The sequence below is a fragment of the Pinus tabuliformis genome, chromosome 6, assembly GCF_031772625.1.
Source record: "Pinus tabuliformis cultivar Carrire ecotype Pingquan chromosome 6, CPIR1, whole genome shotgun sequence".
Taxonomy (NCBI): Eukaryota; Viridiplantae; Streptophyta; class Pinopsida; order Pinales; family Pinaceae; genus Pinus; species Pinus tabuliformis.
The window spans coordinates 1,776,911,386-1,776,983,474 of NC_142292.1; the positions used below are offsets into that span (position 1 = coordinate 1,776,911,386).

The 72,089-nt window shown below is 35.7% G+C and overlaps 1 long non-coding RNA gene and 1 pseudogene across 1 annotated transcript; both read right to left on the reverse strand.

The window, feature by feature from the left end:
- Positions 1-22,953: 22,953 nt before the first annotated feature.
- On the reverse strand, positions 22,954-24,308 carry LOC149266083 (ABC transporter G family member 53-like; annotated as a pseudogene).
- A 14,789-nt stretch (positions 24,309-39,097) lies between these two features.
- LOC149266084 (uncharacterized) lies at positions 39,098-47,094 on the reverse strand. The gene is made up of 3 exons (XR_016252400.1): positions 47,021-47,094; positions 39,500-39,574; positions 39,098-39,196 (listed from the first exon to the last, which is right to left on the reverse strand). It is a non-coding gene; the product is annotated as an uncharacterized LOC149266084 (long non-coding RNA).
- Positions 47,095-72,089: the final 24,995 nt, after the last annotated feature.

Below are 72,089 nucleotides of genomic sequence, written 5' to 3' on the forward strand. Positions count from 1 at the left end.
TTATTGAAAGTTGTAGAATTTATAATTTATGAAGTTTCAAGGTCTAATTTTTAAAAGTATAATTCTTTAAAGGGTGCTAGCTCAATGGAAGAGCACTTGCTTTACAAACAGGAGGTTGGTGGTTCGATTCCATCGTGCCCTGACATCCATATGGAATGACGATGATCACTTTTTGGTGACGGAGGTTCTTTTGACCAATACCAATGAGCTTTGGTGACATTGTTCGACCCTAAACAAAAATATGAAATGGTGACGATCAATAAACACCACTATATATACACATCAATAGTGACAACCCTCAAAGGTCCGTAACCATAAATCATTATTGTTGATATGAAATGGTGATGATCATTGTCCGTCATTATAGTCATTATTCGTGACAGACCTTAAATGTCACCACAACACCTATATTTCTAGCAATGTAGCTTTTGATGACGGTCAATGAACGTCACCATATATATGCACCAATAGTGATGAATATTAAAGCTCCATCATAATAAATCATTGTTGTTAATATGAAATGGTGACGTTCACTATTCGTCATTATAATCAATATTCGTGACAAACCTTGAATGTCACCATAACACCTATACTTTTGGCAACGCCACCTTTGGTGAAATTCAGTTTTTGGTGACCAAGGCTATGGTCCAACACCATTACTCATATGCAATGGTGACGGTTTCTATCCGTCATTATAAATCATTATTGGTGACAAACTTTGAATCTTACTATAACACCTATACTTTTGGCGACACCACCTTTGGTGATGTTTAGTTTTTGGTGACAGAGGTTATGGTATATCACCATTGCTCATATGAAATGGTGACAGTCGCTATCTGTCATTATAAATCATTATTGGTGACGGACTTTGTATGTCACTACAACATCTAAAATTTTGGCGATGCCACTTTTGGTGACGAATGCTCTTTTGACCGTCACCAATGAGCTTATGGTGACATTTTTCACCCCTCACCAATGTCCATTTTTCTTGTAGTGCAATCATCAAATGTATTTCCGTATACAATGAAATCATCCATATAAACCTATACACATTCATGAATTAGATCAGCAAATATTACAAGGATTGTTATTTGAAAAGTGGTAGGTGCATTACATAACCCAAAGGGAAAAACATTGTATGCATAAGTTCCCCATGGACAAGTAAATGTTTTTTTATTTTGGTCCTCTACTGCTATCTTAATTTGATTGTATCCACTAAACCCAACAAGAAAATAGAAGTATTTCTTTCTAGCTAATGAATCTAGTACCTGGTCAATGAATGGTAATGGGAAGTGGTCTTTCAATGTGGCTTTATTCAGTTCCGTATAGTCTACATATATTCTCCATTTGTCATTTTTATTTGGTACCAAAAATAATGGTGAAACCCATTGACTATCTGCAATAGGATAGATAAATCCTACCTATAACAGTTTTTGTAGTTCCTCTTTCACTATTTCTTTCATCATAGGATTCATTCTTCTTTGTGGTTGTCTTACTGGTTTGATATGATCATCATTATAGATATGGGGAATATATGTCTTTGTATGAATTCCTTGCATGTCTGTATAATCCCAGGAAAAAGCTTTTAAATATTTATGTAATATTGCAATTACATGTTTTTTTTGTGATGCTTCTAGATTATTATCAATATTTAAACTCTTTCCAAGTTTAATTTTAATGATTTTACTTTGTGAATTGGTAATTGAGTTAACAGGAAAAATAATTTCAAATGTGTTTTGCAATGATTGAATAGTACAATTTTCCTAAAAACATTGATTCAAAATATGATTTGCAGCTTCATATTGTGATATTCTTAGTTGTTAAGAAATATCATGTTCTCAGATAAAAATATCTATTAAACCCTCATCATCTTCCTTTTCTCGAAAAATAAAGGCTTGACTAATGCTTAAAATAGGTTGAGTGTTTTCTTGTTCATCGTCACACCATGGTAATAAAGAAGTAGATTGAGCAGGAGGATAGAGTGTAATATGTGTCCTTTCATCTCCAGTGCTATGATCATGCTTCTTGATCTGCATTCAATAAGGGCGTCTGCTATGGCTAACGATGGTCTGCCTAAAATTAAAGGATGGCCTCCTAGATTTTTTCTTGGTTGTAAGATTATAAAGTCTAAAGGATATTCCCATGAATCCACAGAAACAATGATTTCTTCTAATATTCCCTCTGGTACTACTTTATATCTGTCTGCTAGCTCTAAAATTGTAGTAGTAGGTCGAATATTAGGTAATTTTAAATATTTCTTAGTTTCTATTGTCATAAAATTTATAGTTTCTCCCAAATATATTAGAGTATTTGGAATTGAAAAATCATTAATCGAAATAGTAACCATAGGTATCCCAAGATCAATATATTTTTCAATTGTGATCTTTGTAGACATGAGACTAGCTAATTAGCCAATCACTTGGATTGTGGGTGGATCTCTTTTATTTTTACCAGTTTTCTTAATGCATAATTCCTTAATTATTTTTGCATAGATTGGTATATCTTTTATAGCTTGCGACAAAGGAATTTTGACTTAAGAATTCTTTAATTCATCTAAAATATCGAATTCAAGAAGACAAATTGGAATTTTGGTTTTCTGCTCTACTAACCTCTTGGGATAGGGTGTTGTTTGAGTCATAATAGCTTTTCCTTTATGAATTTGATTTTCTAGATGAGATTTTTCATATTGTTCTCCTTGTTCAATTTGTTCTTCTATGATCGGTAGAGAATCTTTGTGTAATACTTTCCCGGACTTTAAGTTGACATCTTGTATAGGAAGGATAGAATATGTAGGAAAATATGTTATTTTTTCCACATTATAAGTTGGTCTTTCCACTTTGTTACTTGCGTTTGCTACTGGTTGAGCTAGTAATTTGAGTTGGTCTAGGTGGAGGTTGGTTAGAAGGCAGTTGAAGCTGTTGTGGTTGAGTTAATAATGGTGCAAGATTTTGTTGTGGATTTTGCTAGAATTGTTGATATTGAAATGGCTGTTGAGGATATTGATATTTTTGAGGATACATTTGTTGAGATGGTTGAATTCCATAACTATATCCTTGCCAACCTTGTGCAACTTGGTTTTGGTATCATTGTGGAGGCCATACTTGCTGTTGGGTGTGGTTTTTAACCATTTTCTGGACATCCTTTCCCCTATTTTGACCTTTCTGTCCTTTAGGCTTGTGACCTTATATGACCAAACTCTCTGTTTTCTTACCCTTTTATTCCATTTTACTGTCATGTTACTTTGTTGTATTTTACCAAATAATATGAGGCTTTATTCCTTTTTTGTGGCTAACTAGGAGAGCATTGAAGGATTATGTTGGGAATTTCATCTTCTTCACGTGTTGGCTCACGAGAATGAAGCCATGAAGCAAACATGTAGCATGGATTAACTATAGGAAGAGGTAGAATGGTTCATTGTTACACCCTGAGTGTTGTTACAGATCACTGCTATATACTAGGTGTTGTTACAGGTTGCTACTGTTACAAATTATTGTTACACATCAGGTGTTGTTACACCTTACGTGGATCCGTCGTCACACCAACAATGCTGTCATTAGTTATGCCACGTCATCCCGAACCACCATTTGCTCAATGTTGTTGCACCGTAGCTAGAAATGTGGGTACTATTCCACATAACAGATGTCGACAGTAGGAATGTTTATTTTTGAAGCAATAAGACTCAAACAGTTGCAACTGATGTATATTTATTTAACAATAGGTTGTAACTTCTTTGTTTTTTATCAGCATGAGAACTGGGAGATTCTCATAACTGATCTGTTTCCTAATTTTTGGGTTGTAATAATTATAAAAGACTCAAATTTTTATGTATCAACAGATGACAAATAGAAGGGTACCATTACACTAATTCTATAATCTTGAACTTATTTAATATCAATTAGCACGATGATGCTGTTATTACTTTCCAACTAATTCATTAATCACTTTTTGTGTTCTTCCTACGCCCTATTGAGGAGGAAGGGCCCTCCTCTTTGGCAGGGATGGTAGTGATTAGGTAGTGTACATTTCAGTTTAGCTCATTGATTTATCATTTCTTGCCATTGATGTAAAAATAGTGGATTTCATTCGCTGTTGTTTCTATTTATCTTATGTTATTACAAAGAGTTAATCAACAGAGTAATAGTAACTAGTTGGAATAGATGTTAGTTCTTGTATGGCGCGCCTTTACTTCAATAGCTGCGAGTTCTGATTTAATTCTAAAGAGTGTTTTTGTATCTACACACATGCTTTGATTTAGCAATTTAGATCAGTGACATATTTTACAGTTTTTCTGCATTTTCTTATGCTTGGCTGGAGTGTATCGGCAAAGATAGTGTGAACTCCATTGAAACAACAAGACCTACCATGGGTTGGCAATTAATGTTTCAATCTGAGTCAATTAAGGTTGATTAAAACAACACTACATTTTGGCACTGTTGCCGAGGATGGCAAGTTGACGATACAGTCAGCCAAGTTGTTTGTTTGATATAGAGTGCTCCTAGTCCACAGTTGTTGGGTGGTAAGATGAGAGGTAAGAACCTGCGCATTGCTCTAACATACCTGGGTGGGCTCACCATTGTGATCACTAGGACACTTATGACATTTTGATGCTTTGATTAGGGTGTTGTCAGTGCTTCAATCACTGGGCGGTAAGACGAGAGGTAAGAACCTACGCATCGCTCTAACATACCTGGGCGGGCTCACCACTATCGAACGCTAAGACACTTAGAGTGTTATTTAATACACATAGGGTCCATGTGTGCATTTGTAGGACTTATAGAGACATTGAAATCATCCCCACTCTAATAAGTCACAAGAACGACAGGTCGTAAAAAGGAAACGAAGGGTGAAGATTTGGGAAGGAAGACATTTATCCAAGAATTAATCTCCATGACAGAAAAAGAACGGTCCAAATCTCAAAGGAATGCAAGGAAAACAAGGCCGCAGAAGGTTGTTACTCCCATAGCGAAAGCAGAAACATCCAATCCCTCCATCTCGGGACTGTATCATTCTAAGGCTAGCACTCATACCCCCAAGATCAAGGATTTGATTGATGAGCAAGAAGGGGAAGTTAGTAGTCAGGATTTGAGGACCGAGGGTCAAGGGGAAACTTAGGGGGAATAATGGACAGCTGAGACAGGGAAGCACTTGATGATTTATCAATATCTTGATACAGGTAGTGCAGTGAAACAGCCAGCCCCAAGAGTATCTGAGGCATTAATCATGTCTACAGGGCCATCACAAACACATCTAGAAGAACGTCTGCTATAGAAAGGGTTAGAATAATTAATCATGGGGGAAAGCAATGATAAAAATGCTAAAATAGACACCTTGAGCCTATTAGGAAAGGGGGATATATCACAAGAGCCATTTGTTGAAATTATAAAGCTCTGCTTACGATGCTCTCGAGGATCATCTAGAGGAAGGAGTACAATTCAGGATGCCTCTGTTTGCATACAAAAATCTGAAAGCGGAGGAGAAACCAGAGTGGAGATTGGAAATTTGTTCAAAAATTCTAAGACCAATATCCACAGGACTCTCTTAGCCCAGATAACAATAGCACAAATCAAAAAGACAGAAGAAGAAGCTGATACACCCCTGGATGTGTTCTGTCCGACTTGTCGGAAAAAACATCCTTACAGGGAATGCGAATTGAATAGCATCAGCTTTTTTAATATCTATGAGCTGGAGCATTCCACAGAGAAGTGTCTATAGCTTCCTAAACTAAAGGTAATACTCAGAGAATCAAACGAAGATGTGCAGTCCTCTTACTTCATCGCACCAAGGAGGCCATGGAAACTGTGACCTCCAGGTATTTCTCAAGACTTTTCCTCTTTCACTTCATGGAACAATGCATATAATAAACAACCATATCCATGGAAATATTCTGCCCCTCCTTCAGCTCAGTTCCCTTCACCCTAGAACCAATGGTCTCCATTTCCTCTTGTTCAATATCCTCAATCCCAACCATACTCATGGAACTAGAACTGGAGAGTAAATGCCTAGAATTCAGCTCTGCCTACACCACCCATGCAGCAACAGCTACAGTTCCCTCCTTTCCAAGCTCTTGCTCCTCCAACACCTGTCTGACCCCAACTACCTGTGCAACCTAACCCAAACCTAAACAATAAAGTAGCTAAAAGAACAAAGGCTCCTACGACCTTCCAGACCTAACGTATTACTCCCGTGGAACTTAATGAAATACAATTGCAATCGGGAATGGTAATTAACCCCAGTCACTCCCCTATCATTACAGAGGAGGATTGTGAACCATCTAGAGGAGAAGCCAGAGGCTCTGAGGTGGCTACTGCATCTACAATAGCTGATACAGAGGAAGATGTTACATCTATAACAACCAACCCACGAAGAACTGTTACATCTATAACAACTAATTCGGGGAAGGCTGGTACACCTGTAATAGCATATTCAATTATTGTTATAGAGGACCCTCGAACCCTCAGAGACTGTTCAAACCTAGGATGACTTCACAGCCTGAATCTGATTTCCTTAAGGAGTTGCAAAATTTGTATGTACGAATTCCTTTGCTGCAAGTCCTTAAAGAAGTACTCATCTATGCTAATACAGTAAGAGATTTATGCATCAAGAAGCCTAGGAGGAAGCCTAAAGACCCTGCCACATACATGTTTTAGGAAAGTTATCCGAATTAATGTTTGCTCAGCCTCTCCTTACTAATTACAATGATCCAGGAAATCCCATAATCATTGTCTACATTAATTATCAGCCCATAGCTAATGCATTGATTGATCTTGGGGCTTCCATTAATGTAATGATGAAAGATCTCTTTATCGCTCTCAGGCTATAGGGACTCAGACACACTCCTACTATGCTGGAATTGGAAAACAGGTCCCGTGTTAAACCCGAGTGGATGTTAGAATATATAGTGATTACGATAGCTTCCTGGAGATACCTAGTTGATTTCCTTATTCTACAACCCAAATCCAATTTGGGGGGGCATCCTTTAATCCCAAGGAGACCTTGGTTGGCCACTGCAAATGAATTCATAGGCTATAGGACAGGATCCATGGTGACCTTAGATGGCCAGGCAACCCATAATGTTCATTTTTATCCCCCAAAACCAAATGTGGATGTGTACACCCTTGCTAGGATGATTTTGAGCCTGAGTCAGATCTTTCCCTGCCACTCCTCACTCTAGGGAAAGACCATTATTTCAAAGACGAGACATAAGATGATGTTATTAATGGTTTTATTAGTAATTCACTTTCTGTTGCTTCTGTTAAAAATGTAAATTAGGAGGAAGAGGTGGAAGATATAGATTTTGAACAAATGAGAACAACTCTGAATATTGCTAGCAATCCAGTTGAGATTTAATCTGGAAATTTTTTTAACGTTAATCCCAATTTGACTGTTGAACATAATCAAGAGCTATTACAGATGTTACAGAAGTATAGAAGCGCATTTTCATGGGATTATATGGATATGAAAGGGATCCACCCTAACCTATGCACTCACCATATTTATTTGAAGGATGGTTGCAAACTAGTTAGATAGCCGCAGTGCCGCACAAACCCTGCACTAAAGGAAGTGGTGAAAGAAGAACTACAAAAACTCCTAAGTGGGTGTCACCGCTTGTCATCGTTCCTAAAAAGAATGGCAAGTGGAGAGTCTGTGTTGATTATAGATAACTTAACAAGGCCACTCAGAAGGACCATTTTCCATTACCATTTATTAATCAGGTCCTTGATACTCTCTCCGGAAAAAAATTCTTTTCATTTTTGGATAGATTAAGTGGCTACAATTAGATACAGACTACCCCAAAAGACCAAGATAAAATGACCTTTACTTGTCCTTAGGGAACCTACGCATACAGAGTGTTACCTTTTGGGCTCTATAATGTGTCGACAACCTTTCAAAGGGCAATACTGGGAATGTTTCTGATTTATTGAATGACTGTCTGGAAATCTTCATGGACTATTTCACACCTTATGGAGATGCTTTTGAAGTAGCATTAGTCAATCTGGAAAAAGTGTTAGAAAAATGTGTACAGACTAATGTTGCCTTGAGCACTGAGAAATGTCACATGACTAAAGGGATCGTGCTTGGACATTAAATTTTTGTTGACAGAATCAAGGCAGATCCTACAAATATAGAGATAATTCTAAGAATTCCAACCCCCAAAACACAGAAAGAGGTATGTAGTTTCTTGGGGCATGCAAGGTATTACAGAAGATTTATAGAAAAAATTTCAAGAATTGCATTGCCATTATTTTCCTTGCTCATGAAGGATGTTGATTTCTTGTGGACAGGGAAGTGTGAGCAAGCCTTCTTAAAGCTGAAATGTTGTGTATCAGTAGCTCTGGTCTTGCGAGGACCTAATTGGGAACTGTCATTTCACATAGCTATGGATGCATTGGATATTGTTGTAGGTGTTGTTTTGGGCCAACTGGAGGATAAGAAACCTTACACTATTTACTACATAAATAAAAATCTAACTCCAACTGAGCTCAACTACATAGTGACCAAGAAGGAGTTCTTAGCAGTCATGCACACCATCAATAAATTCCAACATTACATCATTGGATATCAAGTATTTGTACACACTGACCATTCTGCCATTCATTTTTTAATGAATAAGCTAATTACAAATGGTAGGATTACACGTTGGTTATTGTTGTTACAAGAATTTGATATCACTATTTTAGATAAGCCTGCAAAAGACAATGTAGTAGCTAACTTTATTTCTAGGCTAACTATTGATGACAGTTGCACTCCTACTGAAGATTTTTTCCTTGATGAATATCTTTTTGATATTTCTACTTACTCACCTTGGTATGTAGATATAGCCAATTATCTTGCTACAAGGAAGCTTCCCTAGTATTTTTCCTCCAAGGAGAAAAGGAAAATCATACAACAAAGTGCTACATATACCTGGATAGATGGGAACCACTATCACACTACACCTAATTTCCAGATCAGAAACTGTGTTAGAGAGGATGAGGTCTTTGATATCCTCAAAGCCTGCCATGAGGAACCTTGCGGAGGAAACTTCACAAACAAACTGACATGATACAAAGTTCTTTCAACAAGGTACTACTGGATGAAAATATTTCAGGATGCCAAGAAGTTTGTGAAGGGATTTGATAGTTGTCAAAGGATGGGCCAACCACTGCAATCAGATGAGACGTTGTTACAACCCCAGATCATCATAGAACCTTTTGAGAAGTGGGCTCTAGATTTTGTAGGACCAAGGCACTAACTGTTGGGCCTTAGTTTTGGTCTTATTTTTGCTCTAAGAAACTTACTAATCCATCTATTTGCCATCCATTTTCCCTTCATTCATCCCATTTTGACGTATATTTGATATCCATTCAGGTATTTAATTTTAATTTTTCAATTTCTAAAGTTTTTATGAAAGTTTGGTTTTAAGTGCAAAATTGGCAGATCAAGAAATTCCCGTAATAGCTCTATGGTTGATGTGGTTGCAGGACACTTGGGCACGAATTGAATGCATGGATGGACAGCTTGGGAACTAGGACTAACCCAGCTATGCTTAGCTCGAACAGAACAAGCTTTATTAGGCCCATTTGGTGCTAGTCAATCATGACTAGTCATTCAGAAATCCCATAGAAATAGGGCAGTTTTGAGATTCTATGGGATTGGTCATATTTCTTGGGATGGGAGTAATGAATTCGACTTAGATAGATGGATAAGAGTAGATAGGTTTGTTTGAGTGAATATAGATCAGTTTTTTTCATGAGACTTCTTATTTAAGAGCCAAGACTTTGATGGCTTATGTATTGACTTATTATACTTTTATGCTGAGACACTTTTGGATTGGAGAGTTAATTTGAAGACTTGTGTTATTATTATTTTGCTGTTCAATGCTATGGATGTGTGACTGAATTTGAGCTTCTGATATCACTTCTCAAGTGTGCAAGGCAAGGGTGGAGGGCCCCCATTCCAAGCTAAGTACACTTCCTTGTTAACTAGTTTTATTTCTTGTAATCTGGTTATTGTAGAACTGGTTTTTCAAAGCTTTATTTCAGATTGCTTTATGGTTAATGTATGGTGATTGATTTCATTAGATCTTAGCTTATTCATCACTTTATTAAGTTGGAAAAACAAGTGTTCAAGTTGAGCATCCCTTCTACTAAAATGATGAATTGAAACTAGTTTCCTTTGATTGCATGCAAGTAGTTTCTTTATGTGATTTTGGTATTGAGATGAATGAATTATGATGAAACACCTTATGTGTCTCTTAAGTTAGGAGCTTATTTCATTAATAATTTATCCATCTTAAGTTCTTGGTTTTAATCTCTGATTCATTAAGTGGTAATTGAGGCAAAAGTGGACTTCTTGAGTCAAGAACCATTTCAATATTTTTCCTCTTTTTAAACTAATTGAATTAGAGTTGTAGGATATATTGCTTTAAGTTTTGAATAACTTATCTTTCAAGGTTTGATTACATCTGATCTTCACATATATTGAACTTGCCTCAAAGCATCAACAACCCGGATTGATAAGAAATATTTGTGTCAATTTCGGTAAACAAATTAGCTCAACACTAACCAGAGCCATGGAGCAGGTTATCTCAGACTTTCTATTTGAAGACATCTCTGTCCGGTTTGGCATACCTAGGGAGATAGTCATAGAAAGAGGGTCGCAATTCACATCTCATAAGATCCGGGAGTTGGTCGAAAAATATAAAATCCATCACAAAATCACAATTCCTTACCATCCACAAGCAAATGGCCAAGCAGAAAGCACCAATAAAGTCATTGAGGGGATCCTTACTAAGATTATGGCCACTCATCAAAGAAATTGGGCTGACAAGCTTCCAAAAGTGTTATGGGCATACAAGACTACATGGAGGAACACCACTAGATTCTCACCATATGAACTTGTGTATGGAAAGAACCCTTTATTCCCCATTGAATTTGAAATCAAGACACTAAGGACAGCATTGCAGGTCAATTTGGATTTGGCTACAACACAAAGGCAGAGATTGAACTAGCTCAATGAATTGGAGGAGAAATGGTTGGCTGCTATCCAGAAAATAGAGATTATCCAGCAGCAAAGAGCTAAGTGGCATGATAGATTTATAAAGAAGAAACAATTCCAGAAAGGAGATTGGGCTCTCTTATACGACTCAAGGTTTAAAGACTTCAAGGGTAAGCTCTGCACCAAATGGTTAGGTCCTTATGAGGTAGATGCAGTCTTTGACAATGGGACTGTAAATTTGGTAACCATTGACAGTGCAAGGACACCATTACTTGCAAATGGGCATCGTCTTTGGTTTTATCATAAACCTACCTCGAAGGATTCATTTGTCAACATTGTCACAAATTCAGATCTAGAGGTTACGAGAATAGGGGAAAGCACCCCTGTGCTGTAAAAAAATTAATTTTTCCAATAAGTGTAACAGCTGAAAACCACCTGGCGGTGGCTGTTACACTATCAAACTAAAAAATAATAATAATAATAATAACAATAATCTAGTTGTGAAAACCTTTCTTAGGCACAGACAAACACTTTTGTAGCAATTGAAAACCACCTGTGGTGACTGTTACACCCTCTGTAACAACATTCTTTATTCCAAAGTATATCGTGCGAGAAGTGTTGTTACACGATATTTTTTTCTTTATCTTTTTGAAGAAATTAAATTAATATATATCAGTTGTCTTGGTTGTTACACTTATAACAACCGATGACTTTTTAGGAATAAAATGAGATATCCTATTGTAATAAACAACAAAAACATCATCATGAGCCTCATCGTCAGATTTAAGTTTGCGTGTCTCACTGCCCAAGTATGATTCGACATCGTTTCGCCCATTACTTCATCCCATGTCACCCAAGAACGTCATCAAAATGTTAATATTGAATTCATTTTATTTTGTAATAATGGCAACTTAACATGACTAATGACGGCCGAGGATGTCTATCATAACTAAGCTGGGGGGTGGGGGGGACGAATCACATTGCGACATGATTGTTGCATGATTTTCAATTACTTGGAAAATCCACCAATTAAGGCATGTGACCTGGTAGTTATTGTTACTAAATTCTGAATCATACCAAAAAGGGTAAGGGCACCATTGACGAGACCTCCCCATGACTAACCATTAAGGAAAAATTCATTGAGCAATATGAACCATGCATGCTAAATCCTAATCAAAAATATTCACTTGCGCCACCTTGCCACCCTACCATTTACCCCTGCTAGAAGCACTAAATCCCCATTTAGAATGTTCGATGAGGAGGAAGATAATAGTACAGGCTGAACAGCTAGAGTGTGTACCAGAGGGAAGGATAACCAGGTGAAGCAGCACTGAATTGCACAGGCAATGGGAGGAGCAGCAATATGGCACGAGACAGGGTCTACAGAAGCCCTGGAAGATTTCCTTGAAGCATGCTAGGTTTTCAAAGATGCAAGCTGGTTCAAATTCTTCCAGAGATTGGAAGGATCAGACATTGGTGTGGCCATGGAATTTGAAAAGTACCTGGAAAGAAACCAGATGGAAGTTAGAGGATTGAAATTGGAGGTCACGGAAGAAGTTATCACCACAGTAATAGGACTGCTAGCAGAAGGGAAGAGATGGTTTACTAGGAAGGTTAATGACCCTTCACGGAAAGGGTATTTTCGTCAGGAAAGTGAGTCGTTGGTTAAGAAAGGCAAGGGAATTGATAGGTTGTCACTCCCCCACCCATCAGCAGACATTTCTTTCTTCCTCATTAAGTACATTACTTGTGACGAAAGGGAAACAATTGTGTTTAATTACCATTTCCCATTGCTGAACCATCTCCACCATCAGCAACTGATCAACCTTAATTATTTCTTGTTGGGCAATATTAGGCACATGGCTGTGGCTGTGAAAACGGCTACACATCTAGAAATGTGTGTTACGAACCATGGCCTTATTAAACTCATTGTGCTAGATGCCTTGAGCCGACAGGGCAAGAAGTGGGAAGATTTCATGTGGAAAAGGCCTGGGACCACTCGCAGAAGGAAAACAGAGATGGTTGGGGAAACTCCAGAGGTAAAAAAGGAGCAAACCTAGTGCTCGATAGTGAGGGTAAATAAGAAGTCAGTTGATAAACCGATTAGCGATAGAAGGTTGAAGCAGAGAATAAGGGTTAGCGGGAACCCAGAGTCCCCATCCACGTTGAGAAAGAATAAAGAAGCAGTCGAGCAGAAGAATGAGGAGAAAGCTCAGACAAAAAGACCTCCTTCACCTCGTACGAGCAAAACCCAGTCTTTGCTATCGAAAATTGAAATTTTAGAAAAAGAAATTAAAGAATTGAGGGAACAGCTAGCAGTAGGAATGGTAGAGCCAAGAGCCCCAGGGTTGGATACTTTGGCAGAGGCCATAGAAAGGGCCAGAAGGGGAGAAATCCCAGGCACTTTGTGCATAGACTGTGCTAAGAAGTTTGTGGAAGCTGGATTCAAAGTCTATGCAATAGAAACTACCTTGAGGGGGATTCAAACTGAAAACTAAGAAGCTATTACACTAGAACCTATTGAGGATGTTGCTGATACATAAGAACCAACAACCGAGACAACACAGTCCATAGAGAGTGATCAAACAATGGACACACAGAAACCCTTGGTTGACACTGTTGTTTCACTAGGAACAACAGTCGAGGAGGAAATCAACCACGAAGAGGAAGAGAAAGATAATATCCATGAGCCAATGATCACTGCTGCTACTGAAGGAAAACGATGAACAAAAGCATGTGGATATTATTGCTACCACACAAGAACTAGCAGTAAAAATGGAAGTTGACCAGGAAAATAAAGAAACTGTGACAAAACCCATTGACGAAGCTGTTGTTACACAAGAACCAGCAGTCGAGGTGGGACAGTTTCGCCCTCAGGAGGCTGCTACACCTTTAATTGATGATGCATGCGGGGGAACATTGTGTCCTGTTGAAGGATGGCATTCTGAGAAATTGTTGTTATTGGCAGAGCTACAAAAATGGAAGCAACTGACACTATCTCTATAGGAGAGACTGATTCCACTCAAGATGCATAAGAGAATGATGGATTCCCTAAGAGAAAAATGGTTAAAAGAAGAATGGGAAAGATAAGAGGAGGCATGAAGGCATAAAGAAATGATGAAGAAAAAGGATGAACAGTTGTATCAGCTGCATTAGGAGGTCTCCGACCTAACATTTGATAAGACAAAACTTCACAGCCTTTGTCTAAACCTGCTAGCATGCAGGCGTCCATCCCCATCATACCCTGTGTTCCTGTGGGAACATTACTACTTATTTCAGTTGAGGGAAGTTTATGAGAACAGGTCCTATTTGGGTTCTTCAACCCACACCTTTTTGGAAATTTTTCGTTCCTGTGATTTTTTTTAACAGAGTTTGTTGTGCAAGCTGTTCTTGCACAATATGATATGCGAATATGTGAGCAAAAAGATGGTGGCAACTGTCCTTTATTTCATAGGAGACTTGCAGTTGTGGGCATTCCTCTCATTTATCAGGAATCAGATCGAGTGGCAACTAGCCAAGAAAACAGTAGAGGCCAACAAGGAAAATACATCAGTGTGGGTCAGGGCTGAACCAGGAATGGCCTATGAACTCTGGCAATATTTCAGGCAGTTCCTGAGCACTCCAGAAATCAGATACCAATCGACCATTTACAGAAGGAGAATCGTGAGGATCTGCCTCAACTTGTTTGCAAACATGAGGAGCCAAGCGCTAGTCAGATGTCTCAAGTGCACTGAGGCCTGTAGTGCAGAATTATAGGAAGGAGACCCCTTTGAGTACAAGAAATTTGTGGTTGTTCTTACATGGGTGCCAAAATATGATTAGATTTTGCTGACACTGGGGGCATTCTAGATTGGCCTCAAATTCAAATTCTCTTTGATCTGATTTCCATTGGAGGAGTATTAGCCCGATTATCGGTTATGTGATTATGAAGAGGAATCCTGGCCACGTGAGTTAATGGCCAATCAAGGATTTAGAGCCCTGGGCGATGATACTGCTGCTGCATATAAGTTTACAGATTTCCACTGGGGGCACAGTAGAAGGATCTAAGATTCTGCATGGGGACATGCAGTTGCTTCAATTTGGGGGAGATGTGGGTGTGGTTTTACCCATTTTTTGCACATCCTTTCCCCTGTTTTGACCTTTCTTTCCTTCAGGCTTATGCCCTTATATGACCAAAATCTTTGTTCTCTTACCTTTTTAATCCATTTTAATATCATGTTACTTGTTGTATTTTACCGAATAATACGAGGCTTTATTCCTTTTTGTGGCTAACTGGGAGAGCATTGAAGGAGTATGTTGGGAAGTTCATATTTTTCAGGTGTTGGCTCGTGAGAATGAAGCTATGAAGCAGACAGGAAGCAGGGATTAACTGCAGGAAAGGGTAGAATGGTTCATTGTTACAACCTAAGTTCTATTACAAATCCCTGCTATATACTAGGTGTTGTTACAAGTTGTTGATGTTACAAATTGTTGTTACACATTAGGTGTTGTTACACCTCACGTGCATTCACCGTCACACCAACAGTGTTGTCGTTAGTTATGCCACATCATCCCAAACCACCATTTGCTCAATGTTGTCGCACCGAAGCTGGAAATGTGGGTAATATTCCACATAACAGCTGTCGGTAGTAGGATTGTTTATTTTTTAAGAAAAAAGACTCAAGCAGTTGCAATTGATGTATATTTATTTAGCAATAGGTTGTAACTTCTTTATTTTTAATTAGCATGAGAATCGGGAGATTCTCATGACTAATCTATTTTTCTAATTTTTGGGTTGTAATAATTATAAAAGACTCAACTTTTTTATGTATCAGCAGATGGCATATAGAAGAGTACCGTTACTCTATTTTTGTAATCCTGAACTTATTTAATATCAATTAGCACAGTGATGTTTTTATTACTTTCCAACTGATTCGTTAATCACTTTTTGTGTTCTTCTTGCACCCTGCTAAGGAGGAAGGGCCCTCCTCTTTAGCAGGGATTGCAATGATTAGGTAGTGTACATTTCAGTTTAGTTCATTGATTTATGGTTTCTCATTGTTGTTGTACAAATCATGGATTTCATTCGCTGTTGTTTTTATTTATCTTATGATGTTACACATAGTTAATCAATAGAGTAATAGTAAATGGCTGGAATAGATGTTAGTTCTTGTGTGGTGCGCCTTTACTTCAATAGCTGCGAGTTGTGATTTAATTTCGTAGAGTGTTTTTGTATCTACACACATGGTTTGATTCAACAATTTAGATCAGTGTCATCTTTTACAGTTTTTTTTCATTTTCTTATGCTTGGCTGGAGTGTATTGGCACAGACAGTATGGACTCCATTGAAATAGCAAGACCTACCCTAAGTTGACAATTAATGTTGCAGTTTGAGTCAATTAAGGTTGATCAAAACAACATTACATTTGCCTTAGCATTGGAGCATTCCATGAATTTTCAGGAGGATACTGATAATTTTGGGGAGTTTGTTGCTATAATTGTTAAGGAATCCTTGGTTTCCAAGGTCTCCTTGGTGCCCTATAGTAAAGAGAATCTATTCCATGTAATTCTTCTATTGGATTCATTTGCAATTCTTTAAACTTTGGACAATTTTTTGTTGAATTATTTTCTATACAAAGTCCACAAACTTAATGTTATCCAAAGGACACTCTCGTAAAAGATGCTTCTTCCTACACTTAGGAAAAAAGATTGACATTGTTTGTTCTTCTTCTTCTTTTTTCTTATTTTCTTTTAACACATCAACTTGTGTTCCTAAGGTGCTCAGAAGATATATTTTAAAGTTTTCTAATAGACTACCTATTTATGCTCTTGTTACTCCTCTTGCTGCTGATTTAGAAGCTCTAGAAGTTATTTCTCTTTTTCCTGTTTTGGATCTACCTGTAGAGTACATTTGACATAATTCAATTATTTCATCAAATGGTATATATGAAATATCTCCTTTACCCATTACATTGAGAATATCAATATACTCATCTTTTATTCCTTTAAGAAAAAAATTTCTAATGGTATCTGGATTTAGAGAATGTTGTTTGGATTTTTGCAGGTTATACAAAAATCGTTCCAAGTATTCTTCCAAACTCTCATCTTCTTGTTGAAACATTCGAAAAATATCTTCTTTTGAATCTCTAGGCCTGCAATAGGCTTGATATTTCTTTAGAAAAAATTTATTCATTTCTTCCCAAGAAGTGATAGAGTGTTCTCGTCATCCCATAAAACATTTTAAGGCAGTTGCTTTAACAGTAGCAGGAAAAAAATGAAGTTTATGAGTATCATCAGTATAACCATAAGTTCTACATAAGATGTCAAATTTGAACATGAAGGAATCAATATCTTCAGAAGACATTCCATGAAAATTTGGTAAAATTGAAGGAGGAATATTCTTCATTCTTACTACTTCTCCCATAATTGCTTGAGTATCTATAAGTGGAAATCCAATAGTATCTTCTTCATCATTCTCTTCATATTCTCTTATTTTATGATTATATTCTCTTCTAGCATCTTCTTCTATTTTTCTTTCTGCTTCTCTCCTTTCCTCTCCTTTCTCTTTGTCTTTGCCATTCTTTCTGTTGTCTTTCATATTGAAGCCTTTGTTCAGGAGTGAGGATGATAGATCCTTGCCCTTCTTCTATCATATCTTTTTCAGTAGTATTAACTATTTCAATAGCAATTTGAGATTCAACTTGTTGTTTGTTTTCAAAAATAGGTTGATTTATTTGTTCAAGAATGGGTTGATCAATTTGTTTTCTTGCTTCTTTTTGTTTTTCTATGGAAGGTATTTCTGTTTGTTTTTGTCTTCTTTTCACTTCATAGGCTAACAAAGTTTGTCTTTCTACAAGAGTTAACCTTTGTCCCGAATGTTGTTTTTCCTCTAATTATTTCAGAGTTGGTATTCCAGCAATTGGTGTTGTTAATTCTAATGGAGGTAGTCCTACTTCTACCAATGGTTTAGTTGTTGGGGGGTTTTTCTTAATGTATCTACCCTTTTCATCTCTATATCTAGGCATAAATAAACATAACTAAAAAAACTTAATTTTTGTTGTTTTTGTTATAATTTGTTTTTTTATCTTTTTATTTGACTCTAGCTAAGTATGCTTCCCTGGCAACGACACCAAAATGTTTGGTCAATTTATTATGCAAATTAACACAAGTATTTAATTATCAATCCGGGCTTGTAAGCTTGGAAGCATGTCCAAAGTATAAGGATTTTAGTTTCAGTCAATTTTAGAAGATGAAATATAAATATTGATGGAAATTCATATTACAAATACAAAATCTAACTTAATAGTTTCTTATTCAATATATAGTAAGTGAGGAAAGAGGCTCCTAACTAAGGAGATCCAGGTTGTCCTTTCCTACAATATTACTTTCATGAAGAGAAACAAAAATTAACTAATTAACAATAGTTTATGATGCATAAAATGTAGAGAGAAGTGGCTCCTAACTAAGGAGGTCCAGATTATCCTTCCTTACAATCTTATTCTATCATTATTATTATTGCATTGAAACTAGAATTCAGAAATAACTCAACAAGGAAATGAGAATGAATTTCAAGTATAGCCCATAATAAAATAGAAGGAGAATTTAACTTGAATTCTTGTTTCTCCCTTCATATGAACATTAGAATTAAATCAATATTCATTCAACAAACATAATAAATCTTCATACATCTAAAGAAATCTGAACTAAAAACTATTCTATAAAAATTATGCTAAATTAACCAAGAAGTGCACTTAGCTTGGTGTGGGGGGCCTCCACCCTTGCCTTGCACACTTGAAGAAATCTCAACTACAAAAACATCAATCAATCACCAAGCATGAACAGAAAATGAAAATGAAACAGGTTCTTCAATTAACTTTCAGTCTTCAAAGAGTCTGAAAATCAAATTACATAAAATACTACATACTCAAGCCTTCAATAGTTTTGGCTTAAATAGAGAAATAATAATAAAAACTTGACTAAAATGTCTCTAACAGTCATATCTATCCTAATCCCATCTATCTTGGTCGAATCCATCCATTCAGTTACACAAAATTTGGAAAATGCCAAAAAATACCAAATTTGGCCTATTTCCTAGGGGTTTTCTGAATAGGAGGTCATGTTTGACCAGAGTTGACCGGGTCTGTTTTAGCTCGGTTTGACCAAACCAATAGGTACATGTCCATCATTGGTTCCCAATATTTCCATATCTACGCTTAGCTCGTGCCTAGGTGTCCTGCAAGTATGACTTCAATGGAGCCATTACAGGGATTTTCAGTTCTGTCTAAAAACACACTAAAAACCCATTTTTTGCAAAAATATCTAAAAATTGAAAAACGTAATTTATATACCTGAATATTCATAAATTGGTCAAAATAAGGTGTATATGGTTCAAAATTATGGAAATTAGGTGTATTTTAATAGGCGAAATTTGATGGAAATTGAGGGCCAACACACGTTGTGCCCCTTGCCTAGTGGATCCTTACACCTGAATGATTTCGTAGAATAGGAGAACACCTAGCTGCCTAAGAACATGAGTATTAACCTCACAATTCTCCCCCTATACATATTTCATGAGATACACCAGGGTGTAGTAGATGAGCTTAAGGTGCAGGAGCAACGAGCTCTCATGGTGATCAGGGATGTGCAGATCACCAGTCAACAGATGTGCAATGAAAAGCACAAAGCTCTCTAGGATCATTATGAGGTAGATGCAAGAAGGGAATAGCTAGATCATGCCATTTCCAGAGTATGAAATGAGCTTCTGGTGCTCCAAACTCAGTTTGAGGTCGCTTCTGAATAAAAAGTGCAGCAGCTAGTAGATGCATTTAGAGAATCCAAGGCGCAGGTGAATAAAGTTCACTTCGATCTACAGATGAAAATTACTAAGCTTCAATTGAATTTGTAGCCCACCACACCACTAGAGATCTGTGAGCAACATGAGGCTACCATCAGAACAAATAGGGAAAAGCCCGACATTGCAGTCAAAGATTATAGCCAGTTGTACGAAGAGACTCTAGAACTATGGGCCTCACTGCAGGAGGACCCATAGGTAAAAAATATTGAAGTTGCCATATGGGATAAGAAACTACAGTATGACGAGATAAAGGTAACACTACAAACCTTAGCCCCTATGCAACGGTTTGCCTGATTGAAAGAGGGAACATCCCTGCAAGGATAGATCGAGGAGCTACGGAAGAAGATGTAGATTATCATTGCATGGATGTAGTCGTGGGAAGGTGAAAAAGGGAATCTCTCAAAGACTATGGAATACACCCTCAAGCGTATGCAGCAAATGGAGCAAACCATTGGCCTAGAAGAAAAAGGGCTGACTACAGAAAAATTGGTCGTCGAAGTTCGACAAGAAGTAGTACAATGCACAGAGGAAATTCACCCCATGAAGTCTTTGTTTACCAGCCTAAGAGAAAACATCAAAAGCGTACCAGTGGAGTGACTCGAGGATGAGTCACATATTTGTGTTGGGGGCCTGCTGGGATGGGGTCCCTTGAGTCAAGTTTTGTTAAAATATTGTAAGTCTCTGCATTTTAAGGAGCGAAGTGACTCAAGGATGAGTCACATATTTGTGTTGGGGTCCTGTTGGGACAGGGTCCCCTGGGTCAAGTTTTTTTAAAATATTGTAAGTATCCGCATTTTAAGGAGTGGAGCATGAGTAGCACAAGTCACTAGTAGTCAAGGGGCTTAGGAAGGACAAAGTCCATTATTTTTTGTATTATTTTGAGATCCGCCCATGTTTTACGGACCATGGAATTATAATGGGAAAAATTATATAAAAGGGTGTCTTAGGGAGTAATAAATCAATGACTAGAATGGGATTTTGATATGTTCTGAGTCTGTACGATCCTTTTGTGTTTTGGTGAAGGGGAAGGCTCCCGCAGCTGAGTGCACAAAGACCTCAGTAAGTTTGTAGCTTAGTGCATGGGTCCCTGCAGCTGTGTGCACAGGGTCTGGAAGTTTGTATAAGGAAGATTTGAAGTAACAAAGAATAATTGAAGCAACTCTATGTTCCATTTGTATGCTTAAATTTTCTCTATATTTACATGCACTTTAATGACAGTTATCTTTATTTTCGTATTTATTGCTCCACGAAGATCTAGATCTATTACTATATGTGATTTTATGTGTAATTAGATGTTTATGTGAAGTAATAACTCTGTTTAACTTAAAATCACTGTAAGTTCGGAGATTTCCTGAATAAAGGTTCATGAAGGTAAGATTAGGCTTAAAACTGAGGAAACGCCTTAACCCCACATCACATATCCTTTTGTATGGAGAAGTCTAGTTCTAACATCCCCCAGTACTACCTCGGGTGAGACTGCTGCCTATGCTACACGGGTTGTTTCCGAAAGGGCTAGTAGTGTAGGGTTTTGTTGGTTAGTGCCACCAACTCTGAACCCTGGTCCAAGCCCCCTCAAGACAACAAGAGTTCAAACATGTAATACATGATAGACTACTCAATAATAGAGAAAGAAAAATGTCAATCTTCCAGTTTTGCAAAGAAGTGTATTATGCCTATCAAGAGAGAGTCCAACCTCTTCATTCCAAGGTCCCAAAAGGTGGTCCCAAATAGTAGTGCAACCACTATAGTGAAGAAAAACTATATGAAATTACGGTGTGGATTCATCCAATATGACTAATGAAGTTCCTTCCAAAGGTAGGTCATGCACTAAAATTTCCAGAATTGTGCATACTATGTTGGAAAATTCAGATCCTACTAGTTGGGACACATACTACTTAGCTCTTTAAGAATGGCTTGATTCTATCTGAAAGCATAACAACATAATAGTCAAATAAGGTTTTAGAAAATTTACAATCTCTTCTTTGGAGAAATTATATTATCGAAGATAGTGTAACAAAATTAGAGATGCACATTGAAAAATATCTTTCTCAAACAAGTTCCTACAATTATGTTAGACATACTCATAGTGTGCTCAACTTCTGTAGATTTCATCCAAATCTACACCTCAATAGCTATGGAATTCATTTTCAAGGCTTGTGCTGCTAGATTGTGTCCTTCTGTAATCTATGGTACTTCAGACATAGGCTATTCAAATAAATAGGAATTAGACAAGATCATTATTTTCTATGATGGATTGATTATGGCAATCACAATCGATAACTAAATAGATTATAAAAAATGGAACAAGAAATCACTCCTCCCTCAAAATACTCATTGAGTTTATGAGAAAGACGACCCAAAGGACTTGCATAGATGATTTGATCGCCCCTTTTTAGGAGTAAGACTTGTAGTTCAATAAGCCAACAAAACTAAAAATTTAGCAATTGTTGGTTCCATAGAACCATTTCTTATTCTAGCCTTTTTCACCCCTTTCCTTTTGTTAATCCAAGAAAAGAAACATAAAAAAGACCTTTCTTTTCATATCATGTGGATTGACCAATGAAAATGTTTGAATTCACCTTATCAAAGGCCACAAAGATATCAATGTTGGGTTGGTGGATGGTACAAACGGTTTGACCTTTATTCACTGTGTTGGAAGCAATTTGCATAACTATCACTACAACATGGAGATATAGTCCTAGAGTTTGCTCATCAATGAATATTATAGAAGGATTGGAAACTAGTTGTAGCGAGTAAGTATTTTCCTTTTCTATGTAGAAAGACTTGTCATGCCATGGAGTCTTACAAGAGAAACTACCAAAGGAGTTAGCTCCATAAGCTCCATGAATTCTTCCACAATTTCCATAGTTATTGTAACAAAAAAATATATGAGGAGAAGTTGTTTGCACAATTTCATTAAGAAGGAAATATTTTCTCTAAATCACTGCATGGAAAGGGGAAATCTATACTAACCTTTCTAGTTTTCTTATCAACTTCAGGAGGACAACAAATCCATGCATAATACACACGTGATTTAAACACTGATATTAGCATAGAGGATGTCATTATGTTCAAAATATCTTGAGATGAAAGAAAAATTTTCTTGCTTGTTGGGGAATCTAGAGATGTTTATATTGCCTTCTCTATAGCCCCCCTATTTTTCTTCCAGCCAAGACATCCATTAGGGTAGTTTTTCAAACACCGTTAACTTCCATTAAGCCTATAAGTACCCATGGTCTGAGGGATCCACTTATATTGGAAATGAGTTGTAGCTTATCTTGATTCAAACCTTTTCTTTTCATCTCTTGTTACAAAAGTAAACAACAGTTCTAGATATTCCATTGAAAGAATCTGAGTATGTCAATCGACTGTAATATTACAAATTCAATTGAATGATTTGTACACAAACCAGTGGCATGTCCAAATGATATATTATGTTCCCAAAATCTATCAACAATGACTAGAAACTAAGGATCATTCCTTTCTTGTGTTGTGTCGAGACTTAAGTGACATTAACTTCTCCATCATGCATAGAATTTCCTTTAGAGGTTAGACTATCTCTCCTCTATGAAAGCTAAGCATGAATGACAAAGCTATTAAATCTATGAATGACTAATTAATATTTTTTCATATAATTTCAAATATTTGGATGTGACCAAGTTACAATATTGTATAGGTTGCAAATTTAGTGTAATTGTTTCATCCTTTCTTTGAAGAAAAAGAAAAGCAATGCTTTCAAGTCTCCATCAAGAACAACACAAAATATTTCTAACATCTCTCACAATTTTCTGAGACAAGCTATTACAAAGAAGATTAGATTTAGTACATTCAAGTTACTCATTTACTTCTCCATCGAAGATTTTAATCAATTACAATTAACACCATCTCCATTTACATTGTACTTTAATATGTGACCAGTAGATTGAATATTTACGATTACTAAAGTATTTCTAGAGAGCTCGACTTAACACTGGACTTTATTTGAGATGTTAGTTGAATAGAACAATGTTTGTTCCTAGTTCTGTTTGATTTCTTCACTTCAATAACCTCTTTAGATATAATAACATGTGATTTCCCAAAAGCTGTAATTAGAGGAGGTTTTATTGTATCTCACTCTTAGGATAATTCGAGGCAAGAGAAACAATATAGCAAACCAAAACTTATAATGGAATTCTAGACTTATGGTTGAGGCACACTAAAGAAATAGTGTACAAAATGTTAAAAAGTACAACCTAATCAATGCTCCAATGTCAAGCCAACAAAATTTAGCTTCAACAAATAATCCACGATATTCTAGGATAACACGTCCAACTATTTCATTAGAGTCGTAACTAACATGCTGGACAAAGATGAAATATTTAAAGGAAAGGAAATATTCAATATTTATTTCTTTGGATTATGATTATAGGACACTCTATCAGGATATGGTAACACTTACTTTGTTCCATTTGGGAGTTGGAAATTCATTCACTTCTTTGGAATTTTTGACATATGACATCAGTGAGCACCATAGTTTCCATGACACATTTAATTTCCAACAATTGTGTTTGCAAAATGTCAAAGTCTAAAATTTGGAAGATATCAAAGACACATCAAACTATTTAAATAATGTGCATGTCTCAAAAACCCGATGCATTTTTATCCCATAAGTTTTTGAAGAATAACCTTTAACACATGGTCCATGACAAGGTTAGTCCATTGTCCCTCAATTGAATTTTCCTATATGCAATACAAAAACCTAGCTCTGCAATAACTGACAAATCAAAAATCACATGAATATTTTTGGGCCTGCTTCAGTAGGCAAAATAACTTTAGCTTGAACGAGTAAAACGGCCCACTAGGGAGGAAGACCATGTATTGTAGTATTTAAATATTAGTAATAAACACCTGGTTTTACCATCAAACCAAAACCCAATTAATAATGCAACACACATCGAGATTCAATTGAGGTACTAAGTAGCTCCACTCCTCTTTAGCTAAAATTCCTACCTTCATGAAGAAATCAACATCCGAATCCGGTTTGATGTCAGCTTCCTTTTCATGTCTTGAGTTCTTGTAGAAGCTCTCGAAAGAAATGCATAAGCATGGGTTAAATGTTCAATGGGAAAATGTTGTAACTTCGAGAAAAAAGTTAAAAAACACCTACCATATCTTGCACTGACACCTAGGCAATGCCCAGAGAAATAAGGTTTCCCTTACGTTCATTTCACCAAGATGCAAGTCATGCTAGCTAATATAAGAAGAAATTATTTGAGGCACAAATTCATTTCCTGCGTAGCCATTGTAGTTTATAGTTCCAGTGACCTATATAGAGAAAAATAAACAATTTTTATGTAATAATTAAAATTACCTACATGAAACTTATTAAATTTTGATGTACTAAAATACAAACAATAAATAAATTGGGCACGTTTGACAGTAAACAAAAACGATGAACTTGTCAAGACACATAATTAAATATTTTGGATTGCATTTCTCACAGTATTGTCTTATAATAGATCTTAAAATTATTACGAGATCACGATCACATTTTCATGCCAAAGTTATTAGAAATGTGGTTTTTCCAGCACCAGGTGGAGTAGGAATAAGTATAATTCTAACTAGTTCAATGACGCTTCATGAGAATAGAGGAAGTTTTTGAAACGAATGAACTATGTTGTACATCTTCTATCTAGGAATATGGAAAGATTAAAATATTATCGAGAAGGCTTGATGATACCACTAATATTATGAAGTATTGTCAGAGACAATCATCCTTGACAACTAGATCTACATGCAGTTAAGAAATCCTTACATAATAATACTATTTTTTGATGTGTTGAAATGACAAGCTACCAAAATTTTCAATTTCAATATTTCCCCATGTTAATTGGGTGTTGAATATTAAACTAGGATATATGCATCAACCTGCAAAAGTTTACTATCAACTGTTATCAAAAGATCATTTGAAACAAATGTTGCATGTGTCTCGCTTAGGAGAGACTTGCAGAAAATAACACAATGAAGAAGACAAAACTACAAGAGTAGAAGGTATGACAAGAAACCTGAGAAATTGGACTAAAAAATACAAATTTTCTAAGTAGACCTATCCAAACCCATGAGTAGAAGATGTAAAGATAGACCCAGACACAACCCAAGATGTACAAAAAAAAATGCACAGTAGCATGAACATAACTGATTTTCGCAAGAAAATCTGACCATAACCAATTTTAAGTGACAAAAACTGAATATGAGATTTTAGTGAGAACAGTGTTTCGAGAAATCTAATCTATAAACCTATTTACAAAAGTCAAATTGTTTCTTTTTCAGCATGAGTATAAAAATCAGTTTGAGGTAGACATATGCATCTGTGAATGCGTTATTGAATCAAAACTTTGACAAATTGAAATTTTGACGATGTTTTAGAAGCCAATCGTGTTAAAAAAATGGTTTGAAGAGGGTTAAAGTTTTAGCAGTTTGGGATAATTCTAGAAGACATATATTTTAGTGGTATGAAACATGCTTCCCTAGTTAGTGTGATGTTTAGATTGAGCTAAATAATGGGAATGAGACAGAGGTGAACCTTAAAACATAAGTAATAGTGAAACTCAATTCTAAAATAAAAAATTAAAATGCTCAATGGGCAGTAAAATTTGTTTGAATTTATGTCACATGGTTAAAGTTCCATAATGAATAGTTTAAGTTCATGTTCGAATAGTTTGATAAGCTTTGGATCATCTTCACTATCAGGTTTATTTGTGTGTGTGTGAATTTTAAAATGAAATATAGCATGAGAAGAAATCAATATCAATAAAAATTAAAAATGTTATTATGAACTTGGAAATTGCAAGGATAGATTACAAATTTGAGCTGTTACATGAGATTTATGAGTTTTGTGAGTTTTGTGTAAAATATTCATTATGCATTAATAGCCCAAGATTATCAATACCAAATATTTCACTGACAAACTTAATATGATGTTTGTTTAAGATGACATACCTTTATTAACAGCGGAAGAATTAATGGCTGCCATCTTCTGTCTTCTGTCTTCTTCTCAGAATTCGGTTTCTCTCCTCTTGCCCTCACTTCCTTTATGTGCTTCTTGATGGAGAAGAATGCAACTCTTGTGTGTGGGAGAGAGAGGACCCAATTCTTTATATATTATTTAACTTTAATCTGGTACGTCCATCATATACCAATTCAACGCTTAAGATCTAATGCTTTAGATTAGAAAATCTAATGCTTTAGATTAGAAACTGCTTTAGTGCTTTAATGCTTTAATGCTTTCAATTATGGAATGACTTAATTAGTTGGGTCACATTAAGATTTAGAAACTTCCATTTAATTTCTAACATTCTCCCACTTGACCCGACTATTCATAATATTAAGCGTTGAACATCATACTATGATAAATTGCTGAGAGTTATGGTGGTTGTGCACTATTAATTCAATGCATTCCCTTCCATATACTACAATACCAGCAATCCATCAATTCATACTCATAATTTATATAAAACAGCATAATGGTCCACTTAATGTCTTATATCATAATGATTAAACATAATATCTTTATAAGACTCTTTCTTGTTTAAAATTACATAAAATACGTACCACTTCATTAAAACAAGAGACACATAATTGTATATCAGAAACACATAAAAGAGCTCAGAATGTCACACATCAATTATTATTAATACAACCAAGATCATGTTCCTTAAATTGTCTTGGTTGTAACCCTTTCGTCAAAGGGTCTGTAATCATAAGTTCTGTCCTGATGTGCATGATTGACATTCTTTGTTTCTGAACCTCATCTTTCACAACAAGATACTTCAGTTCTATATGTTTGGCACCTTTAGAGTACTTGTCGTTCTTTGAAAAAAATACTGCTGCAGAGTTATCACAATAAATTTTCAGCGGCTTGCTAATGGTGTCGACAACCGCAAGTCCTGAAATAAAGTTCCGCAACCATAATGCATGAATTGTGGCTTCAAAACATGCCACAAATTCTGCCTCCATAGTGGATGACTTTTCCATGATATGGCACCTTGAGCAAACATAAACAGGTAACCAAAAGTCGATTTTCTAGTATCGATGCATCCAGCAAAATCTGAATCGCTATATCCAATCACTTCCGATTCATTGGATGAGCATGTAATCTTTCATTGAGACAAATTCCTTAGTCTCATGCAATATACTTAAATTATTTGCAGCAAGCAAGACGTCATCAACATAAAGGACCAGATAAATAAACTTGCTCCCACTGATCTTTTGGTATATACAGTGATCAACCGTATTTTCCTTAAAACCAAAAGATGTAATAATGGTATTGAACTTAATATACCACTGTCGGGATGCTTGTTTATGCCCATATATTGACTTGTTAAGTTTACACACCAATTGTTCTTTACTTTCTATAGCATGTGAAAATGAAACTGGATCCTTATTGATTCCAATATCATAATCTGATTCTTGCATATAAACCATATAATCATTAGAAATAGCTGACCTACGATTTCTTTGAGGTCTTCTTAATGCTACTTGTTGTGGTTCATGCATATCAGCATTATGTAAGTCATTTCCTTCAGGAAGTACTTCTTCATTTATATGTTGTTCATTATCATCATGCTGTTCTACAACAGCTGGAACAACATTTGGAGTAATAGTAGATGGAGGAACTATTCTAGGCAATGTAACATTTACCCTTGTTTCCTTTATTTCTACTATTTCTCTTCGAGTACTCCCACTGACTTCACCATTCTCAATGAATCTTGCATTACCAATTTCTACAATTCTTGGACTATGATTAGGACAGTAAAACACGTACCCTTTAGATTTCTCAGGGTATCCTAAAAATACCCACTGATCGTTCGAGAATCTAATTTCTTTTCATGTGGATTATAAATTCTCGCTTCCGCTGGACAACCCCAAACATGCAGGTGTCTTAAGCTAGGTTTCCTGTTAGTCCATAACTCAAAAGGAGTCTTTTGAACAGCTTTACTAGGAACCCTATTCAACAAATAATTAGCAGTTTTGAGAGCATACGACCACAAATTCTTAGGTAGTGTAGAATCTGACATCATACTCCTAATCATATCCATTAACGTCCTATTGTGCCTTTCTGCTACACCATTTTGCTGTGGTGTACCTGGCATTGTGTATTGCGCACATATGCCATGACTTTCGAGGAATTTTGGACCTGGACACTGGCCTGACTCATTATATTTTCCATAATATTCACCACCTCTATCAGACCTTATGATTTTCACCTTTTTATCTAATTGCCTCTCAACTTCCTTTACAAACGTCTCAAGGACATTCACAGATTGAGATTTTTCATGAAGCAAATAGACATAACCATAACGGGAAAAATCGTCAATAAAAGTGATGAAATACTTTTCTCCATTAAAAGCTGAAGTGTCCATAGGTCCGCAAATATCAGTGTGTATTATTTCAAGAAGCTGGCTGCTTCTAGTGGCTCCTTTCTTATTATGTTTGGTTTGTTTACCTTTAATACAATCCACACATAATTCTAGATCACTAAAGTCCAAATTTGACAAAATTTCATTACTTACTAATCTCATCATTCTTTCTTTGGATATATGACCTAGTCGTTTATGCCACAAGAAAGCAGAATTTTCATTCAACCTGCTACGTTTACATCCAACATTATTTACTACATTCAACAGGGAATTCGCATAAGTGTCATTCAGTTTCAATTTATATAAACCATCAATTAGAATACCATAACCAACATTATCAGTATTCTTATATAAATTAAAACAGCCAGATCCAAACATACATCTAAAACCAGAATTATCCAACTTACTTACGGAAATAAGGTTTCTAGATAATGAAGGTACATAAAGGGTACTGTATAAGTCTAATACATATTCACTTTCTAGAATTAGACGATAAGTCCCAATGCCTTCAATTGAAGATTTCATTCTGTTTCCCATAAAGATGAAATAACTATAAGCTCATGACTAACGCGATTCAGATGTAGACATAATAGTATAATATAGCACTCCTTTGGATAGATACTATCTTATACTTAACATAATTAAATACCAAAACATAAGTAGGTAATAAATATATTCAATTAAATAGAACTCACATCTTTGGATGATCAATATTTATTTAATCAAAATATTTATCAAACCTCATCATGTCAACTAGTTATAGAACAAGACTTTCCTTTGGGTAAGTTCTCAGGTTCTATCATTAGTGACGCCAGTTCTTAATTGGTATTATTATAACTGGCAATTTCTATCAATAATCATTATGTCACTTATGCACTAAATGATTATTCTGATTTTGACCACTTTGGTGATTAACAAAATCATAAATCTCATGTGCACAAATAACTTATAACACATACCTTATGCAAAACAACATTCTGATTTTGACCACTTTGGTGATTAACAAAATCATAAATCTCATGTGCATAAACAATCATTAATGTATGCAAAACAATCATTCATAGAGCAATTACTTTTATGCCCAAATTTCAAACGTCAATCGAAACTGTAACTTTCCTACAGGAGTTCTTCTCAACTCTTGACTAAAAATGATTGCTTTGTTAGTCTTCTTACAGTGCACAAATTCGATTATCTACCAGGATTCAATAACTTATATTCACCGCATTTTAATACATTCATTCCAAACAAGGTCGAAAACTTTATATCCGATGGTAATATACACCATGGTTGACATGCAACCTCAAAATTTTCAGAATCTGGATCATCAATGTATCATTATATCATATAAAACATGAACTCTACACTTAATAGAGTAAACAAGGCCATATGCTAATCTTGAATTACTTTTGGCATTCTTCTACATTGACGCCTCGTCCACTTTTGACACTAATAATTACATTACTGTTCTCTACGCATAATAAGGCCCAACAATAACATTACTGTTCTCTACGCATGATAAGGCCCAACAATAAGAAGCCATACGAAATTTCAATTTTCTTTCAAAAATACAAAGAGCATCGAAACTATGAAATTTTAATTTTCTTTCGAAATGAACATGATGAATGAACATAATTTCGAAATCGAAATGAACATGATGAATTAACATAATTTCGAAATATGAACATAATTCCCTTTATCAAAATGTTTCTGACCAATCCCATGTCTCAGGCGTGCCTAGACGTCCCAACGCCACGTATGGTGGCTCCATATTTGATGTGGAAGTTCACCAGTCATACAAACATGTGAGGCCATGCTCAATTCGCACTTTGAAGGTTGTTATTTACCAGACCCATGATGCAGCAAATCTACACGGGTGTGATTCCGAGAGACAACATGGGAAGCAACTCAACATTAACATTAACGCAGTGGATTTCCACTGCAAATCCCAGCTGCCATAACCGTCATCTTATGCATTCGTGCGGCATGAATGCTTCCGCCAGATTGCTGAATGGAAGAAGCTATTTCTACTTAAGGCTTCGTTGCACTAATAACCAGGACAATAATGGTCTCCAGAAAAAAATATTTCAGAGACCACAGGGTAAGGAAAATTATGTACAATCTAAATCACTCGCCAGTATGGGAGCTCTCACGGAGTCAAATGAGGAGTTGGATTCGTCCCCCGGAGATTATTCCATCGTTACCACCAGGTTATACATGTCTGTGTAAACTGATATTTCTCTCATGGTTTATTAGTCCCTTAAAACTCAAAATAGCATCTTGGTTTTGTTATTTCATATCTTTCAATCAACTTGTATTTTTACATGTGGGTCTTTCAAGTTAATACGAATTTGAGCCCGAATTCGAGTTTAATGTCCTAATATCGGCCACTAAAGAAAGATTCAACACGCTACAGCTACTAAATAGCGGCCTAATATCTTCGATTAATGGAGGACAAAACCAGACGTTATGCAGAATTTGCTTGCGGTGGATTTGTTTTGCGGTCATTTCATGAAACCCCCACAATTTCCCAAAGGCTCAATCACATGAGTAAAGCACAGAACAGATCAATTGCAATTATAGGAAATATTCAGTTATTGATTGTGGCTCTGATACCAAATGTAAAATATTCATTTATGCATTAACAGCCCAAGATTATCAATACCAAATATTTCACTGACAAACTTAATATGATCTTTGTTTAAGATGACATACCTTTATTAACAGCGGAAGAATTAATGGCTGCCATCTTCTGTCTTCTGTCTTCTTCTCAGAATTCGGTTTCTCTCCTCTTGCCCTCACTTCCTTTATGTGCTTCTTGATGGAGAAGAATGCAACTCTTGTGTGTGGGAGAGAGAGGACCCAATTCTTTATATATTATTTAACTTTAATCTGGTACGTCCATCATATACCAATTCAACGCTTAAGATCTAATGCTTTAGATTAGAAAATCTAATGCTTTAGATTAGAAACTGCTTTAGTGCTTTAATGCTTTAATGCTTTCAATTATGGAATGACTTAATTAGTTGGGTCACATTAAGATTTAGAAACTTCCATTTAATTTCTAACATTTTGTGCTACGAACTGGTCAATGGCTATGAGGTTGGATGAGATTTGCTGAAATTCCATGAAATTACATGGAATTAACAACAAAGAGGATATGAATTTTAAGTTAAGATGAAATATTAATTTCTTCTTTAAAAAATGTCTTATACTTCCCTACTATGTAGTAGTGCTTTTTACATACAACAAAGACATGTTAAGGAATCCTTTAAATTCAATAACATCATAGTTTTCTTAGAATTCTCATATGTTCAAAAGAAACGACAACTGGCTACTTTTTCAAGGTAAAGTTTGACTTTGATATTGGAAATACATAAAACTAAAACAACATGATATGAAACACCTAAACAAAAATGCCTAGAAAATAAATAACATACAATTGCAAATGAATATCCAAGTGTGGCCTCTGTCTAATATCTATGTCACAACCGTTGTGCCATATTTTTAATTTTCCTTAAAATCCATCAAAATGGAAATGAAACTTGATCTAACACACCTTTACTATTCACTTCTTGTACTTTTCAATAGCTTCCTTGACCCCTGTTTATAATACACAGATCATTTCTAGAATCAACATGAAATTTATAAAAATGACTTTGATAGGAATATAAACAAATGATGAGCAACATTAATGTAAAGAATTATTCCACAATTGACATAAAATCTACCTCAATGGCCTCAACTAATTCTTCCATCGCATCTTCCCATTGAGAATATCTATGCACAAACAAACAAAACAAAAGGTCCCGCTAAGCAATATTGCCCATAAATGAGGAATTCAATGACCATTTAAGCATCTCAAGGACATTATATGAAATATAAAGACTATAGATATTAGATATGCCAGACTATGAAGAAGCCAAACTACATTATAAATTGTAAGTGAAGAAAATTGCATGGCTTTGAAACTTCCTCCTTTTTCAAATATGGGGAATCTCCATCAAAAGCATACATAACATGCAAAACCCACAAGTATTGATACCATTTAATATCAAAAGCATCAGATTTCAAAGTTGATATTAAAAATATTGATTACAAATGAAACTATTTTAGTTCACCTTCCCAACAAACAAAAGGCTAGTATATATTCCTACAGGCCATGAAAATAGATTTTGACTTAAATAGGATCAATTCCAACTTCTAATAATCTAATTGTGTGAGTGAACATACCCTACAAATGGCTGAACAAAACAATACAATCTTATACTACTACAAACTCAAATTGAACCAAGAAATACATTTTTATATGAGAATGAGGTATATAATGTGGGAAATATATTAGCAAAGGTCCTCATAATTAGAAAAATTTTGAGGTATAAAATGCGTCTCCTAAGGAATATTATAAAAGAATAGTGGTAATAATAAAATAAGGTTAGCTTACATCATCAAAATATAGAGGGAAAAAAGAAAAAACTATTTTTTCAACTCGTATTAAGAAACTTATCTCCCTACGATTTTACTCAAATTTTGAGCCGGAGTAATTTTTGGATGCAAATTTTAATTCCTCATCTAAGGAGTGCCCATGTTGCATAATTTCAATGGGCCCTACTACATAAAAAATGAGAAATGCATGAAAACCATGATTGCAATCACAATTTTTCATGTATTTCTCATTTTCATGTAGTAGGGTCTATTGAAAATATGCAACATGGATACTTCTTGGATGAGGAATTAAATTACACATCCAAAAAGTGGTCCAACTCGAAATTTGAGTAAAAATGTAGGGAGATAAGTTCAAAATACGAGTTGAGAAAAGTAGTTATTATCTTTTATTTTTTAACCTTTTTATCTTTTATTTTTTAACCTTTTTACTTTTTTACTCCAAAAATGGTGAATCATCCCCCATGGTTGACATCATCATCTTGAATCCTATTGGCTCTTGTAAAGTGATTTTGGTTGTACATTTTTGTTTTGAGGCCCATTTTAGACCTCAAAAATTATTTAATGGTGAGGAAAAGGTATTGGGACCAGAAGGAAGCCACTGCAACTGCACATAGTGAAAATGGATGGTTGAATACAAGGGTCACTAGATGGATTGAAAATTGTATTAGATTATGGCTTCTTGGTCACTCCAAAGACTACATGATTAATACTAGTGGAGAAAATATTCATCCTTCTGTAGTAAATAATCTGGCTTCTTGGTCATTCCAAAGACATGATTAAAAGTTTTGGAGAAAATATTTATCCTTCTCCAGTGAATATACTCAATGTGATAGCTTAAAATCTATCGTTTGAAGGGATGACAAATGTATCACTTTCAGTATATATATATATATATATATATATATATATATATATATATATATATATATATATATATATATATATATATATATATATATATATATAGCCCTGAGGGCCACCTATAAATTATAATGCACTCCAAATTAATATTAATCCTTTTTCATGCCCTTTTACTTTTGGTTTCAAGTATAAAAATTTGTATTTTATATGTTAGAGTAAATTTTGAGGTAGCAAATATAATGTTTTAATAACATTAATGGTACTTAATAACATTGTACTATTCCAGGTAGATGAGATCTTATTTAAACATCTAGGAATTTTAGCTATTGGAATCCTCCATTCTAGGTTGAACGAACTCATTAGTACAAGTATCCAGCTACATAGTAGTTGGAAATGGAAAGAAGAGAACCTAGCAATGAAGAGTCAAGAAAAAAGAATATCATCCCCAATGAAGCAACCTATGTCATTGAAAATCATCAATCTTTTTCTATTAACAAGACGCAACCAAGAGCATGAATGAAACCCCTTGGTAGTCTACAAGCAAGGAAGGTAGTGGGAACCAAACCCAACCTACCATTGTGGACTCCTGCTGGCATGCCACTAGACAAAAACAAACTAATATTGAACACCCTCATTTACTAATATCAAGTTTGATACAAAACCATTGTAATAGAGTAATAGGTGTTTGATTACATCTGCTATATAGGGCAACCAATATTAAACATCAAATTTCCTTAATATCAAGTTTGATAAAAAACCATTGTGGCAGATGTTTAATTGGATTAGTTATATAACCCAACCAAAATTGAACATCCACATTCCCTAATATCAAGTTTGATACAAAATCATTGTAACAGAGTAACAATTGTTTGATTAGATTAGTTTTAACTATATCACTTGGTTGTATAATTGATACTAATCTATGTAACTATAATAGGGTCAGAAATTAAAGATCTTCTAGATCTAAAAACGATAACCAGAAATATCTATTATTTTATTCATATTGCAAGAAAAGGCTCCAATTGATCATGTAAAGTATGACACTAAACATGCTAAAACCAAAACAAAAAAGTGGAGAGCCACATCTCAACCTAAAAAAAAAATTCAGAGATATAGGATGATTAGAACATATGACCTTATAAGATGACTAGAAAAATATGACATCTCAAAAATGAGATGCAGAAAGTGTTTCTAATTACTCACCCTTTCAAATCCTCCTTACTGAGGATTTAGAAACCTATTGTTTACTTAAGAGACCTTTGGACCCCCACTCAAGCAACTCTTTGTTAGTATCATCCTTGTGTACAATGACTTCAATGAAGCATTAACAATCCTCTTTGGGTCCTAGGGAAGTTTTAATAGCCTTAACAACCTATTCATATGTCTTAACCTGCATAGAAAGTAGTATTGTTAAATGACACAATAAATACTTGGTGCAGTTATCTGGCCACTGACATTATGGAAAAAATTATGCAGACCTGGTAAAAAAATAATCCCACATAATAAGAGAGAAAAATGGGAGCCAACAAATTAAGATCATATTTGAGATATTCAACAAAATAGATTGATGGGGGATCCTACAATTTCTAAGGCTTGCACCAAACCATGCAAAGCTAAAAAGAAGAGAAAACACCCATAATAAGAATAAAAAAAGGAAACTTGCAGATAAAGACCATGTTTAATCAACATGGATTCCACATTTTCTTAAGCTTTATAATGATATGAAATATAAATATCATGTGGGACTAATAGGAACAAAAAATATCCATGATAAGAATCAACAAAAAAACTTGTATATTTAGATCATTCTAATTTTCCAGAGGCATGATTTGTTTTCTTGTTTTAGTAGTCCCTCAATTGGCTAAGCAACACAAAAAGCTAGTGAGTGTAAGAACAACAAAGGTTCCTAACAAGATGTACAGTTGCCCCTCAACTAAAAGACTAGTTTGTTATCGACAATGCAACAAATACCTCAAGAAGTAACCCCTTCATGCAATGATTTGACTCCTCATGTCTATAGAGATGTAGATATCCTACCCCCTCTACATTTAACCCTATGGCACTTTAGGAAGAAAGATGTGTTCTTAACCATTATGACCACTGAGTTCCAACCAATTAAAATAGAAGTCAAGTCCAAAAGTAAACAATAACATAATTTTTTAAGAGGAGTTGGTTAGGAAGTGGGCATCAACAATCTTAGAAAAATGGATTGTTGAAAAGCGTGCAACAAGAAATGCTAAATTTAGAATGTGCTAAAAATAGAACTCCTAAAAATAGCATGTCTAAAAATAGCAGTTTGGTCAGTGAGGTCATTGGCCACCTTGGATGAGAGGTGAAATTGCTAAAAATAGAAAGTTCTAAAAATAGCATTTATGGGTCTCTTCTTATTTATAGTAGTCCCTGGTCTATCTATAGGAAGTAAAATCAAATTTGGTCTTAACAGTAGTTTAAAATATTAACTGATTAATCTCCATGAGTTAATTAGTTGTAAAAATTAAACTTGAAGTCTTTGTGAGAACATGCAATTGGTTGTCCCACTGATTGAGGAATTTATCCTTTATTTTCTCCACTGATTGAGGAATTAAATATGAGTTCTAAAATGAGAGAATCAGTTGACTTAGTTCTAACTAGTCAAGTCCAGTTAGATTATTTTAACAAGTTGTTAAAATAATAAAATATAGTTTTTTAATGCTTGCATGCATGTGACAACTATTATTTTAGATAACTGAGTATTTTCTCATGGATAACTTATGCATGGCAGTTCAGATAGAGACCCATTTGAGATTAGATGAGGGACAGTGTACTATCAGATGCTTGGATCTTCCCATGGAATATTCCTTGCATGCAAGAGAAACTAGAGTCCTCAAGGATTACGTAGTAGGACCTGAGGTTGACAGTAGGTATGATCTAGGGCCAATTCACATATGTTTGTAATTGGACCCCAATCAAAATTGCGCAAGGAAATAGGGGATTGGAGGACTTGTGGCCTATACATTAAGGCCTAGTGAGTCTGTGATCTTCATCTTTTGATTGCAGAGAGTACAGGATAGTTCTTGAGCTGATATTTTTTGTAAACAGAAGAGGATTTCCACTTGATTGATAATATAGTGTTGGGGTTTTATGCTAGTGCTTTCCCCAGTGATATATCTTGTGTTTTGTGTGATTATTTCTCTTGTTCAATTATATGTGTTTATGCTTGATGTTGCTCATGAAATTAACTTTTCTTTCGCTTAATGTTTTGTAGAAGTAGATCAAGTATTATGCTTTAGGAAATTGCATATATGATTTTGATCTACAAGTGAAATTTATACATGGAAAAGTAAGGAAAGTTATATAATATACATCTTTTCATCAAGAAACCTTTATTCTATTCTCCACACATCTCACTTGATGAATTAAATAGTAAAGGTTATGTTGTCCACTTATAGCAGGTTCTCCAAAATCTATCTCACCTCCTCCAAATTAAGGGGCACACCATCAACAGAAACTCCTTTCCCATTTTACTCTCCATCCCATGCTACAATATATAGAAAATTATATTCATAACATTATCAAAAATTTAAAAAGATGATCTGGGTAGTTGCAATATACAAAAAAAAAATATTCATATCATTATCAAAAAAATAAAAAAGATGATCTTAGACAATGAAGGCTCGAGATGATCTCAGACAATGAATGCTGAGAGACCTGTGTAGAAGCAACCTTGAGAAGTTAAGGTGAAGAAACAGAAATTGTTGACCCTGTCTTAAGTTGTTGCTGATACACCAAACACTGACTTGATGGATGATGTTGCTCTATAAATGCTTGTTTAACACCAAATTATTTTGTCTTTGATTCATTACTCAACTCATTAATTTGTTAAATTTGTCGCATTTGTTGTGCCTACAATTGAGTATCTTATTTTCGCTTCTGATGTTGTAACTGCTAGAACTATTTTTGTTGAAGTTGTTGTTGCTACTGTTAGAAGTGATGTTGTTGATGTTGCTGATGTTGTAACAACTAATGTTGAAAATGTTGTTTTAAGTTGTTGCGCTTGTGCTTGCATAATTTCTTGTTGCTTTAGAGCTTGGTGGTGATGGTGTTGCAGAGAAATTATATTATTTTGTTGTAGAGGATTGATGCCATTTTGTTGTAAGGAGATAATATTATTCTTCTGAAGAGGAGCATTATTTTGCTGAAGAGAATTAATATTATTATTATGTTGAAGATGATTTAATGAACTCTGCTGCAAGGAAGTTACACCAGTTCCTTGTGATGCATTTAGATTGGTGGCAGACTGCATCGTAGTATGAATATTTTGGTGTGATGTTTGTCCACCAGATTGTTGTAACAGAGGCATGGAACTGTGTTGAATAGGTGTCACGATGTTTGGTTGCATTGAAGTAACTGAAGGCTGTAAATTCATTTGTTGGAGTGGATTAACATGCTTCTCTTGTGGTTGCATAGATTGCACTTGGTTGTTAACTTGGCTTGGAAGTTGTTGTTGTCCCTGTTGTTGTTGTGGAGCAGATTTTCTCTACTTAAACGAGTTCAGAATGGCTTGAATATGTTTCTCAAAAGCATCAACCTTGTCTTCTTTAAACCCTGGTGGAATACTGCTCTTTGGAACTTGAAAATATGCCATCATACGTTGCAAAGTAGTTTTGTAGTGCTTAAGCTTTTCGGATTGATCAGGTTGCATGGGCTGCTAAAACAACAATTCTATGAGCGGTCAAGCCAAAATGAACTAAAATAGAAAACTGTCATAACTATTGGTATTCCTTTTTGAAACAGGTCAAACACAGGCATGAAATGCAACGATTTATCACCATCAATAGTGGCTACTTGAATTGCATTGTCAATACAACTCCAGCCTACTCTGACAACATCATTTAGATTACTTCACTGTATGATTTCACGTCTCACTTGCCATATATTCATAATACTATCAAGCCATTTTATTAAGTAGACAATAGTCAAAGTAGTTAGGGAAAAAATGAAAACACACCTGCTGACATTTCGTTTGAAGTTTGGTAAACAATTCTTTTATCTCTGGAAAATACATCTCCTTCAGAGTTTGTAGCTACAAAAATAACATAACAATTTCTATTACTTTAATTGTTCATGAAACACCAAAAATTTATCAAGGCATCCACTCTCAAGAGACTCTACATCAGAAAAGATGTAGACTACCTTAAGATTGGAGCCAAGCATATACGTTTGCTCTCCTCACTTACACAGGGAAGAGTAATCTACATAATCACAGCTTCGTTTAAAGATGTATGTTGATGTATTATTTATCATTAAATAATATAATGTTATGCTCTTGACCTATGAGAATAATAAAATACAAAAGATATGAAACGATATTTCTAGAAACATAGAAATATCACATGAATTGATACAAGTTGCAAATATATTTTATTATTCAAAAGAGGATTACAATGTTCACTTGCCTCTACAAGGGGAAACCTCCAACAGAGAAAATATTGATTACAATAAGACTTGTTGATTCTTCCCTTGCTATCTAAGACTATTTATAGATTAATGACATCCAAAACCCCAACTACTAGTGGTCCCTTGTGTAACACAGGTTAACCATTTTATCTATTAACTATGGTCGGTTTATAACAAATTGTGGTCCCTTTTCTATAATCTGGGTCAACCAGTTATAGTTATTATTAATGTGGATAACTTCTTATAGGCTTTATTGACTCAACTAATTAACTATGACTCTGACTAGGCCCCCTGGGATTATTACATAAATAAAGGGGCTAGGTTTGGACCCTAACATGCCCTCCTCCAACAAAAGAAACCTTGTCCTCAATGCTGAAGCCGCGGAAAATGCTGAAGAATAGTGGTTGGTTCCCATGTCGCATCTGCTGGAGAGGTGTCTTTCCACTTGATGAGGACTTCCTTGATCGTGCAATTGTGGAGATGTCTTTCGAAAGTATCAAGGAAATTTTCAGGTTGGAGCCAAAGTGAGCCTTCCTCACACAATTCTGGCAGACTTGTTTGAACCCTACAATTGTTCCCCACAACTTTCTTGAGGCACGATACATGGAAGACTGGGTGGATTTTTGAAGTAGTTGGCAAGGCCAATTTGTAAGTGACTTCTCCTACACGTTGAAGTACCTCATAAGGCCAATAGAATTTTGGTGCTAGTTTCTTGAAACCCTTTTCTTTGAGACAAGTCTACTTATACAGTTGGATTCACAGGAACACTTGGTAAACTACCTGAAATGACCGCTCAGAATGATGTTGGTTGGCCTTTTGCTTCATTTAGTTCTAAGCTTAATGTAGATTATCTTTGAGATGAATGATCATGAAGACACAAATTTGTAGGAGCTGATCAACGGTTTATACTTTCAAACATCCAGGGATATAATAAGTTGGTGAAGCTGGGAGTTAGCCATACACTACCTCATATGGTGTCATCTCGGTGCGCTCATGATAGTTAGTATTATACCACCATGTAGCTAAAGGAAACCACTATACCCTTTAATGCTACTTGTCTGAAGTGAAGCACCGCATATAGGTTTCCAAACATTTGTTGACTACTTCTGTTTGGCCATCGGTTTGGGGATGATAAGTTGTACTCAGTTGAAGTTGCGTGCCCTGTAGCTTGAAAAGTTCCTTCCAAAATGTTATGGTGAGAGTGGGGTCTCGATCAGACAAAATGGAAGTTGGCGTGCCATGCAGTTTGAGGATTTGTTCCATGAAAACTATAGCCACCAATATTGGGGTAAATGGGTATAGTAGAGTGCAAAAATGAGAATAGTTGGAAAGTTTGTCAATAACCACCATGATGACTTATTTATCCCCTAAGTTTGGGAGACCTTTAATGATATCCATGGAAACATCTATCTAGACGAAAGAAGGGAATTACAATGGTTGTAAAGTTCCTGGTAGCTTGATCGTTTCCCCTTTATTATGTTGGCATACATCACATTTAGCAACCAAATTAACAATTCCATTCTTCATGCCAGTCCAAAAGAAAGATCGGTGTGCTCATGCATAAGTCTTCTGAACACCTAAATTTCCTATGATCAGATAGGAGTGCATCTCTTCCAATATGTAGGTTTTTAAGGTGGAGGTCGGGGATAACACTACTCGACCTTTGTAGTGAAGAACCTCATCCTTCCAATAGTAGTCCTCTGAGGAATTAAGATATGCTCTTAATTTATGAATGAGTTCGGACAAAGAGGGGTGGGAGAACTATTCATGATAGACCTCTTCAATCCAATATGGTATGGGTAGAGAGAGGGATAATAGGGTGCCCTCATCCTCAAATTGGCGCAATAAGGCATCAACCACTACATTGTCACACCCCTTCTTGTAAGTTATCTCATAATCATATCTCAACATTTTTTCAAGTCATTTATTTTGTTGTGGCAATGATAGCTGTTGCTTGAGGAAATATTTTAGGCTATGATGGTCAATGCGGATTTGGAAACGATACTCAAATAAGTATTGTCACCAATTGTCTACTCCATGTATGATCGACATTATTTCTTTCTCATATGTAGATTGACCCAGATGCTTGCCACTGTGTTGTTCACTTGTGAAAGCCAATGGTCTACCTTCCTACATTAATACTACATGAATTCCCATACCCGAAGAATCACATTCAATCACAAAAGGTTTTGTAAAGTCTGGTATGGCCAATATTGGACTGGAGCACATTGCCTGTTTGAGAGCTAAAAAGGCCTACTGAGCCACGTTAATCCAAATAAATGATTTTTTCTTGAGAATATTAGTGAGGGGCCTGGTAATGCTTCCATAATTGAGGAACAAATTGTGATAATAACCTATTATACCCAATAATCCCCTCAAACTCTTAAAGGTTTTTGGTTGGGGCTAATCTTGCATTGCCTGAATCTTTTTTGGATCAACCTTCACTCCTTCATGTCCCACAATGTGTCCCAAATAATCTACTTCTTCCATGCGAAAGGTACACTTGGATAATTTGACAAATAGTTTACAATCTTGGATTCGTTGCAATACCTGGTCAACATGTTGAAAGTGAGTGTCCCATGTTATGTTGTAGATGAGAATATCATCAAAAAAGACCAAGACAAATTTTTTGATATATGGTTTCAGAAGGTGGTTCATGAGGCTATGAAAAGTGAATGGTGCATTGCAAAGGCCAAATGGCATGACCAAGAATTCATAATGGCCTTCATGAGTTTGGAAAGTTGTTTTTAAAATTTCAACTTCCTTCATCCGTATTAGGTGATAGCATGAGCGAAGGTCTAGCTTGGTAAAAAATTTGGCACCATACAGTTCATCAAGCAGATCATCAACTGCTGGGATATGGAATTTTTCCTTGATAGTGAGCTTGTTAAGGGCCCTACATTATAGACATGTGTTCCATTCATCGTCTCTATTTAGAACCATGACCATCAGAGATGAATAAGGGTTGGTGCTGGGATGAATAAGACCAGCTTCGAGGCGTTCCTTGATGATTTTTTCAATTTCATTATTTTGGGAAAAATGCTAGCAATAGGGGCACAAATTTGGTGGTTGTGTACCCGATAGAAAAGGGATGTTATGATCATGTTCAACCCTAGAGGGTGGGAGATCCTTGTGTTTTTAAAAGACTTGCTGGTGGTGATCTAATACCTATTGCATATCAAGATGAATTGGAGGAGTGGATTCAATGGAATGAATGGCATTAAATTGTGCTACTATCTCGTGATGGATCTTTTTTAAAAGATTCTCCATTTAATGAAACTTGATGATAGTAGGATCCCCTACTTAAATTCCCCTCAGTGTATGAGAATGGCCATTCTGTTGAAAGCTCATATATAACTCCTAGAAGTCCATTGCGATAAGGACCAATGTACGAAACCATTCAGCACCAAGGACAACATCACAACCACCCATTTCAATGGAAAACATGTGGGTCTTGAGATGATAATACCCCATTTGAAGCTTAATATTTTCACAGTGGCCTTCACATTTCATGGTCCCCCCATCAGCGATAAGGACTTCGAAATTATAGAAATTAATGTGTAGATTCAATACTTCTCGTGAAATTTGCTAAATCACACAACTTGAAGCTACTCTACTGATCTGCAAAAGTTAATTCACCATATAAAATAAGAATCATTGAGATGAAAAAGAAAATATCACACATACATAGAGATTTATCTAGGAAAAACCAACTACTCAAAACAAATTACTATCTGTGTTACATTAATCAGAGAATAAAGAAGAAATACAATGCTTTCTCTAGCCTGAGCACACCCTGCAAGTGTATAGTCTATCCCTATGCCTGATTGACTGATCTTGGCCCAAAACTTAGCCAATTTCAAACCTTACCAAGCTCCTATTTCCTTGAGATTCTCCCTTGGTAAATTTCCCCTATTTTTTTAGGAATTTCACACCAAGGAATTGCGCATTAGCCTTAGGTCATACTCTGACTGCACGCACCACTTGTACACATGGGAATATGCTACAATTACTAGTACACTGCCTTAGAATCTCCATCTCAACTGGGTAACTCGAGTTTTCTACATGAAACAATTATTTTTGGTTGATTGATCAGTTAATTGGTTGATCACTTAGTGTGGTTGAAGTTACACATCCACAATTTGGCATCCACTAGTTCTTCTGACGATTAGAACTAGTTAAACTGCCAATAACTCAAATTAACTTAAATAAATTGCTACAAATTAGTAATTAATCATGTAAAACTGAAATAAAGTGTTTCCAAATCAAACTTATTGAGTTAACTAAGTGACAATAGCCATGTCATGGGGAGTAATTTTCATCACAATAGTATTTGGGTCCTTGTTTCCTTATTTTTACCATTTTTTCTAACGACACTTTTTGAACCTTATGTTTTTAGGTGGGGCTTGTAGCTCGCATGGGATATGCCAATGTGATGAAATTTGGACAATATGATTGGGAATTTGAAGTGACTTCTACCTCTATGGACTTGTTGTATGCTTCCAACCAAGTAGTTGGGTGATGCATTCCTGACATGGGCTTGGATGGATTCCTTTAAGCCACTGATGAAACATTCCAAGTAAAAGGCATCTCCTAGTTCATCAGTCCTGATGGCCAATTTCTTAAAGGTTGCAATGTAATCCTGTATTGTACCATTTTTCCTGTGCTTTGTGAGACGACCCAGAAAGTGAGATTCCTGATCAAAGCGGTCACAAAGGACTTTTGAGAACATGTTCCAAGTTAGCCTCCTTGGGTATCATTTCTGATGCCACTGCCACCACTACCATCACTCTTAGTCCAAGTAAAGAGCTCCCACATGTAGTTTAGTTTCGTCTTCCCAGATATTGTTAAGGAGGAAATATTGTTCCATTTGTGCTACTCATACTACCGAGTTAGAGCCATCAAATTTCTACATGTTTAGCTTGGGTGTTCAATGGCTCGAATATTGGTGACCTCCATTGAAATGAATGTGATGATTGGATTATCCTTCTATGTGTGCATCAACATTATGTTCTTCCCTTATGGGTTCATGAGACATCTGCATGGAATTCAATGCATATGAGATTTTGTTGATGGATGTATGGAACTCATTGAACCTTTTCCCTATGGCTTCAACTTTCTCCACTTCCTTCTTCGCCATCATAACTTGAGACATGGTACTATACATACATTGACCCTAATCAAATTTTAAGCTTACTTAAGAGTAGTATGGTTGGAAAGAGGGCAAGCTTAAAAGTCTAGTGATGTGGGTCACTTGAATCTGAGGAAAATTTTGGGACCACATGAAAATTGGGGGCTTGCCGGTGAATGTTACCACTATGATTAGCTTGTTGTCTTGATTATGATGGGATAGGTCTCTTGCAGGAGTACTGTGATGGCCCTAGAATTTTTTCTTTTTTTAAATCCAAAAGGAGTTTTACTCCCAATTGATCAATACCATGGTGGTCGAAATCTAGAATGCTTGATACTACCAAATAGCCTGTGAAAATCAAGCCTGGGTTGTAGTAATTGAAACCCCAAATTTTTTGCACTACAAAATGTCTATGAAAATCTAATGTGGACTATGGCAACCAATACCTAACTGCACAAAGAGTCTGATCTATGCTATGAAAAACCCGACTTCTAAATCTAATCTGTACTGCGATAGTAAAACCCCAATTGCTGGATCTAATATGTATAATGGTGGAAAAACCCCAACTATTGGATCTAATCTTAACGACAAGGTATGGGGTGGTATTGAGGGAACTATGGTCACAAAGGAGTGTCAAGTGCTACATATCACAATATATGCAGGGGTCCACCAATAGTACTCGGCCCACTCTTTCAAAGCGCTAACTAAGGAGGATCAACCATATCCTTATTTGTACTACCCGACTGCCCTATTTTACAAGTGAGTAATATATCTGAGTTTTGTTCTCAGTGTATTGTAGCAACAAGACGACTGAAAACTTATCTAAGGTGAGGTTTCAGGTTACCCTGTGGGGCTTTCAATATACATAAGGGTACATGGACGAGAGTTCCATGTGTGGTTTTGTCTAATGCGCTACTACTCAAAGGGGTACCCACAGGGGTTACAAGGGAGTCCAAGAAGCATGACTTCCTCTTGTATTTTCTGCATACATGTATCCCCAAATTCATAGGTTTATGTGCTCAATGACAGATCTCGTGGTTTAAGGACATTAGAACAAGTCTCTAGCCTAAAACAAATTATGTGAAAATTGGAGGTACAATTGGCCCTGGAAAGTGCTTTGATACCACTTGTCAGGCACTTGACCTACGAGCATAAAAAAATTCCATAAATACAAAACAATATTTCCAGAAACAGAGAATATCACACGAATTAAGACAAGCTACAAATATATGTTATTATTCGGAAGTAGATTACAATGTTCACTTACCCCTTCAAGGGGGCAACCTCCATCAGAGTAGAGCTCAATTACAATAAAACTTGATTAATCTTCCCTTTCTATCTAAGACTATTTATATCTTAATGACATCCAAAACCCTAACTACTAGTGGCCCCTTATGTAACATGGGTTAGCCACTTTGTTTATTAACTATGACCCATTTATAACAAATTATGGTCCCTTTTCTATAATGGGGGTCAACCACTTGCAATTGTTCTTAATACAGATAACATCTTAAGGAATTTATTGACTCAACTAGCTATCTATGACTCTAATAGGTCCATTAGGCTTATTACATAAATAAATGGGTTAGTGTTGGACCCTAACATATAATCTAAGATGCATTTTCAGAAGAAAAAATGATTTCTCAAGGCATTTCAGATTGAAAAAGAAGGGCAAGAAAAAAGCATGTAGTTTAGGAGTGTGAAGGCATCTCTTATGGATTGCTGCATTCATTCATGGTTGTGAACAGTTAAATAGTGAAGATGACACGGTATCTCTCCAGAACAAACAAACAAACAAAAATCCAATATTCTTTACAAAAGAGCTCTTAGACAGACATATAGAAAACCAATCATTGTGAAAATATGAAGATACATACACCCACACCAACGCTGAAAACCAAATTGCAATTTTAAGAAGAATTAGAATGTATAAAATCTTACTCTCTGATAAACCTTCTCTTGCTAGTCAGCAACAGTTGGTTGTCCAGTTTGACCTGATGATTCCATTGATGCTGGAAAGCCAACAGTTACCCCATATAAGGCCACAAAACAGTTTTATTGATATGAAAAATCAGAAGAATGTACAAATGGATATATTTCATCTATGTTTAGATTACGTCAGATATGCCCTACAGATATGGACTGGAGATGGTCGATAACTATCATCAAAGTTGATTAAAGCCTTAACCACAATTTGAACATTGTCTTAAGTTCAATCATTCCTGACTAAATCCAAAAGCATGTAAATACATCAAGTTATCCCAAAAATAAATAAACAAGATACAATCTAATAACCAAAATAATCATAACTTGGATAAACTAAATAGGATGAGGACAATGAGGCTGGGAAACAAAATTGGACACAAGAAACTAAAATCTTTTCCCTTCTTCGCTGCCTAGAATGTGTAACTAGTTAGTGAAAACACCAAAACTGTTGTTAATATCAATTCCTCCATAACTATCCTTCCTGAACATATATGTCAAAAGTAAGGCATAAAACACTATGAAAGCAATAAAGAAAAACAAAACTGTAAAATTTATCTGATTTTATCTCCTCATTTACTGGTGACATAAAAGCTATGGTAATGACCAACATTTTGTGTACACATAGGATATGCCAATAGTGAGGCTTAGAACAATATTAAACACTCCCATAAATGCAATATTAACTGGATGCTTCTAATGATAGGCATAAAGAGGGCACATCATTGCACATTTACAAGTAGGAAATAAATAATGATAACAACATCATATAAAATAAACAAAATATGTTTCTTAAAATCTTTGTTGTTAAAATTATTAAGCTAGTTTCTCATGTAAGTTAGAAATGCAATTCTAAATTACATACATTTTAGTTTCAAAAATACACAATTGAAAGATCTTGTAAGAATGAAAGCATAATATCTACAATTAGGAGAATGAATTTCCTTAAAATAATTTCTGTTGAATTTATTAAAATTATTTTGTAGGCTACGAATGCATTTGAAAATTACATACAATTAAGTGCATTAAAAAAAAATACAATTGAGTAAAATAATCAAAGAAGGAATGCATAATATAGAAGATATAGAGAACATGTTTCCTAAAATTTTTGCCGTTACATTCAAACTAGTTTCTCCTGTAACCTACACATGAAATTCAAAATTACACATACTTGAGTAGGTTTAGCATATATAATTAGGTGAAAAAATCTAAGGCTACAAATGCAATTTAACGTTAAAGATATTTTATAATTTAGGTTAATCAAAATACAATTGAGTGAATGGGAGGCATGCATATTATAGAACATTAGGAGAACATGTTGCCTGAAATATTTGCTGTTAGAAATATTAAATTAGTTTGTCCTATAGGCTGCAAACACAATTGAGCCCCTAGGGTTAGCTCAATTGGTTGAGTCCCCGTTGTTAATGCACCTTTTCTGTTCAGAGGTCACAGGTTCAATTCTCTCAACACTCTCAGAATCAAGCTTTGTGGTTGAGCCAACAGAAAGTAAACCCTTCAAGTGTATCTGCATGGTACAAATATTCAATGGATATAACAGTCACAGATATCCAAGGTCTTTGAATCACGTAGAAAAAAAAAGGACTACAAACACAATGGAAATTACACATGATTAAAGTAGGTTTAGATATATAAAAATGAGTGAAATAATTTGAAGCATGCATAGGAAGCTTGTTTGATAGACATATGAGGACCAAATGTACACTGGTTGAGAACAAATTTGTTGGGTGTTTCTCAATGCCAATACAAGATTTTCCTTCCTTTTATTTCAACTTTGTGATATTTGTTTTATTGCATATGTATTTGTGATTTTCTGCTTTGCATGGTGTTATTTAAATAATGCACAGCTTAGATATTCAATTGGATATCAAAAATCACCTCAGTAGGTGAGATAAGATAAGTTTAATAATGTCTAACAAATAACCAAAAAATAGGGTAAAGAGACTACTCAACACATTAGGGAAGGTATTCTAGACTCACCGAATGAAAAATATGCTCAAGGAAACTTGATGTGGCATAAGAGAGGAGATGAAGCAACCTTCAAGGCTTGGTAGTTAACGAGCTTCTTTGCAAGTGAACTATCTAACCAGAAGAACATTGTGGGTTCATGATTCCCTAGCATCATGATCTGTACTTATATAGGAACACAAAAAATTACAAATATAAACATAAACACAGAGATGCAACAAAAATAAATCTTCATTTCATTAATATCAAATATCTAAAAGATGCTTACATACAAAATGGAAATAAACTAGCTCGGGCGATGGTAGGTTATCTTTGAGAAGAGATGTGGTGGCTACACGCCTCTAAACTGTCTTAAAATGAGGCTTGAAGGCCTATTTATTATTGAGAAACAATGGAAAACCCTAAACATCCAGAAAACTAATCCTCAGAGATGAAGTTGCCAAAAATGTGGGCCCTGTTGGGGTAAATTGGTACATCAACTTCCCAGGGATGTAACTTTGGCATACAATCTTAGTTTAACACACAAAATACTCATTAAAAAAAATATCTAATTACTACAACCTTTGATTGCAATTCTTACATTTTCTCATTTCTAAAAAAAAGTCGTTTATGGCCTCAAAACAGATATGGAAGTTTAGGACCAAAAAATCAGCCAAAAATAATAAATTGTGTTACAATTAAGGAAACTAAAAGAAACAATGGTGGGGTCCAAGTGGAATAAGCAGGTGACCACTAATATCCTCCTAGATCATTCCTTGCCCCTTAGGAAGCATGGTCCTGATTGCGTTGAGTGCCTTCATGAGATGGAGAAACTTATGCTAAACTTGGTTCCTTGTGAGCCACTTTCCTTGTTGAAGGAGTTGGCCAGCTTCGATAACCTGATACAGTTGGATCTTCTACTGGCCAGTTTACTTGACCTACATGTCCATGATCTAATTAGTTGTGGCATGTTCCATGCATTCTGGGTTTATCTCTATTACTGTGGGTTGTTCTACATTGTCTGAGATGTCTAATAATGGTGAAATGTATGGCCAAAGGCGGTCCACATTGAACACTAGGTGTAGGCCAAGGAACGATGGAATTCTAAAATCGAAAGAATCCTCTCCTACAACATTAGCGATGATTTAAGGAACATATTAGAGTGGTAAAATCCTACGGTGAGCCCCAGCAAGGCGTTTCTTCTACAAATGTAACCAAACTTTGTTTCCCACCTAGGTGTGGCACCTGACGTTGATCATGATACTATTTGTACTTAGAATTTTCTTTGTCCAATTTGTCATAGATCTTATGGAAAATGTGTTGAGTGCATTTAATGAAGTTGGTAGCTTTGTTAGCTTCGAACTAGACATGAGCCAAATCTCCCCGAGTAGTTACAAGTTGTATGGAACCATCAATGGGACATAGTGGCTAGAATCTCAACCCCACCTGAAAGGGGTTGTGGTCCATTGAGCTATGGAGAGTTCTATTGTAACTGTGCTAGACATAGGGGAGGCTTTCATCCCATGTGCATGGATGCTTCGAGTTTTACATGCACAAGATGTGCACGATAATCATGTTGATGACCTCTATTTGGCCATCAGTTTTGGGGTGGAAGGTCATGGACTTAGTGAGATTGGTGTCCAACAATAACTAGAACATACATAGGAACCTATTGTCCTAATCTAAGACAACGAAATATTTGATCCCAAAGTGTACCCATACTCTTTCAAAGAAGATTTTGACATTGGATTTTGTTGTGATAATATTCTTGCAAGCTGCCAAAATGGCCATGTTAGAGAATTAGTCGACGACCACAAAAATGTAGTCATTGCCATGCTTGGTAGAAGGAAAGTCTGACATGTAATCCATGGAGATGGATTCCTAGAGCCATCTAGGAGTAGGAAGAGGATTATGTAGGCCTTGCTTCTTTATTGTGGGTTTGGAAATGGTGCAAAAACTACAAGATCTGATGTACTTCCAATGTCTTGTCAAACGTTTGGCCAATAAAAGTACTTACGCTACACTACCACTATTTTTTCTACTAAAAAAATGTCTAGCAACCTAACTGTATTGTGCCTCCCAAATGATCTTTGTATGTTTTCTTGAAGGAACACAAAGGTTCCCTAGGTGACAGAATAATGCGTCTTAGAGGTGAAATTCTAGAACTTGCTTGCCTTCTAGGAGCATTTGGTATATGGTGCCAAATTTAGGATGACTATTGTAAATATGTGGCCATCTTGAAGTCTCGTGTACACAAGAGTCAAGAAGAGTGGTCAGCGCCATAACCAGCGGTCGGTTGAGGTAGTACACAACTTTATTGATGTTTTCCTTCTTGTAATTAATGGTCAAATGGAACAGTTACTGATATGTGGACAATTTATGATGGTGATTGTTCTGAAACTTTCCTTATGTTTGTATAAAATGCAGGGGTTGGTGGTATGTGTGGATGATTGTTTCCTTCCCCATAATGTAATGCTTTAATTGGCAGCATACCTACACAATGGAATAAATCTCTTTTTCATAGGTAGGATAGTTTTAGACTGTATCTGAAAGTGTCTCACTATGATATGCCACTAGATGACCCTACTGGGTAAGAACTACATCAATAGCATAGTCATAGGCATATGTCTCAATTTCAAATGGTTGTTGTAGGTTTGGTAATGTAAGCAATAGTTTAGAGAAGAGGTGTTGCTTCAACTCAGCAAACTCATTTTGTTGGGATTTGTACCTAGAGAATTTTTCTTTCACTCCGCCTTTGGTGACTTGAATCAAGGGCCAAATTATATTAGATAATCCTAACACGAACTTGCGATAGAAATTGGAAAGACCCAGAAAGTTGAAAAGCTCTATTAGAGTGGTTGGCATTGGCCAATCCCGAATAACTTGTATCTTAAAGGGTGTGGCACCTCCAAAGTGGTTGTTGGATGAAGATGAGTCACCTGAGGGTATCCATCGAAGGACATGGGCAAAGTTGTCCATCATTTCATTCCTTTGATGCTCGATGGGCTCTTCGAGCAATACTTTGAAAGGATCTCCTACTCCCTTGTCTTTATTTTCTTCCACCATGGGAAGTTGTCAGGGTCGGTGAGACGGTCTTGCAAAGGTTCAACTAGTTCAATCCCTAACTACTTATACCTCAACCTCATTGGGAACATGAAAAAAATTAGAGAAAGAGCATACCACTCTCATACCACTGATTCAAACTTATGCAAGAATGCCATAGAATATAGATATAAACATAAACACAAAGATTCAGTAGAAATAAATCTTCATTTCATTAATATCAAAGAACTGAAAGATGCTTACATACAGAATGGAAATAAACTAGCTCAGGCGATGGTAGCTTATCTATGAGAAGAGATGTGGCAGCTACATGCCTCTACCCTGTGTTAAAATAAGGCTTTAAGACCTATATATTATTGAGAAACAATGGAAAACCCTAAAAATCCAAAAGCCTAACCCTAGGAGATGAAGCTCCAAAATTGTGGTCCATGTTGGGGTAAATTAGTACATCAACATCCCGGGGTCGTAACTTTGGCATATGATCTCTATTTGACACTCATGATAACATGTTAGAAATATCTATCCAAGGAATAAAAATTTTGATTATAGAAATGACCCAAAGAATGATGTTATCCTGCTTTCCAAAAAAATGTCATTTAGGTCCTAAAAATAGCTCCAAAAGTTTAGGACCTAAAAAAAATCCAAAAATAGTAAACTATGCTATAATTAAGGAAACCAAAAGAAACAATAGTGGGGTCTGAGTAGAATAGGTGGGTGGCCACCAATATCCACCTGGATCAATCCTCACCCCTCAGGAATAAACAGTACCCATTGTGTTGAGTGACTCCATGAGATGGGGAAACTTTTGCTAAACTTGGTACCTATTGCGCCACTTTCCTTGGTGTAGGAATTGACCAACTTTGACAACTCAATACAATTGGATCTTCTACTAGCGAGTGTTCTTGATCTATGTGTACATGATCTAATCAATTGTGGCATATTCGATGCAATCTGGATTTAGATCTATTGGTGTGAGTTGCTCTGTAATGTCTGATGTATCTAGTAATGGTATAAAGTATGGATAGAGGCAGTCAACATTAAAGATTGGCTACAGGCCAAGTAATGATGGAATTTTGAGATCAAAATAATTGTCTCCTACAACCTTAGTGATGGTGTAACTCCCATATCGAAGTGGGTGAAGCTTGTGGTTGGCCCCACCAAGGTGCTCCTACAAATGTAACCAAATTTTTTCACCCACCTAGAACTTGTGCGAAACTCGATGTTGATCATGATGTTGTTTGTACTTAGAATTTTCTCTGTCCAATAGGTCATGGAGCTTCTGGTAAATGTGATGAATGCGTTCAATGAAGCTAGTGGATTTTTTAGTTTCAAACTGGACATGAGTCAAATCTTCCTAAGCAGTTACAAGTGGTATGGAAACATCAACAGGATATAGTGGCTGGAATCCCAACCCCACCTGAAAGGGGTTGTGACCTGTTGAGATGTGGAGAGCTATGTTGTAACTATGTTGAAGATAGGGGAGGATTTCATCCCATGTGTGTGGATGTTTCGAGTTGTACATGAATGAGATGTGCACAATAACCATGTTGATGACTTCTGTTTGAACATCATTTTGGGGGTGGAAGGCTATGGAATTAGTGAGCTTGTTTCCTAGCAATGACTAGAGGCTTGACCAATGTACTTAGGAACCTATTATCCCAATCTAAGATAATGGATTGTGGTATCCCAAAGTGTATCCATACTGGTTCAAAAAAGATTTTGTATGTGGCTTATATTGTGATACTCCTCTTGCAAGACACAAGAATGACCATCTTAAATAATTTGTCAATGACCACGAAAACACAATTGTTGCCATCCTTGGTAGAAGAAAGGCCCGACATGTAATCCATGGAGATGGATTCCCAAGGCTAGATAGGAGTGTGAACAAGATTATATAGGCCTTGCTTCTTGATTATACGTTTGGAAATGATGCAGCCATTGCAAGATCTTATGTACTTCCCAAATTCCTATTGAATGTTCAACCAATAAAAGTACTTATGTTGCACTGCCACTATTTTTTCTACCCCAAAGTATCTGGTGACTTGAATGTAGTGTGCCTCATAAATCATTATGGCATGTTTTCTTGAGGGAACACAGAGGTGTCCCAGGTGGCATAATAGTGCATCCTAAAGGTGAAAGTATGGAACTTGCTAGCCTTGCAAGAGCATCTGGTATGTGGTGTTAAATTTTGGATCACTCTTGTAAAGATGTGGTCATCTCAAAGTCTCGCGTCCAGAAGAGTCGAGCACAGTGGTGAATGCCATAACCGATAGCCAGTTGAGGCTATTTGCAACATTATTAGTGTTTCACTTCTTGTACTTAATGTTCAAATGGAAATGTTGTAGATATATGGACCATTTCTCATGTCGATCATTCTGCAAATTTCCTTGTGTCTGTATGAACTGCAAGGGTCGGTGGCATATGTGTATGACCACTTCCTTCCCCAAAATGTAATTCTTCCAATGTCAACAGGCTTGTACAATGGAATACATCTCTTTGTCATAGGTGGGATAATTTTAGACTATATCTGAAAGTGTCTCATTGTGATATGCCACTGGATGCCCCCATTGGGTAAGAACTGCACCAATAACATAGCCAAAGGCATATGTATGAATTTCAAATGGTTGTTGCAGGTTTGGTAATTTGAGCACTAATGCAGAGTAGAGGCAATGCTTCAAATCAACAAATGCCTTTTTTCTAGATTCAAACCAAGAGAATTTTGCTTTTGCTCCACCCTTGGTGATGACTCAAGGGCCAAGCGTTATGAGAGAATCCCAACACAAACCTCCGATAGAAATTGGCAATACCAAGAAAGTTTTGGATCTTTGTTAGGGTTGTTGGGGTTGGCTAATCCTGAATAACTTGTATCTTAAAGAAAATGGTGCCTCTAGAGTGGTTTTTGGATGAATATGTGTCATTTGTCGGTATTCACCGAAGGATCTGGGCAAAGGTTTCCATCATTGTGTTCCTCTATCACTTGAGGACCTCTTTGAGCAATATTTATAAATTATCTCCTGCTCCCTCATATTCTTTTATTCTGCCATGGGAGGTCAACAGGGTCGGTGAGGCCAGTCTTGCAAAGTTTCAACCAGTGCAAGCCCTAACTCCTTATACGCTGACCTCATTGGGGACATGCACAAAAAAATATAGAAAGAAAAGATCGCTTTGATACCACTAATATGAAATTATGCAAGAATGAAAATTAATATATATATATATATATATATATATATATATATAAACATTAACACAGAGATGTAATAGAAACAAATATCCATTTCATTAATATCAAATAACTGAAAAATGATTATATACAGAATGGAAATAAACTAGCTTGGGCATTGGTAGCTTATCTCTAAGAATAAATGTGGTAGCTACATGCCTTTGAACTATGTTACAATGCGGCTTGAGGACCTATTTATTATTGAGAAATAATGGAAAACCCTAAACATCAAAAAACCTAACCCTAGGAGATGAAGCACCAAAATTGTGGGACCCATTAGGGTAAAATGGTACATTAGCTTCCCGAGGTCATAACTTTGGCGTACCATCTTCATTATATGTGCACAATATATCATTAGAAATATATATCCGAGGACTACAACTTTTGACTAAAAACATGAATTAAAGAGTCATGTATGCAAGTTTAAAAAAAAAGTCATTTAGGGCCTCAAAACAGCTCTAGATGTTTCAGACCTGAAAAAACTACTAAAAACAGTAAATTGTGCTACAATTAAGGAAGCTTAAAGAAAAAATTGTGAGGTCCAAGTGGAATAGGTGAGTGCCCACCAATATCCACCTGGATCACATCCCTAATTAATAAACTAAATTACCTCAAAATCTCGACAAATCTCTTGGAACCATAGAGGGGTTTCATTCCAGGATTTTTTTACAATAAAACAACGATGAACTATAATTTGTTAATTTTTCTATGAAACTTAAACTATGACCATTTTTTATATTTTTCCAACATGAAATAATAACCTCTACAATTCAAACCAATAACAGGGTGAACTTTCAATATGTTTCAATGAAAACATTTGGTTCTCATTAGTACAAAAGATGATAATGACAATACAAATGTATAAGTACACTTAAATTCAAATCCTTACTATGTAGATGAATTTGGGCATCACTTCCATCTTAAATTGCATAACAATTATAGCCCATGAAAGTAATAGTCATTATGAAGACACATAAGAAATTCGATAATTTATTTCATTGCTTTGTTATATTTTCTTATATGACAATGTCACATTTTGAAACTTTCTGCAATACCTCATTTCTGTTGATAGACTGAAAGTGTAAAATAAATGAGTGATTCATCTCTAAATTTAGCACATCATGAAACTTGAAGAAATCACAAATGTTTCAGTTCTTTACAATTAAATGAGTTACATATAAGCTTAAAACTAGAAATCTTTTTAGTCTATTGCAACACAAATACATTTGACTAGTTCTTACCACGTATAATACTTACAACTTCAAATTATCGCAAATTATTTCTAGAATAGTCCTATATGTTTTCGAGATAAACGTAAGCTAGGGTGTAACAATCTCCTAGTCAGACATGTCTTTCCCTTTCTCTCCACTAACACAACTCAAAATAAAGTCCTTTCAACTCTTCTTTGCCTCTAAGTGTTAAAAAACGATGTTTGAATTAGAACCATACTCTAGGAAATATAAACTAATTCCTATCCTGAGGTACCATGACCCAATTCACAATTCTAGGATATTCTCCATTATCTCTAACACTCCCCCTTAATGGAGAAGGGGTTCACAAATATGCCTAACATCTCCCTAAACATTTTAAACTTAATTTTGCCAAGAGGCTTAGTGAAAATGTTTGCAACATTATCACATATATTACAATATACAAGATGGATTTATTTTGATTGTACTTTCTCCCTGACAAAGTGGAATTGTGTATTAATGTGTTTAGTGTTCTTGTGAAACACCGAATTATTAGCAACTTTGATTGAACTCTGATTGTCACATCTGATTGTTGTTCTTCCCCAACATCCTGGAGAAGTCTCCACAACCAAACTGCCTCACATATCGCTGCACACATGGCTTGATACTCTAGTTACGCTAAAGACAAGGAGATTGTGTTTTGTTTCTTGCTGCTCTATGTAATCACCCTAGATCCGAATGCATAGCCTATTATGGATCTGCGGTAATGTACATTTCCAACCCAATCAGAATCTGTAAATCTTGTCAATCTAACACCAGTGGAATCAGTGTAAATAATACCATAGTCTATGGTACCTTGTAGATACCTCAAAACACATTTTGCTGCATTCCAATGACTCTCAAGTCGCTTAGACATGTATTGACTAGGCACATTGACTGCATAAGCCAAATCTGGTTTAGTAGTGGTTAGGTAGATTAAGCTCCCAACCAGCTATATGTAAAGTGTCGCATCTGCCTCTTTAGAGCCATCGTCACTCTGAAGTTTAATGTTTTGCTGTAATGGTACTGTTGCAGCCTTACATTGATCCATTCTTAATCTTTCTAGTAGACCTTTGACATACTTACCTTGGGACAAAAAAGTTTGTCCTAAATCTCTCGAGATCTCAAGACCCAAATAGCATCTTAATTCACCAATGTCTTTCATTTCGAACACATGTGACATTTGTTGTTTGATTTCTTTGATTAGAGCAATAACATCACCTGTAATAATTAAAGCATCTACATAAAAATAAATCAAGACTATGCGCCCCTGTTCATCTTTCATAGTATACAAATTAGGGTTGTTGTTACTTCTATTTTCCAAGTTGCAGAAAAAAAGAATCAATCTTTTCATACCAAGACCTGGGTGCTTGCTTTAGTCTATATAGAGTTTTCTTTAATCTACAGACTAAATTTTCTTTCCCTTTTTGGACAAACCCCTCAGGTTGCTCTAAATAAACCTCCTCTTTCAATTCTCCATTTAAAAATGCAAACTTTACATCTAGTTGGTGAATCATCCAATGTTTCTTAGTAGTTAAAGAAATTAACATTCTGATGGTATTTAGTTTAGCTACAGGGGCAAAGGTTTCTTCATAGTCAATGCCTTCTTTTTGTGAATACCCCTTTGCTACCAATTTAGCGTTTAATTTATCTATGGTTCCATCTGCATTAATCTTGGATTTATACAACCATTCACAACCTATGGTTTGTTTCCCTTTAGGAAGTTCAACCAGCGCCCAAGTTTTATTCCTGATTATAGATTCATATTCTTGTTCCATAGTTGTTTTCCATTCACTACATTCATTTTCTTCCTTATAACTAGAATGTTAAACAACATTCATCATACTAGTTATAAAATCATTTTCCCTATATCTTGCTGGCAACTGAACTTTCCTACCTGATCTCTTGAGCATTGGTGTAGCTTCTGACCCATTTTGAGTTCCACTTGCTGGACTCAGCTTGATTGTTGCATCTGAATGCTCTTCTTCTCGCTGCTACTGTTGTTGCTGCGGTTGCATCTGCTGCTACTCATTTCCGTCACCTGATTCATCACTTCCTTCTTCCACCAAGAACAGAATATCTCATTCCTCATTGCGCTTAGCAATTTCTTCATGATCCTACTCATGGAATATGACATCTCTACTAATGAAAATCTTGTGAATAGAGGGATTAAATAATCTATAAGCTTTATATTGTGAACAATACCCTATAAAAGTACATCTGATGGCTTTTGAATCTAGTTTTCTTCTGTCTTCCTTTGGAATGTGAGAAAATGCTTTTGACCCAAACACTCTTAGATGTTTACTACATGCTTAAATCCATAAAATGCTTCATAAGGAGTTTTAGACTCAATACTCTTTGTAGGACTCCTATTTTTCAAATAAATTGTAGTATTCAATGCTTCAACCCAAAAACCATTCGAAAGATCCTTACCTTTCAACATGTTCCTAGCACATTCCACCAATGTTTTGTTCTTTCTTTCCATTACTCCATTCTACTGAGGAGTATGGGGTACTGTGAATTGCTATAATATCCCATGGTCTACTTGATAAGCTCATCCTTACTATATTCTCCCCCTTAATCGGAGCGGAGAATTTTTATATGCTTCCTTATTTGCTTTTCAATAATGTTTCTAAACTGCTTAAAGTATTAAAATGTGTGACTTTGCTTACTCAAAAAATATACCCAAGAAAACTATGTGCAGTCATCAATAAACAGTAAAAAATATAGTGCACCTCCTAATGACTTTGTTTACATGGGTCCACAAATATCTGTGTGCACTAATTCAAGTATGTCTCTTTGTTTCTTCTCTACTCGAATAGGGAATTCATCTGTATGAATCATTCCTAATGTAAAAGCATCAAAATCATTATGCACTTGTTTTAACATAGGAAGATCTCTTACCATTTCCTTTTTCTGAAGTAACAACAAATCACTGTAGTTGATATGACCAAATCTCTGATGCCACAACTCTTTTATAGTCAAACTTGCTGTTGTCAAATCTCGAATTGATGTTGGTCTTACATCCAATTTGTACAGACCTCCTGTTCAAATTCCTGTAGCAATAGTCTTCATACCATCTAACAGATCTTTAATATAATAGTTAGATTTTAAAAAATCAACTTTAAGATCTTGATTTGTAATCATGGATATAGAAATCAAGTTCCTTGTTACAACGGGCACATGCACGACATTATGAATTTGTCTTATAGTACCATTAGGTAAAATGACAGAAATTTTTCCACACCCTTTGATCTGATGACTTCTATCATCACCTAGGTAGATTTGTGCTCCATCGTTGATTTCTTTAAAATCTTTGAACCATTGCTTGTTCCCCATCATATGTGTTAATGCTCCTGAATCTACATACCAGATGTCTGCATCGAAATTCTCATCAAAGTCTTCCATAAATAATCTAAATTTTTTGCTCATGATTATCATTTGCAAGATGACCTGCATGTCTTTTATGCTTCTGTTGTTGTTCATGATATTTCTTCTTCCTACACTCCTTAGCTATATGACCAAGTTTTCCACAATAAAAACATTTATTTTCATAGTTGTTTCTATTCAGATGCATACCTTGAGTGTGATTTCGTCTTTTCTGTGAGTTTCCTCCATTTTGTTGTTGCAGATTTATTTTCCTTTGAATAATTTCTTTTTCACCATCAACGCAGGATCTGCACTCTAGGGCTTGAGAGTCAATCTTCTTTCTTCTTCTTACATTAATATTCCTGTCAGTTCTTCAAACTTTGGGATTTTCTCTCTCACATTTATCCCAGTGATAAACATTTGGTAGTCATCAGTCACACCATTCATGGTAATGTTTACTAGATCTGTATCTGCAATTGTATCACCAATGTCTGCCAATGTTTTCTTCAGATCTTTGATCCTCGCTATGAAGGCAACAACTATTGCATTCTCCTCCATCTTCAAGGATAAGATATTTCTCTTTAGGAACAAAAGATGATTTTTATTCTTGATCTCATACAAATCCTTCAATATTCACCAAATTTCGCTTGCTGATTTACATTCTCTAATATATGGTATGATGCAGTCTTTCACTGACATCTTCAGCAACGTCCTTGCTTTACCTTCTTGCTTCTCCCAATCTGGGATCGATGTTGATCCAACTGCTGGCTTATGCTCATCCCCATTTGCAATCGTCCAAGAACTCTGCACTTCTAGCAGAGTTTGCATCTTGAATTTCTAATTTGCATAATTGGAGACATCAAGCTTGTTATGCTCATTCAAGCATGCTTTAATCATTTGATTATTAATCTTGGAAATTAAAAACAAATTGACAAGTAAAAAAATATATATGCTTTAGATCTACCCCATATCTATGTCAAGGACAAAAATCACTAATCTCCGCGAGTTTGATTTCTCGTATTTTCAACAGCCTCTAGTACTGGCTGATCCCTTGTAGTCTGTGCACCCTCTCCATGCGGCCTATGTGAAAGTATCCACCACACTACATGCTCTCCATGGCAGCCTTGTGAGGAACCACATATAGGGTCATCGCAGCCTTCTCTCTGTAGACCTCGGCCTCCACGCAACCTTCTCTCGGCAGCCACCGTCATGACGTAGCCCCCCTTTTTTTAAATTTTCACAGTTGGTGTGATTAGCCAACATGGATTCATGACAATCAGTGCAATTATCCAACACGAGTTCACGAAAATTGTCCAAAATAAAATGTGAGAAGTTTCACAATGGGATCAGCGCGATTTTTCCCCCAAACCACGCGACAATTTCGCCTCAGGTGCGTTGAGAAAATCCTTCACTCAGGGAACAGGTTTCTCAGCCCCGTCGCTCTGATACCATGTTAAAAAGTGATTTTTGAATTAATTAAAAAAAAAACACCCACTGGTTAGCTCTATGAAAGAGAGTCTAAACCAGGAGAGTCTATCTCTGTAGAACACTCTACATTGTCCATGTACATGACACATTATATAGCAATCATGGATTTAGGGAAGTTAGAACCATACCTAGGAAATAGAAACTAATTCCTATCCTGAGGTACCATGAACCAATTCACTATTATAGGATCTTCTCCATTATCTCTAACACTAATTCCGCGACATCAAAGGTAATCCCAAAAGCTTGTACTTGATCTTGTTCAACATTCTCGGTAGACATATAGAGGAAATACTTGATAGCATCCTCCAAGGAACTGACATTAATTTGCTGGCATATAATACAATACTACATAAACCCATCCTTTGTAGACCTTCCACACCTCATTTCGACACAAAGTTCCACATATTTGAACCTTATTGTTTCAAGAGGTTTTTTCCAAGATGACGTTATCAAGTCTTGAACAACTTGTAATGTGCTCTGTATCAGACTAATATTTACCAATTTTGCATTCAACGAGTAACATCAAACTTCAAAGTTATTGAAATGCTTGGCACATTATTTTGCATCTGCAAACATAATACTATTCTTCAAAAGTCACATTTTATAGATATATTGGTTCAATATTCTAACTCAAATATGAAAAAATGATACGAGTAATTCTGGTGTACCCTTCTTATGTCAAAACAATCTCTATGCACAACTTTATATAAATAACAACAGTTACCTTAAGCCCTCTTGAGAGAAATTTCAGGGTTGGCAAAGGTCGCCATGGAGATAAATAGAAAACCAAAAACCTACCAACTTACTGGTAACCTCATGGTTATACAAATAACTTAAAGGATTACCCAAAACTTAAGGGATTGACTTAGAACGAAAAAAAAAAAATTAGAGAAGACCATATAGCACAGATCAAATAATTCAGATTGTCTAAGGAAGCATACTATTGGTGAAATAACAATTACCTCTATAAGTTTGGGCACATAATGTCCTACATAAAATTATAGCCATATTATCATGAGTTATTGGAAATTTGATGGAGATATAGTGTGAAATTTAACTGACCATTTAAAGCTAAATTTACTAACCTCTATAGCTCTCTCCTCCTATGTAAAAGTCACGTTGTTTGTATTTGGAAAACCTTGTAAAGCAATTTTGAAGAAAATCTTGTGTGTCTAAAACTAAAAAATGTTTAGAGTAATCTTATTATCAATTTTCAAGTCAATTTCAAGGCCAATGACAATATTTGTGCCACAAACAATTAAAACACCAGTTGAACCACTAGTAGATTTTTCACCTTCAAACTTGTCTTGCTTTAAAATACCAAGAATGTTTTCTTCTCTAAATTTCTCTATATAAGTTTGTGAATAAGAGCCTATCCAAGTTCTATATCATTTTTCGCTCACCTTGGCTCATAACCCATAGGAGGAGCCTTGGGACCACTAGAAATAAGATCATTTCCACTAAACTCAATGTCATCATCTCAACTGTGATCACTCCCTTGACCACCTTTTATAGCTAATGGTATAGAACTAGTAGAACTTGGACCTATGAACTCAAAACCAACAAATATCAAAGAAATAATGAAGAAAAGAATTTTAATATTTCCATTAAAAAAGTAATGGACTGCTATATAAAAGAAATTAGCTCACAAGTCTAGGGTTCCATTCTGAAGGTCTTCGTTTATGAGTAACTCCTTTTTCGTTTCTTTTTGTGTTTTCGTTTCTCCTGCAACATCAAGAATAATTTCTATCAACCACCAAAATAGAAAATTACCTATCGTGCAAACATAAAGATAATATGGATTTTAATTATATGATACACCATAATTCCATACAAAATAGAGGGAAGGAGGTTAACCTTTGTATGATAGCTTCTAGGTTTGATGGGTCATATCTATCCTTCAAAATACATCATAATAATAAACCAAGGCATAGATGAAAAATCAAATAACCTTGAAAAATATATGGTTGTAATGGAAATCACAAATTAATGTATCAATGATTTAAAATAGCTTACCATTCCTCATCTTTGTGAGCTTCAAAAAATGCAAGCTTATGGGTGGTGATATATTTTGTTCTGTATTCATGGCATTTGATAGACATTATATCCATTTTTTTTATGATCATGCGTTCTTTCACATGAGAAGAAAATACAAACAAAAATGTAAATGGGTGTTTGTTTCTACATAAGAGGTTCCAAGAGTTTATTTTGTTAGATAAACTAGTTATGCTCTACTTCAGTTAGTGATATGTCATCCTCAAGTTCAGCAATAAATTATTAATTGTTCACCAACCATTCCCTGAAGGCATAAGTATTTTGTCACATTATCAAATATAAAAATGCACTTAAATTCATCATCAATAAACTAAACTGCAATGTCATAGTTTCAAGGCTTTAAAAACATTAATTTGTACAAAAATAGAAGAACAAGTAATAGTGGACACTGAAGTGCAAAAGGATTGCCACTATCATACAACAACATAATAGTAAGGACATTATAAATTAAATAAGATATAATTAATATAATGGCTATTAAAATATTATTTGATATAAAAAAAATTTCTAAAAAATAATTTCTATTCTTATTTCATCCCACATTTTGAATGATGAAATAAATTTACTCGTTTCTTTTGAAATGAAACACCACTCTGTGTTAATCTAATCAAGAAGATGTATTACCAAATGCAATGAATCAACCTTTTTCACTGTTGGAAGAAGTCATTAACCAAGATTCCCATTGATTAATGCAATGTTGTTATGGTGACTTTTTTATTTATCCTTTTATAATATTTCCCGTTGATTGATGCATTGTTGTTATGGAGACTTTTTTATTTATCTTTTTATAATATTATTTTTAATGTCTTCATGTGTCATCTATTTTTATATCTTTTCCTCTACCACAATATCTCCCTATAGTAAAAAAGAGAACTTTTGCAAAGACATTTGGCAGAATTGAAAGCTTGTTTTCCATTAAGTTCTGGTCCAAAAACAAGTTGGAGTGCTTGCAATAATAACCTAGGTACAAAACCTGGCAAGCTTTCTCCTTGTGATAATATCATTGTCTTCTAAACAATGCAGTTAAGGGCAGGTGCAAGGCTTGGGTGATTTTTATGGAGTAAGACTTTAATGCTTCACTATTACAACTCTTAGTTAGAGATAGTTTGTATCAAGTAGATCATGCATGGAGTTTCATATCCTCTCCAACCTTTTAGAGAATATTTAAGATTTTCTAGTTCACCAAACATGCTTGCAAGTTTCTTTGGTAGATGAAATACTTGTTGTATACTTGGAAAAATTCAATTGAATTTATTTCATGAGACATTTATGTTGGCTGTGAGATAGTCCATTGTGTAGGTTACTTTTCCTTCATCTTTAAATTTAATATAAAACAATGGAATCAAATCAAATAGACATCTGGCCTACAAACCTTCCCCGTGATTACCTTCCCCATTAATCATGTAGTAAGTGAAACTTCTGTTCGTTGAGATTGATCAGTCATCACAACTCAATTAATCTTCATGACAATAAGTTAAGAACTACAATTATAAGCAACTCCATTGTATTTGTTTAGTCTATAAAGGTAGCATCTAGTAGACACAATCAAAGTAAAACACCATGAGAGACACACCGTACAAAAATTTAGGTTTGGTTATGCAGAATAACATGAGTTAATCAACATAATGTCAAATTACGATTAGACTAGGTATGGCATAAGTTTATTTCCGCTAATCCATATGGGTGACCACCAACAATTTTGGTTGACAACATGTAGACTTGTATGAACATCTATAGGCTCATCTAGACTATTGGAAGCCAAACTCCTTATTAGGGTGGGTCCACATTTATAATGAGTTGAATCACCTAGCTAAGCTCCTCTTCTTCCAACCATTCTGGTTTTGAGGTAAATGACAAGTGTCACTCTTGTGGCCATATACTATGAGCTTCACACTAATTACACCTACCGTGTAATTCACTTAATCAGTAACAAACGTCACAATCCATCAACTTCAAAACTTTTTCAGTGTTGGCCTCTTTGTTGCATTATTACATAATTTTTTCCATAACTCGGTCAATATCATCATCGAATATCAACCATGCTTAAAATCATGCAATAAAAATTTATTTCTAGGCTAAGAAACATGACTTTATGGCATTGCCCAACTTTACCCATGAGGATTGATCATGCATGTAATTGCTATTCATTCCTAGGTTAATTCATATGACATTAGTTGGTCTTAGTTAATATTCTCCATAAGGATTGATCTTGCACAAAGATGTTACTAGATTCATCAAAAATAGAAAGCATGTTGCAAGCTCATTTATATGGTTCATTAATAGGAGGCTACCATCTATGCAAACGTGCCATGTATCCTCCTAATACTAGTCCTAGATAAGAGGATTGAGGGTTACGGTTTTCTTCATGAATGCTATTGACAAAAAGATGAATGAGAAGTAATCTTCAATAAACTATTTTTGCCATGAAATGTCATCCATAGGCTATATAGTGCAATAACAAGTTTTATTATGTACCTTTATGTAATATAGTTGTTTTGGAGAAACCTATAACTAATTAACCTTTTCATGAACAAGAGTTGAAACAATATGTAACAAAGAACTAACTGATCTTCCCTTGGAACTAAATATGTTCAACCATGAAAAGATAAGAGAGTATAGGTAACTGATTAGTGCAAGCAAGTTTAGGGCAACAAATAGTAATAAATTCTTTCAAACTGGATGAAATTTCCCTTGGTGTTTGTTTCCAACTTTCAATATTAAAGTAGAATAATCTAGAAACTAGTTTTTCAAATACCTAGAGGCCAAGATACTCCTTTGCAATTCTGGGATACTCTAGGTAGAAAATTGGCATAAATTGAAAAATGTAGGGCCCGCCTCTCCAAAGGAGGGAAAAACTCCTCGTTGATAGAAAAGTTCCCTTAGGCTCATGATATTTATGCCCAATTATCAAAATAGCGTTTTATGGAAAAATTAGCACCCAACCTCTCACATTTGTTATGCTCTCTGCAAAATCAACGCATTATAAAGGCCTTTCTAGCATCAACTTTTGGACATAGTTGATATAGTTTCTTGATTGTAGAAAATGTTGAATATATGTATAACTTCAATTAAGAGTGGTGAAGGTTTTCTTATGCCTAGATATCCATCTAATAATGGACCAAAAAGTGTTGGCCAAGCTTCTATATGATAGACACAATATTCCTTTTAAGATAGGGTCCAGAGATATCCATTATAAATATACATGCTATTTGTCTTAGAAACCTTTACAACATGAAGTAAAGAAGAATTCTAACAAGATAAGAAGAGAGATTAATTTTGTCCAATTATTAGTTCTTGATCCCAATGCAACCTCAAACTCCAGATAGTGTATGAGAAAAGTATAAACTCCACCAACTTCATTCATCATGGAGCTTCAAATAAACCACTATTCCCAAGAAACTACATAGGAAAAGCCTATGTTATTCCCAAAATTTGTCCTCTAACCATTGTTTAAATCTTATTGTCCTGAATCCACTGGCGTGCCTCCTCTTTCAGATAGTAGCATAACATGCCATCCAACCTTTCTTGTAGCACTTCTTATATGCAATCCTCTATCTCGAGCTTCCTCCAATATGAATTCTCTATCTTGAAATTCCATGTTTGGTATCTTACTATTGTATATTAGCATTCCATAGAATATGGTGAATCATTCAGAGTTAGAATATAATGAGATTTTATCCCTTGGGGTATAAAGAAAATTCATTAAACCGTTTGTTCCATCTTTGAAAATTTAATGGATGGGAATCTCAATGGTATATAGACAAGTTAGATGTGCTTTGTAATAAATGGAGGTTTGCAATGAACATTGAAAATATGAAGCTTGATCTTAAATATATTGGAGGAGAAAAGGACCTATATGGTGTGAATCTACAACACAAGACCACCTACATGTTGAATGGTGAGTCCTCCATTCAAATAAGAGGAAACTACCACAATTTTTTCTTAGATCATAATCTGAGAGGAAAGAAAATTTGAAGGCACTATAATCCAAGATTAGCTAAGTTGATGGAAGAAGGGCCTAAAATTTTGGGACTATATTTAAGGCTTATGCACCATGTCCATTAAATCTGGATAGAGTTAAATCTTTTATGATACTTGTCATATTGAATAGGATCTTCATCAAGACATGATCTAGAAACCTTGGATATGGCCAACATCACCTAGATGAATTGGAATGTACCCAACATTTTAATGGCATAGACCCAAGGAAATACTTTGTTTGAGAACTAGTAGAAGTTCTTGGGGGGAAAAAATTCATGAGAGATCGAGTCAGATAAAATTGGTTGAAACAACAAAGGAAAAAGGATGAGGAAAAATGGAATCTAAAAAATATACCCGCCATAATATTAATTGATCCATAAACTGCTCAACCCTAGCAATCTCTCAATGCATGTCAAATATTTACATGAGTTTTTTATATATTACTTCAATCAATACTAAAGATATGAAATTAACTCAACGATAAAAATCAGGCCCCTGAGGTATGAAACAGAGGAAAAGGCACGAGATTTGATCCTTCATACTCCCATCCCTCCACATTGCAGCAAGAGGAAACCCAAACCCAACACAAAAATGAGAAATCAATATAAGAATGGAGGTCGACATCAAATTAACTGTAATATATACCCCCAAAAATAGATCACTCCCCACCATACCTCTAATCCTGTCTACCCCATGGATGATGGCCTATAATGGTGGTATTGGTAGTTGTTCTGGTACCTCTACAATATAAGTGATCCTCCCTTCTTTCTCATTCCTTTTGGCGGGTTTTAAGTGTTGTGTTCCTTTGTCGATTGGGGTGGGTGGGAAAATAGTTAGCAATAGAGTGTCCTGTAGATATATTATTGAGTTAATAATCCCCTATATAGTTTGCAAATACCAAATCAATAAATAACATTATTCAATCAAAATATAGAAAGGACCTTATTACCAGAGGATAGAAATAGCTTAACCCTCACTTGTGAGTCCCTCTCGCATTACAATGGAAGTAGTATCCTTCATAGGTAGTTGTAGCGGTATTCCAAGGGCCCTCAAAAGGGGAATTTTATAAGCCAACACCTCGATTTTGTTGAATTCACAAATGAGGGTTTTATATAGAACCCATGAGCTAGACCCTCGTCAATTTGGGCTTCATACCTATTCATATGGTAACGCGATGGAACTGGAGCAGTGAATTGGTTACTCCTTAGGTTGATTACTAAACCTCTCTCATCCTATAGCTTAGCAATTTCCAAGTAATTGACCAATAATTCCATAATCAATAAGCTCATAAGGAATTGGTATCATTCCATTAGTATTGAAAATGGTTGAATCATACTTGGATTTTTTGTGCGTTGAATTCTTCAAGTAAACACTTCCTAAACTACCCACGTGGAATACTATGGAGCATTTCAGGGATCTAGTGATGGTGAAGGAAGTGTCATGGAGGTGACTAGAAATAAACCCCACTAGGAAGGGAAGTGGTAATGACATCCTAGCCGATATCAAACTGTGGAATGGGAAATTCCCTTGCGTCGTGAAAATATGTCACAGAACAAAGTCATATAACCCTTAATCTCTTCTACAGTAGGCAGATGGAAAAACCTAGTTAACCTCAATCATTATCATTTCATCCCAAGCTCAGTCCCATCCTCCTTGTTTAAGCCTGCACTGGTGATGAGGCTCATCAATGGGTAAATTATATGGACCTTAATGCAGCTCCAACTTACTAAAATCAACTTTTCTCATCATTCTTTACATGTTTTAATTATGTTTTCTTAATGAGGAGATCAAAGATGAGATGTCATGTCTAGTGGTATAATGTGCATTTATTGTAGGTTTCAGAGAAAATTTTGGCTAATTAAAGTGCAGGAACTCGAATAGAGACAAGAAAGAGAGATTCTAGGACATAGGATCTCCCTCCTTAACTCCTCACTCACTCAAAGATTCCTCAATCAAATCTCATCAGCTCGGAGTTGCAAGTAGCCGAGTCATGAAGTTCATTGGCAGCCAAGCTAGTGACATTTGAAGACTAGTTGATCTCGAGATTGGAGCCAAGCCTCGGTAAATTTAAGGAAGTTGTTGGTAACTTCATTTGTATAAATCAAGAGGCCTAAGGCCTCATTAGCATGGGGATTTTTTGTTCAAGATAACTAAGTAGTTTTTGAGTTGAAGCATTGTAACCAAGCACTCTTATGTATTTTTTATTTCTTTAATGAAAATGAGCAGCACTCCCTTGATTCAACACTGAGTTGACTCAGAGGGCTAAATCTCTTGAGGTAGGTCCCAACCCTAGCAGTAGAGGTTCCTCTTGTTATATATGTATGCTTAGGTTAGCTTCATAGTTAGAGTTAAATTGATTTTGGTGTTGTTAATTTGCAAGCATTAGTAGATGTAATTAGTTTGCTTCCATTTGTGGATAGTTCTAATAGTAGCATTGTAGTGGTAAGAATATATTCCAAAAAGGTTGACAACAAGTGGTTTTCACCTCGTTTCTCACTTTTACGGATCATGGTTTGAGGAACTCTTCTCATATATCCCAAAAAGACAAAATTCTTGCTTTTTGTGTAATTTAGGGTTTCCTTGCTAATTAGGTCATTATCTTGCAGTCTCATAGATAAGTTGCAATTGTTAAGATAATCTGACACATAGGAAATAGTTAAGTACAACTTGGTCTAGTATAGGGTTAGGTAAAGTGTGTTTCTTTACTATGTACATTTTGTAACTTACAATCCGACGGTCATGATATTTAGTGATCCGACGGTTCATTCTCTCCTCGGTATTACCGACACTTGATCCGTGGCTTGACACCCGATTGGTCCATGAGTTCTATTTAAAGTGCATGGAGGGTCATTTATAGGGTAATCCGTCTATGAGAGAAGCTTATGTAAATTTTAATTCTTTTATTAATAAATTTCCTGAAGTGGCCGCGTTGGCTCAGGCCATGGACTGTTTCCGTATTTGAGGGTTTTAACCACATCAAAAATACTGGTGTATTGATCTGTGATCTGGTTGTGAGCAGTTTTCTTTGGTGTTCTGTCTGAGGAACTTACCCTATAAATTCCTACATGGTATCAGAGCTATTTGAGGGCCGCGTCCATTGGTGATCCAAATCTGAAGCCGGTAAAACTGCATCCGACTGTCGTTTCCCAGATCTATTGTTTCTTACTACTTTCGGGCCGAGAGGACTGCTCCATTGTGTTGGGAGCATCTGTTTCAGTGAGGAACCCCTTTCGTTTCACACGAAAAGGTTTCCGGTAGCCCTAGCTGTGTCATTTTTAAGATCTAGAGGTATACAATGTTTATTTGCAGTTTACAGTTATTTTCTCTCTGTTTATTTCGATTTCAGTTTATTTAGCCTTTTTTTATTATCAGATCTATACCTTTCATTTCTGCGTATTCTCTTTGCCCTGCGACTCTATGTGATCTAGGCAAATTAGAAACAGAAAGGAAGGACTTTTCTCATGCGTATGCTCTTTTCCCTGTGCCTTAGTGTGATCTCGGAAAATCAGAAACATTGAGGAAAATATTTAGTTTCCAGCTAAAGCTAACTTCGAGCCGTAAGTTTCATTTTCTTTGTATGTCTGTGTTTGGTTTTGTGTTTTTTGTTTTGTAGGGAAAAAGAGCTTTCTCAAAGCAAGCACGCAACCCAAAGCATCAACCCCCCTCTCTCAAAGAAAGCACGCAACCCAAAGCATCAACCCCTCTCTCTCTCTCTCTCATCAACCCCCCTCTCTCTCTCTCTCATCAACCCCCCTCTCTCAAAGCAAGCACAAAACCCAAAGCATCAACCTCTCTCTTCTCTCTCTCTCTCTCTCTCTCTCTCTCTCTCTCTCTCTCTCTCTCTCTCTCTCTCTGTATAGCTCAATTGGTTCAAAGCTTTCGAGATCTATAAATTGGAACACTTAGTTTCAGCATCTTTAGCTTCAGTTTCTGTTGAAATGGAAAGTCAATACCAAGTTACCCTTAACAGCACCAACTACTTCCAATGGTTGTCCTACATTGACGATTTACTTAGAAGTAAAGGTCTATACAGAATAGCCTCAGGCCAAGAAAAGAAATCGAAGGATGAAGATAAGGCTGCTAAATGGGAAAATAGGCAAGATCAAGCACGTGGATTGATAGGGATGTCCATTTCTCCAGATCTTAGATTCCATATTGCATAACTTGATACTCCTGATGAAGCAATGAAACAAATCAATAAAGTTTTTGGGATTAAAAATGAACTTAGAGCCCATCAACTTGAAAATGAGTTGCTTACATTGGACCCTAATAATTTTTCTTGCATTGAAGATTTCTTGTCCAAGTTCAAGACCCTTAGATATCTCTTGGAAGGTGTTAAGGTTAAGAAAGAAGATAGTAACCTTATCTATTCCATTCTTACTAAGTTGGGACCAGCCTATTCTATGTTTGTTTCCACCTTCCATTCTACAAGAGAAGCCTTCATTTCTCAAGGAACAGACTACAAGTCCCCTTCCTTTGACTCTTTTTGTGATTCTTTAATAAGAGAACAAGAAAAACTCTTACACCTTGGTCTTCTTAATCTTGGAAACTCTTCCAAGAAAGCGTTAGCTGCCCAGCAGCAACCAAATTCAAAGAATCCTAAGAAGTCATATCCTAAAAAGAATGGTCCTAAACCAAACAAGGGTCCTAAGCA